General features: G+C 41.0%; 2 protein-coding genes across 8 annotated transcripts in view; both read left to right on the forward strand.

Moving 5' to 3' along the window:
• Window positions 1–1,533: 1,533 nt before the first annotated feature.
• gabra2a (gamma-aminobutyric acid type A receptor subunit alpha2a) lies at window positions 1,534–42,386 on the forward strand. The gene is made up of 10 exons (XM_077560013.1): window positions 1,534–1,701; window positions 1,898–1,968; window positions 5,878–5,984; window positions 7,965–8,032; window positions 30,000–30,220; window positions 36,241–36,323; window positions 37,553–37,696; window positions 38,044–38,196; window positions 39,152–39,354; window positions 39,923–42,386. Exons 2-10 carry the CDS (start codon window positions 1,907–1,909, stop codon window positions 40,220–40,222), a joined length of 1,341 nt encoding a protein of 446 aa, XP_077416139.1. The 5' UTR covers window positions 1,534–1,701; window positions 1,898–1,906; the 3' UTR covers window positions 40,223–42,386.
• Window positions 42,387–60,271: 17,885 nt separating this feature from the next.
• gabrg1 (gamma-aminobutyric acid type A receptor subunit gamma1) overlaps window positions 60,272–72,089 on the forward strand; it is a 75,564-nt gene continuing 63,746 nt past the window's right edge. For 5 of the 7 annotated variants that reach the window (XM_077560093.1, XM_077560086.1, XM_077560077.1 and 2 more), the window contains exons 1-3: window positions 64,180–64,242; window positions 70,050–70,270; window positions 70,546–70,628. In XM_077560093.1, the coding sequence (XP_077416219.1) occupies window positions 64,240–64,242; window positions 70,050–70,270; window positions 70,546–70,628 (307 nt within the window). In that variant the 5' untranslated portion in view covers window positions 64,180–64,239. Of the gene's footprint in view, window positions 60,548–63,832; window positions 63,994–64,174; window positions 64,243–70,049; window positions 70,271–70,545; window positions 70,629–72,089 lie in introns of those variants that run through there. The other 2 variants (XM_077560111.1, XM_077560068.1) reach the window with 2 other exon arrangements.

The following is a 72,089-nucleotide window of genomic DNA, read 5'->3' on the forward strand; positions in this document are numbered from 1 at the left end:
TTATGTAGATAGCTGCACCAGGCCACACCTAGGCCATACCCTTCTCTCTTGAAGGGGCAGTGATTTTGGTCATGGTAGCCATGTGCTAATGTTGTGAATGGAAACGACTGGCCATAGGAGCAGAAGAAAAGGAAAATACAGACATGTCTTTTACACATTTGAGAACTATTTTAATATGTGGAAAAGTGGCATAACGTTTTACCATAAGAAAAAGTAGCATAACGTTACTACAGAGACTTTATTGAAGCGTTAGTTTGTGATTGTTTAGGCATGGGTTATTTTGTCGTAACCGGCAAATCCCCCGCGAACGTGATTTTGCTGTGAATGGATCCAATTTGCCGTGAATGCTTGTAGACATTTCCAAGTGGTTATGAATAACACAAATGTGCACATTTAGTCCACTGCGTGGTCTCATCGTGCAAGCCGTCTGGTCGAGACCACTTAGCGGCCGGTTAGCATCACAAAGTCTAGGTGGCGATTTGCCAGTCACGACAAATTAACCACCGCGGATTGCATCTTGTCAAAACAATACACAACCGCCTTATATTATCCAACCACCATCTGTTTTATCATATCTGACCTCTTGAAACCAAACAACCTCCACACGACAAATGTAGTTCCCATTTTAGGCACTAAAAATACACCAGTAATATGGTAGAAGGTGCACATTGCTTATTAGAAAGGATAGGAAGGAAGGCTAAATAATTTTTTTTAAATTTACCTCTTTCCCGTTTGCAGTCGTTTCACACTGTTGGACCGATCCATTATGTTTAAACATGTTGCAAATCCAGTTTTGAACAGGCTTTCTCTAACAAAACAGTCCTTTGAGAAATGATGTCAGTACACGTCCTTCAAAAATAAAATTAATCCACTGTCTTCTCAAAGACTTGGCACAATAGAAGCAACCATTTTTCAATTTTTTTCTGATTATTATTTCCCCTCTCCACGAGTGCATTTCTGTGTCTTTTTGACGTCACTAAGTCATGGAAGTTTAATCTGCCCGTTTGAAGCACACATTTTAGAAAGGAGGAGAAAGCTGAAGAAATCGCGGACTGACTTTTTTTTCCATACCTGGTTGGATTGTAGACAGGCCGGAGATGCATATTATTGATAGAAAACCCCACAAAATTTTAAAATTATGGGACCTTTAAACAAATTTACATACAGCAAAATTATGTCACACTGACAGCTAAGGAAACTAGTATTACTGTTTTAATAATAATAATATTTTTTATAGGGTTAGAGTTTTCCCTGTATGTTAACACAAACAAAAGCTTTTAGCATGAGCAATGACAAGCCATCAGGGTGGATTTTGGATAATAACTTCACATTAAACCGTACTTTACATTTACATTATAGTCTTCACATTATTGTTGTTTATTTTGCTTTTTTCAGGAATATTTTGTTGTTCACTTCTATGGAACTGAACTTAATAATGCATGAGGAGCATATTGAACCCATTGCTTTGCGCATCCGTGATGAAAGGGAGAAAGGGATGCTCACTATTTATTAAGAGCTCAGCACTCTGCTCAGCTTGCACTCAGGTTGGTCGAAGACGAGCTAAGAGGATTCCCCGCGAGCATGGATGCATGCACATTGACGGCTCTCACTCTTTTTCTTACTCGTTTTATTTCCTCTTAACCGTGTTTAGACATTTTCCTCCCCCAGTTAACAGTACAGCGGACACCTGTCGCGCTTCAGGTAGGCAGCTATACTATAGCTTCACAAACGACACAAAATCATTACTAGCACATAAATGGCGGATTTAGCAAGGATAAACACACATCAGTTTGACTGTTAAAGTGATATAACGTTTGCGGTCATGGAGAACGTTTCCCCGGAACATTCTTGTTATTTATTTATGTATTCATTTAAGCACTCCCGCTGTTTCTCGCAGGTTTTAAAGATGAGAGGACGATGCTCTTACTTCATGACTGTTTTGGTGTACATGATAGCATTGCACACACGGTAAGTTACGTTTCATCGTTTGCTTCAAGATTGTATCGATGTGGGGAATCGTGTGCGTAACAGCAGCTTGACACGCGGCTTTCTGGGGGACTAACTAAAACGCTTCATGTAGGGAAAAAAAAGCTGAACGTTGGTTAATGTCATAAAAACTAAGACCAGTCGTCACTAAAATTAATTTGCATTTCCCTAGATAATATCTCTGGAATATATCAAAACCACCGTTCCAATGTTTTTGATTTACTGGGTGCTAAAGTGTTTTCCTCCTCCTAAAAAAGCCTGTCACACTGTAAAACAAGCAAAAAAAACGCGAAGGTTGGTGGGCGGGGAGGCGATGCAGTTAATTTTACGGCAGCTGTGGCACCCAAAAAAATACAGTAAAATAACATACTTATTCTTACTTCCTTCTCATAAAATACAGTCCCCCCCCCCCCCCCCATAGACAACATACAGTTTGTTTCATCAAGATTTTGCCTTATTTTCAGGTTTATTTTAATGTTTAATTAGAAACTCTATCACATTTTAAAACAAATCACCTAGAAATATAGTAAGTAAATACTGTATTATGAATAGTAATGCTTAAAATTACAGAAATGTGCTGTTATGAGTTGTTTAGTTGGGTTTAAAAATGCAACAATTTACTGTCAACCTTACGGCCCTCAAACTGCTTTACATTTTGACTACTCAGTCACCGTCTGGTGACACAGTATCAGGATTTCAGTATCTTGCTCAAGGAGACTTCAACATGGTCACAAACGGGATTGAAGCTACAACCTCAGGGATACTGGATGACCATTCTACCACTGAACCACGCCACTGCTGTTTTTAGTAATTTTATATTGTTAAAAAAACAACACAAATGCAACACTTTGCCTATTGTTCCCAGAATGTTTTTCGGAAATAGTACTTTGTCTTCATTTATTTTGTAAAACGCTTTTTCCATTTAGGATTTAGGAGCATAACTTTAAGTGCAAATACATTCTTATTTTATACATGGTCCATGATGGTAAAACTCTGGACACGGTAAAATAACAAGGTATTAATGGCTTAAAGTTGTGTTCCTATATTTTACATTTTGAGTTGTTTTTTTGTGTGTACTTTTTTTAAATGGGCAAAAGTGTTTTATAAAACAGAAGAATACAAAGTTCTATTGATCTTTTTTTATATAATGAAAATGAGAAAAAGTGCAAATTAAGGCACAATGCTTTCCTTTAAACATGGAGAATCAATTACAAAGGAGCCTAGATCCAGAATATTGAAAAAGAAGTAAAGAAAGCAAGCCAGGTAACAGCTGTCAAAGTAATTTACTGCTACCAACCAGGCACTCGTTCCTAACAGCTAGCTGCTAGCCACTAACGTCGGAGATTTGTGCCGTACCATACAATGACGGCGTAATTACAGTAACTAGCGGTTTCTTATTGTCCTAATTAGCGTTTAAATATACTTTAAAGATGGCATATATGATAATGTTGGTTTTATTGAAATTACACATAATGTAAGTCACCCCACCACGCAGGCTGACTTCACCAATGCTATTTGATTTTATGTCAATGTATTATTTTTAAACCTTATTTTTAAGTTAGCCTTAGTGTAGGTGGCATGTTACGTTGAGTATGTTTCCAGCTTCCTTGACATGTCTGAATGACGGTGTCGGGACAAGGTGTGTGTGTGTGTGTGTGTGTGTGTGTGTGTGGGAGGGGAGGGGGGGTAATGCTGTATCATTAATTTTTATTTTATTTTTTTCCTGGAGAGCTCAGTATTGTTCATTCGGTAATTTTACTGATTTGACATGTCATCATCATTGCTCTCTCTTTTAAAAAATTTTTTTTACATTTTTTTAAATTTTGTATGTGGGTGAGAATGTGCATGTGCGTGACTGTGTATTCATTAGTTCAACTAAAACCTACTAAAAAATCCCATACCGTTCACCTAAACCGAACACTTCCAGCCAGAGTCGTGAGGCCGTCAGGAGACCCGAGGAAGGACCAAAGAAAAGAAGGGAAAGTGAAATCCAGCACCGACCAGACACCATCCACCACCCACCGGACCACCAACCAGAGACCTTCACCAACCCCAGAAACATCTAAATTCCAACAAATCAGGGAGACCTCAAGAGACCAAAGGAGAGACTGAGAAAAGGAAGGAAGGACAGACGAAGCAGAGTGAGATCCACAGACACCAGCCTCCACCAATTCAATGACCTGAGGAAGAAGCAGATTGTGTCTGAGTTTCGATAGATGCTGGTGTGGTGGATCTGGCATGCATGAAAATCTCCACCAAAGAGGGGCGCCGTCGACCCCAGCCAGGACAGAGCAAGCGCAACACCTCAGGGCAACCCAGGCCGCGGCAGCGCCAAAGGACAACCCCTGGGCCCCGCAGGGGCCACCGGCCGGAGAGCAAACCCAGTAGCAGGAGCGCCCCCCACCCCAAAACGGCCCGCGCCCCCAACGCAGCAGGACGGTGTCTCCACCCTACCTTAACCCACTGGCATGCAGTGAATCCGAATATTAACCCTTAGTGCCCATTGGAGGTGTATCTTGAGAAGTTGGTGATTAAGGTGTCGTTTGATGTAGTCTGCTCGATCCTGTTGGCAGCAACTGGGTTCCTGACTATAAAAACACAACCATTAGTTACAAATTGCCAAATACAGAAACATCAATGTAAGTTATCGCGATGTGGTGGCTCTCGCTAACAGGCAGAATTACTGTAAGTAACCAGATTTAGGTTAAAATATTCTATATATGTAGACCATGTTTCTATAAATTTTGATATTTGGTTTTTATTTGAGGCAGATATTTTTTCCATTAAAATGTGATTTATGAGGAGGTTAGACCATTGGTCGATATTCAGAGTTTGTATATTTTTCCAGTTGACAAGAATTTTTTTTTTTTTTGCGATAGTAAGGGCTACAAGTGTAGATTGAAATTGTTTATGTGGTAAGTCAGTTGTTAGGTCACCTAGCACTGGAGACAAATGTCGGAGTCTGAGAGTCCCATTTTCTTCATCATATATTGAGTAATGTATGTTCTATGAATAATTTTATATTGGATAAGTTGTAAATTTGTGTGTTTTGTCATTTTAAATACGTTTTCACAAACTTGAATCCAAAAGTCTGATTCCGGAGCTATAGACAAGTCTGTCTCCCATTTCGAGATGGGTAAAGACATTTTATCAGTATATGAAAGTAACTTATATATTTTTTAGAGTTTTTTTGTTGTTGTCGGAGAAAGCTTGGTAATATCTTTAGCTAAAACAGGCGTATCATTAATTTGAGTACTCATTTCACCCCTATGGTTCTTATACATGTGACTCACATGGTCTACAAGGGTTTTCAACTTCCTCTGATGCTATTATAGTGAATTTGGACTGATCATGTTGCTTTTGTGTGATCCTTGACATTTACTATTTACTCATTTGCTCCCAAAAACGTATAATTATATTTTAAATATTCCCATGCTCGCAAATATTTATACATTTTTTATGTTTTTTTTTTTAATGCTATAGCTTACAGAAGGCTTTGATGCAGGGTCTGAACTGAAGAGAATGCATGAAACAATGGTAGTTATTAGAAGCTGTTTCCCCCACTTATTCACAAACAGATTTGTGAACAATTATGAAACTTAGCTATATTTTAATGCTAATTGATGCAAAACAGAAACAGATAGAACTATACTTTTTTTTCCTGATGAAAGAAGAGATTCTAATCATTCCTTTGGTAGGTTCCATGTTTTTATAGCACTAGAACAGCATATTCTGTGGGCCTTGCAAAATCAGTCAAAATCCAGTAAAACAGCCGGGAGCAAAGGGGGTTGCTCCAGTGAAAATGGCTGAGAGTGAATGAGTTAATTTAGGCTCATCAGATGTCATCTTCTATGATGCTGTGTCTAATGCGCCCCAAAATTTTATCGATAGGTCAAAAGCTGATTCCAATGCAACACGCAAAGACATCACAACGTTCACTAAGATCTTGGACAGTCTCCTAGACGGCTATGACAACAGGCTGAGACCTGGCTTGGGTGGTAAGATTCCGTGCTTTGTTGTAAATTTGTCTGAAGGGATTAATGACTCTATGTCACTCCTTACGTCTTGAGACCAGCAGATACCAGTGTCGTGCTATGGCCGGAATAATACACATGTTTTTTTTTAAATTACATTACTGAATTAAACTAATTATCTGTAAGAATGGAAAAGTGATTTATTTGGGTTGTCATGATTGTATTATTGTTACTGTTTTATGTTATGTTTCTGTAAGTGCTTTGTGACAGCTGTGGCTTATCAAAACATAAACTAAAGATGTATAGGCATTATTAAAAAATTAAAATCACAACTGGAATTTGCCAACCCAAATCGTACCGGTACGACATATTTTGGGCTTTGGTCCAAGGACTAAAATGCCTTCCAGATCTTTCTGAGAGAACATTATATTCAAATTTTAATGTAACTATCTTTTTATATAATACCCTGCTGGGAGCTTTGGCATTCTCCTTATCCAAATCTTTATTTTTTTTCTTAAGTTCTAAAAGTTTGTCTGCATTTCTCCTTTTTCCTGGCAGACTCAAATGAATTGACCTTGCCTCATAAATAAGCTTTGAAGGCTTCCCATAGAGTTGCAACAGCAGCCAAATGTGGATGAAAAGGCACTCATAATCCTTTTACACACACCAATTGCATGCTCAATTTGAGGATCTTTGAAATTTCTCTCGGGTAAAGTGAAAAGTTTTTATTTTAGTGTGAGAGTGTAGCGTTATCCTACAATAAAGTGTAGCGTAAATTAGAATTGATCAAGGAGCGATGTGTACGACACTATCAATAGCTACAGTACGGGCCAAAAATTTGGACGCACCTCATGCAATGCATTTTCTTTATTTTTATGACTATTTACATTGTAGATTCTCACTGAAGGCATCAAAACTATGAATAAAGACATGTGGAGTTATGTACTTAAAAAAAAAGGTGAAATGATTGAAAACATGTTTTATATTCTAGTTTCTTCAAAATAGTCACTCTTTGCACACTCTTGATGAGCTCAATGAGCTTCAAGAGTAGTCACCTGAAGTGGTTTTCCAACAGTATTGAAGGACTTCCCAGAGACGAGAATGCTAAGAGTGTGCAAAGCAGTAATCAGAGCTAAGGGTGGCTAATTTGAATAAACTAGAATCAAAACATGTTTTCAGTTATTTCACTTTTTTTGTTAAGTACATAACCCCACAGGTGTTCATTCTGTTTGGATGCCTTCAGTGAAAATCTACAATGTAAATAGTAATGAGAATAAAGAAAACACATTGAATGAGATGTGTGAGTGTCCAAACCTTTGACCTGTGCTGTATATGAGGTAAGGAGTAGGTGTAATGTGATGTGATTGATTAGATATGTGGTCTGTGAACTGTTCAAAGATCATTGTAATCTCCAATTCCAACAACTAAGTCAATAGAAAAATGCTTTATAATGTCATGTTGTGTCAGCCAGGTACGCATTCCAAATTTTCTCAAGTTCCTTAACTAGATAAAGGTTTAAATAAATACATAAATAAAGCTACAATAAAGCAAACTGAGTGACTGATTTACACCAACCGTGCACAATACATAAAGCGAATACACAGAATACAAACTAATAACAACATAACAATAGCTAACAATATCATCAATCATAAATTATGAGACAAAGCATGCATATTATAGTCAGTGTGTATACATGCACACATTATTTGGGTTTTTAAAAGTGTGTGCACTTTTTCACACTTCCTCATGAAGTCCCAGTTTACATACAGTACATTGGGTGAACTACTACCGCCAAAGCGCTAGGTGGTGATGATACTCTTTTTAGCTTGTTTCACTGTGGGGGAAAAAATGTGGGTTTCTCCTTGGTAGTTGTGATGTGACATGTTTAAAGCATATCTCTACCCTATTTGCCTTTTTAACATTTTTTTATTGACTTCTTAGACAATTTTTATGAACCACTGTATTTATTTGTCAAACTAATTTTACGTTGTTTCTTTACAGACAGTATAACAGAAGTCAAGACTGATATCTACGTGACCAGCTTTGGCCCAGTGTCAGACACAGACATGGTACGTCTCACACATCTCCCCACATTGTGTCATCCACAAGCAGAGTCGAAAACAGATCCAGAGTTGGCTTTATGTGAACATTGTTTGTAAATATTAACAAATATTGTTCATGAAGGGTGTAGCAATACATGTTCTGTTTTCTTTAAAAGCTTTTCTTTTCTAGGATTTATCCACGGTTTACCTGTCATTTTTGGAATGTGCGGGAAATGTCCACAGTAAGATGAGCATGAAAACAAAAAAAACAAAAAAGATCAAACTTTATAATCACACCCACTACCATGCTGCCCAATTTTTATCTGCTTTCATTGAAATGATCCATCTTGAACACACATCTTAGCCCAAACCAAAGCTAGCATTCATTCACTTATTAGATTTTAGGTTTAAAGCGATATGTCATTTATGCAGAGGTGGGCACTTCCGTCAATCATCAATTCCCGTCAATGACGATGCCAACTTTTGGCGACTGGCGAGTGCTTCAGTACTTTAAGCGAATGTTTGATAAAGTGAATGTTATGTTCAGGAGTTGGATCCCAAAAACGCAGACAACAAATAATAATTTTGACATTTATTTGTAAAGCAAAGCTTAAACTGAAGGTGATGCAATCACCTAAGCTAACAGTGACATGACAAAGAGAACAAATAGCGTATTTCCACTGCAGCCCAGCACCGCACCGTGCGAAGCCAGCATGGTGTTGGTGAGCGTTTCCACTATAGCTGACCGCGGCGGAAGTGGATCATGTGGTGCTACTCGCGACCCTCACGCCTACGTTTGGCCACAGCGAGCCCACAGCGAGCCCAGAGCATGACGTAAAACACCACGGCAGTTGATTGGGCGGTCGGTCCTGTGATGCCGTCAGTAATGGACATGGACAAGGGGGGGAAAAAAAGCAACAACTTACCGGCCGTGTCCTTTTCGACAAGTGTTTGTCTTCTTCTTCGCTCCCACTGCTATCAGCGTGTATAGCATCGAGTGCTTTCCGACAATAAAACATCGTCCTTTTCTTCGCGGCGGCAATTCTCCTTGCGTTGCGAGCTCTGAAGAAGCGCCACATCTGAAGCACCACAAAAAACAGAACGAGCAACCGATACCGGGCAGCGCCGTCCTCCATGGCTTCCGTGTTTTGGTTATGTGTTGTTTCCCGCGCTCTACTATTGTGTCGCAGCCGGTTACTTCCGCCCAGCATCCCAGATGTACATTAGAGGTGGAAACGCAGTGCAAGCGTGGGTTGTGCTGAGCTGACCCGCCAGTAAGCCGAGCAGTGCAGTGTTGGGCTGCAGTGGAAATACGCTAAAAGGCTCTTGCATCAGGCAGGGCCAAACGCTAAACATGAAATGCCAAGTAAGTCATTAATTAAGTGGTTGGATGACTCCCATAGGCTGCTGATTACATCAGGCAGTCACAACACAAAGGACACAGTCTGAGAGTTTGCAGTCTCAAAGGCAGATAGATGGCAGCTTTGGCAGGGCGATGAAATGAGCCATTTTAGAGAAACGATCTACTACAGTCAGTATTCCTGTGTTGCCTCGGGAAGCTGGGAGGCCAGTAATAAAGTCCAATAACACGTGACCACGGACGTGACGAAATGGGTAAAGGTCGTAGCAATTCTGCTGGAGGTCAATGGGAAGCCTCTACTGCAGGCACTGATGAACTCGACAATGTCCCTCTGCATTCTCGGCCACCAAAACTTCTGAGCGATGAGGAAATGAGTGCGTCTCACTCTGGGGTGGCAAGCGACCCGCGAAGCATGTCCCCATTGAAGCCCCTCTGTACACAGATGGTCGGGGAAGAACAATCTCCCCTCTGGACCTCCGTCTGGAAATTGAGCATGGTGGAGGGCTTCTTGAACTTGTCTTCCTCCCATTGTAACGCTCCCGCCACCCGGTTACTTGGAACAATGGTCTTGTTGCTGGTGTCCTCCACAGCTGGATCATGGACCCTAGACAACACATCGTTTAGGTGTTGGAGTTAGCCATTTCTGTAAGTCACAGTAAAGTTGAACCGGGCGAGGATCAGTACCCAACGAGCCTGTGTGGATTTGAGTCGCTTGGCGGTGCAGATGAAAGCCAGGTTCTTGTGGTCCGTGAAGACTGTAAATTGTTCCTTGGCTCCCAATGCTTCCACTCCTGGAGAGCGAGAACGATGGCCAGCAACTTGCATTTGTCCACGTCATAATTGGCCTTAGCCGAACTGAGGCGTCGGGAAAAGAAGGCACATGGATGGAGCCTCTGGTCGACCGGGGAGCGCTGCGAGAGGATTGCTCCCACTCCGGAGTCCGATGCGTCAACCTCGACAACAAAAGAGAGTTCGGGATCAGGATGTTTCAACACTGGTGGACATGTGAATAAATCTTTGAGTTTGACGAAGGTGGACTCAGCTTCTGGGCACCATTTAAACGGCACCTTATTTGACGTGAGCCTCATCAGAGGTCGTGCTCTCTGGCTGTAATTACGTATAAAGCGCGGCTAAAAATGAGCGAAGCCCAAAAACCACTGTAACTGCTTCCTCATGGTTGGGGTTTCCCAGTGGTTCTCCAGCAAGCGTTGTAACACTATTCTGACATGGTGACGGTGTTCATTGAGATTTTGGAAAAGATTAAGATATCATCAAGATAGACGAAACAAAACAGATTGAGCATGTCTCTCAACACACCGTTTATTAACCGTTGAAAAATGGCTGGGGCATTAGAGAGTCTGAAGGACATGACAAGATATTCAAAGTGACCTAACGGAGTTTTAAATGATGTCTTCCACTCATCAACTTTCAACTTTACCAAATGGCATGCACTCCAGAGATCTAATTTGGTGGACACTGTTGCTGTCTGTAAGGGAGCGAATGCTGAATCCAATAGCGGTAGTGGGTATTTATCTTTGACCGTGATGTCGTTAAGGCCCTGGCAATCTACACACGGACGTAAGTTTTGTCCTTCTTATAAATGAAGAAGAACATGGCACCCACCGGCGAAGACGAAGGACGGATCAAACCGGCAGCTCGTGACTTAGTTATGTACTTGTGTAACGCTTCCTGCTCGGGTTGGGACACCTGGTACAGTTTGGAATTTGGTAATGGGGCATTCGGGACAAGGTTTATAGCGCAGTCATATGGGCGATGAGGAGGCAAGTATTGAGCTTGGTTTTTGCTGAATACTTTTTTCAAGTCATGAAACTCAGAAGAAACGTTATTCAACTCAATGACCTCGAGACTAGGTTTGTCTAATGGTTGACTGACGTCCTCAGCGGACTTCATGCAGTGGGAATGGCAGAAAACGTCCCAGGTAATGTCAGGATTATGCATTTTTAACCATGGAAGGCCTAAAACGACAGTGGCATATTGTGATGGCATGATCAAGAAGCGACGCATCTCACTATGGTTGCCGGAAAGTTTTCGATTAAGGGGAGCTGTAACGCGGGTTACTTCCACCAGAAGGCGTCCGTCAAGATCTAACACCCGTCTAGGTTTTCGAAGTCGGAGGGTAGGACAGTTAAGGACCCCTAAAACTCCTGGATCAATGAAACAGTCATCGGACCCGGAATTGATTAGGACATTTATCTTAATGACCTGCTCAAAAGCCCATACTTCCCAGTTCAAGTATTTTTGCATTAGTGTCCATAACCAGATTGACAAGTTCTGTATCGTCTTCATAGTACTCACACTGGTGGTCGCTGCTGGAACTGGCTGACTGGTTCGCCACCGGTCATTGCCTTCTTAGAATCGAAGCAGGACCAGCTCAACAAGGAGGTCTGATCGAGCATGAAGATACTTGGTGACCTCGTTGACCACAGTAGAAGCAGTCCCTAGTTTGGATGCATCGCAGACGCTCAGCCTGGCTGAGACGTCCTCCGCCGATCTGCATGGGCTCCTCTCCAGAAACTTGGTCTCTCCTTACTGGCTCTCTGACAGATGTCACAAGCCCGGGACCACCTCCAGGATCCGTTGGGACCGTCCCGGTGGTACGCGTGGGGTACCTGGGACGCTCCATGCGACGTTCTCTCCACCGCTTCCTCAAGCAGTTGTCCAGTCATATGGCAAGAGCGATGAGTCCTTCTAAATCAGTTGTTTTATCCCTGACAGCTAGCTCGTCCTTTATTCGCGAGTCCAGGCCACGGCGGAAAATACAACACAAAGCAGTGTCATCGAAACCGCTTTCGACGGCCAATATGCGTAATTCAATAGAGTAGTCCGCAACAGAAGGGTCTTCTTGGGCATAATCCATCAGTCTACTTCCAGCCTCCTTGCCCTTGAAAGGATGATCAAAGACTCGCTTGAATTCAGCAAGGAAAGCGAAGTGCGCAATACTGGTTTGGCATTGCTTACTGCCATAGCCCAAGTTGCTGCTTTACCCGTAAGTAAACTCATCATGAACGCGACTTTGGTATTATCTTGAGAATAGGTAAAGGGTTGTTGGTCAGAAATTAAAGAGCAGTGTTGAATGAATTCACCGCAGAATAGGGGTCACCCCATAGCGAGACGGATGTGGGAGACTCGATTCGCGGGGTGAGCACCCCCCGATGAGTCCATGGACAAAGCATATGTGGATAAATCATCAAACTGGGTTGCTAATGAATATAGTGCCTCCGTAAGCTCAGTCAAGGACTACTCATGACGTCCAACCAACTGCCCCTGGGAGGCAAGGGCGTGGCACAGCTTATTTGAGTCTGCGGGATCCATATGGTTGGATGATTCTGTTATGTTCAGGAGTTAGATCCCAAAAAACGCAGACAAATAATAGTTTTGACATTTATTTGTAAAACAAAGCTTCAACTGAAGGTGACGCAATCATCAAGGCCACATGTGTCAAACTCAAGGCTCGCGGGCCAGATGTGGCCCGCCATGTCATTTTATGTGGCCCGCGAGAGCTTAAAAGTTTTGAGCGTCTAAAATTAAATACCCAAAAATAAATTAAGAGCGTGCTTTGACCAAAAACTACATTTCCCACAATGCCTTTCGACGACGGTAGCCGCGGCAGTGGAATTGAGATAAAATAATGATCCCAAAATGTCCAGAAAGAGAAAAGTTGATGCAGACGGAAGAAAGATGGGAAGGCGAATACTTGTTTGTGCTTCAAGGAGAAAGACCGGTATGTCTTTTGTGTTACGAGGCGGTGTCAGTTGTCAAAGAGTACAAACTGCGTTGACATTTTGACACCAAACACGGAGCTATGTACGCTAAAGCAAGCCTTTAAGAAAAGCAACAAATTGCCCAAGAACTAAAAGGCAAACTGTGGTCGCAGCAGTTTTTTCACAAAATCCATAGCCAAAAACGAGACCGCAGTCAAAGCTAGCTTCATTGTGGCTGAAGAAATCGCCCAAGTCTTTTTCAGAGGAAGCGTTTTTGAAGCAGTGCATGCTGAATGTCTGTGAGCAGGTGTGTCCCGACCAGTTACAGACTTTAAAAAATGTCAGTTTATCAAGAAACACCATCGCGGACCGAGTGAAGGAACTAGCAGAAAATCTTACAACACAGCTGGCCGAGGAGACACGCAGCTACACAGCTTTTTCATTAGCTGTTGATGAAAGCACAGATAACATGGACACAGCGCAGTTATCAATTTTTATTAGAGGCGTAAAGTCGGACCTCTCTATCACTGAGGAGCTGTTGGATGTGGCTGCAATGCATGGGACCACGACGGGACAGGACATTTTTGATGCGGTGGAGAAGTCCGTAAGTAAAAATGCATCGCAGTGGGAAAATTGGTGGGATTAACTACAGACGGTGCACCGGCAATGTGTGGAGGAAAAGTATGCTTGGTTGGACTAATGAAGAGGGAAATGCAAAAAATGAACTGTCACATGCCTCTGATAACGTATCATTGCATTATCCATCAAGAATCTTTGTGTTGGAAGGTGCTGGGGATGGAGGACATTGTGACCACAGTCATGAAAACAGTGAACTTCATTCGGGTGCGTGGCCTGAATCACTGTCAGTTCCAGCAGTTTTTGCTGGAGATGGGCTCGGAACACGGGGATGTGCCGTACTATACAGAAGTGCGGTGGCTGAGTAGGAGCAAAGTCCTCAAGCGATTTTTTTTTAGCTCAGGGAAGACATTGCTCTTTTTATGCTGAGTCAAGGAAAACTAATGTCTGAACTATCCGATCCAAGGTGGCTGTGTGACTTTGCTGTGTTGTGTGACATAACTGACCATCTCGCCCAGCTGAATCAGAAGCTGCAGGGACGCAAACAAGTCATCACGCAGATGTCCGACACGATCACGGCTTTCCAGCGTAAATTGGACTTATGGATGTGGCAAGTGAAACAGGACAATCGTGTCCACTTTCCTGTTTGTCAGAGCATGTCAGCCTCATTTCCCAAGACTTTTTCATGTGCTCAGTTGGCTACCAAACTGAGCTGGTTAAAGACTGAGTTTGTTCAGCGCTTCTCTGACTTCAGAGCACAACAGTCTGGCTTTGACATCTTTGCCAATCCTTTCACCACCGATGTCTGTACTGAAACCCAACACCTTCAGATGGAGCTAATTGAGCTTCAAAAGTTCCAGGATGCTGCAATCCAGGACTTTTACCGTCTGCTGCCCCCTGGTTTGATGCCACAGCTTCGAATTCATGCTGCCCGTGTTCTGTCCATGTTTGGGAGCACCTATCTGTGCAAACAGTTTTTTCCATAATGAATCTGAACAAAAACAAGCACAGATCACGCCTCACGGATGACAACTTCCATGCTGTTCTACGCATTGCCTCAGCACAGGGCCTAAAACGAGACATTGACACACTGGCAACGGGGAAATGGTGTCAGGCATTTGGTCAGAAAACACACAGGTAAGCATTTAAAAAAAAACTTAATTTAAATATAATAAAATGTAATTCAACCAAGAAGAAGAACAGTTAAACTGTGTGCAATTTGACGATTCTGCTTGCATTTTTTTTTGTGTTTATCATTTTCAGAACATGATCAATCGATAGTAGAGAGAGAATCCACTTGGTGTGTTCAAAGAACAGGCAGCATCTCCTCATCAAAGACTAACCGAAAAACTTGACCAATATAGTTGTGAACCTTTATTTTGTTTTTTTTAGTTGATTACATATTATTTATGTATAGCTGCTGTTTTAATGATTTCATGTTTGCAGGTCTTATGTGTGTATGCAGACAAATTGTTGTCATCAAATCATCAGTTGGATGCAAGGCTGTGTGCAGCCTTCTTTTGTAAAATGCTACATGTGTCGTATATGTTCTTTGTAGCTCAGTTTTATGTTAATTTTCTTTATTCACTTGGACAGTTTGATCCTTCATTAATGGAGTTAAGTGGGTTTTCATAAGCTGACAAAATTTAAAAGGATTTATGTTAGAGCAACAAGCAAACATGTTTTCCATGCAACTGTAATTTTCACTTGAATAAGTTATAATAAATAATGGGTTATTTAACATTAAGGAGTAGTTACATTTATTTTACATTACATTCGATTACATTTAGTTACATTTATAAGTTACATCTGGCCCTTTGAGGACAGCCATTATGCTGATGTGGCCCTCGGTGACACCCCTGATCTAGGCTAACAGTGACATGAGAACAAAGGCTCTTGCATCAGCCAGGGCCAAACGCCAAACATGGAAGGCCCAGTAAGTCATTAACTAAGTGGTTTGCGCGAAACATACTCATGACTAGACAAGGCAGCGAAAAATAGACCAGAAACAGTGAGAAGGGATCGTGGATCAAGAAACATTTAATACATACCCAAACCGGAAGTAATTGTTTAAAAATTATTCTTGAAATAAATAATTTCACACAGATTTAACAGAATCACATAACCACAAAAGCAGGGGTAGGCAAACCTGGTTCTCGGGGGCCAGAATCCTGCAGGTTTTAGATGTTTCCCAACACACCTGATTCATATGATCAGCTCATCAGCAAATTCTGCATAGCTGTATTGAAGCAGAGAAACCTCTAAAAAATGCAGGATTCCATACATACATACATAAAGGTTTATTTGCAAATAAATACACATACATAAAATATATGACTCAAACAAATATTGTATGCCATTGGATGGCAACCAGTCCAAGGTGTACCCCGCCTATTGACTGAAGACAGCTGGGTGGCTCCAGCAGCTCCATGACTCTTGTGAGGAATAAGCGAAAATGGATGATGAAAATGGATGGATGGACAAATATTGTAGATTTGTGTTGTTGTCAGTTAAGATGGGCAATCTGTCAGGACTCCTTAGCCAATCATAGCCGGCAACAAGTCTCAGAAAAGAACCTTTATTAAACACAGCAGTAGTCACTCTCACAAATACATGTGACCCACTCCGACAAAAGGGCCCACATTTCGGCAACATTAGTTTTGGGTTAGTGACAAAAATAGATAATTTATACAAAAATTCGATTTTGAGTTTTCTCGAAAAATAGCCTCCTCGAGGTCTCTATTTTCATTTCTCATGATCACAAACGTTAAAATATAATAGCAATTATTAGAACAAATGCATCTTTAGTCATCATATTTTTAGCCGACTTAAACTAGCAACCCGTCTCGCACGCGGTTCTCCACCTCTAACGTCAATTCAAAAGTTATTGATATAAATAACGCCAATAAAAATTTAAATACAACATAATGTGACCCTTTACTACTAAAGTGAACAGAAGCCGCACGTCATAACAACGGCATCCTACCTTGTAGCAGAAGTGAATGTCGCCATCCGCAGACCCCGCAGCAAAGGTTTGTAATCCAGACAGAGATAATCCTCAATTCCGGCATCTGTCTTTAATGAGTCTATTCTACTTTTAATTTAAATGAATGCATTCATGAACAAAAGCATGCTCACTGACGAGGGCCAAACTCTTGTGAGCAGCCAAGCAGCTCCCACTACAGCAGAGTGACAGCGAGTTGGAATGAATGTAATTAAAAGTTGTGAATAGCGGCAATGTTTTGTATGTAATGTAGGCTAATGTAATAATGCAAATGTGGGAGTAAGTCATTGCTTTGCAAGTCACAAGTAAGTCTCAAGTCTTTGCCCTCAAGTCCCAAGTGAAGTCCCAAGTCAAGACTGACAAGTCCCGAGTCAAGTTCCGAGTCAAGGCTGACAAGTCTCAAGCGATTCACAAGTCCTACACTTTGAGTTTCAAGTCCTTTCGAGTCATTTTAACAACATACTAGATTATATTATTTCGGATGACCATCAAAGTAGGAGTCAGAGACTCAGGGAGTGAACCCAGAGTGGTGCAACAGATTGCTGTGCTTGCAATGTATTACCAGTGAGTTTACAGTCTCCTTAACTACGCAGTTAGCACCAATAATTAGCCGATAAACAACTGACATTAGCTTACTTACCGTTCTTTGTGCAAAAGTTTGAAGTTGTTGCCTCTCAGTCAGTGATCTAATCTTGGACATACTGCAATTCATTTTTTTGTTGTCCACCTCATAGTTTTTGTACCCAAATAACTACAGGTGCAATGGATCACAAAAGTCAGGGATCGGATTGTTTAAAAAAAATAAAAAAATAAAATGAAATCAGAGAAATAGAACTTTGTCTTCATTTATTTTATAAAATGCTTTTGCCCATTAAATTTATATATATATATATAAACTCAATTATTTTTTACTTGGTCTATGTATAAAATAACAAGGTATCCTGTCTTACTTTGCACTTGTAATGCACTTGAAGTTGTGTCCCTAAAATCCAAATGGCCATGTTGGACATTTTGAATGTTTTATATATATATATATATATATATATATATATATATATATATATATATATATATATATATATATATAAATTATAAATTAAGGCAAAGTTCTATTTATTTATTTTTTTTAATTGAAAAATACATCTAAGTGCAATCTAAGGCACATTCTCTTCATTTAAACAGGGAAAGTGGATTACAAAGTAGCATAGGTCCACAGTATCGAAAACAATAAGAAAAGCAAGCGAGCCAAGCAACAGCTGTCAAACTACTGTTGGTAGCCAGGCACTCGATGCTAATGCTAACAGTTAGATATTAGCCACGAACGCCGGGGATTTGTACCATATCGTACAATGACGGCGTAATTAGCTTCGCGTCCTAAATTCGCTATTTAATATATTTTCAAGGTGGCATTATGATAATGGTGGTAGAAAATATGTAACTTCAATAAAAACGTCGGTATTGCAAGCCAAAATGTCAAAGGGAAGTAGTCCAGCTGGCGTTCACGCCACCATGCAGTTAGACTTCAAAGTAAAATCCGCCAAGGCTGTTGCATTTGTGTCAATGTATTATTTGATCAGCTTTTTTTAGAAGTTTGCCTTAGCGTAGGTGGTGTGTATTTGCGTGGTAGCTGCTCGGGCCCTAATAATACGAACAAAAAACAATAGGGATCTCGCAGCGGTAGCTGCAAGGGCCCTAATAATAATAATAATAATGCATCAGATTTATATAGTGCTTTTCTGGACACTCAGATGCTTTATGGTTACACTTTTAGATGGATACACTATTCAAGTACTCACACATTCACACTCTGGTAGTAGTAAACCATGTGCGTAGCCACAGCTGCTTTGGGGCAGACTGATGGATTGTGGTTGCCAGTGTGCGCCTACAGCCCTTCTGACCTAACTGCAAGCTGAATTCTCACCGTATTTGAATTTTCCCGAGAATAGATCTTGTACCGAGCCCGCTGATTTTCACTGATCCGTACGTTTTTTGTACGGACCAATCACAAAGCGGTATTGTGTTTGGGGGGCGGGACATGCAGCTGTGATGAAACCAGGAAGCACCGACGCCGTGGGAAATGAACAAAGCTAACATGGACGCTCAATTAATTCTGTTCTCGCAGAATTACTCACCGTTTCCTTGTTCAATGTTGAAAAGCGAGAGGCGCTTTGTACTTTTTTAGCTGGTAAAGATGTTGATACTTTTTTTTTTCTACGACGACGACAACACCATTCACATTTGTTGCCGTGATTGGTCAAAACAAAAGTTTGGTAGACGTGCACATGTTTGTGCATCGTCCAATCAGCTCAAAGTATTGTACAGAATGTCCCGCCTTTCCCGAGCAAATCTAAGTGGAACAGTCCCAGATTGATATTGTGGAGAACTTCCTTCAGTAAATCACAATGAACAATCTGGCTATTGCCAGTTACTTCGGACCACCAGAGCGGGAATCAAACCTGTCCAAATGAATTCAAAGCAATCAATTATTCTTCACATTTGCAATGAAATTAATTAAATTCCCACAATAGTTGTGGCTGACACTTCTCCGCTGTTATATCCAGCTGAAGGAATGGTGAAGTGGTTAGCACGCTCACCCAGTGAGCAGTAGATCTCGGTTTCGTGTCCCATTCAGGTTTTTTTTTTCTCCTCCCATCCTCCTCCAGTACGATTTATTGCAGCAAGAAGCCGTTCTGTTTCAAATGTTTATTGAATAATTGAACATCCATTCAATTTCCACACTGCAAGGGCTGGCCGGTCTTGCGTGGCAGAGGAGTGCTGGACACCACGACAGTCCAGAGTTTTGTGGGCAGTGCGCGCAGCAGCTGGACGAGAGGGGCGTGGCAATCACACGGGGAGAGGCAAGGTTTTACTGAACCAGGCGTACGTTAGAAAAATATCCAGGATCGTCATAATCATTTCATGCCTATATTTAACTGTAGGAGGGCTTGAAATACCGTGATATAGTATTCGAGCCATTGCTAGCCTGTTGTTTTTTTGTTTGTTTTTTTGCTTTGACTTACGCGCACCGATTTGGGATACGAGCTTTCGATGGGGGCAGTAACTCAACAACAGTTTGGTAGATACAAATAGTTAACAAAAGAGACTTCATGCTGTTTATTGTCACTCCCATTTGAAGAAACAAATTCAACTTGTTTCTCCAGGCATCACTATGAATTCAAAAGATCTTTGATTTTGTAATTTGTTTTAGTCATTTATTTAGTCACTTTTGCCCAGAACTCAGACATAAGAAGAACTCACATCCCACCTACTTTTCCGCATTATGTTTTTATTCCATCTCTCATGCACACATCTTCATGCCTTAAAAGCTTTCTTCAGTTTTCCATCACGATCTCAAGCACACCTCCTCCCCACCTGACTCCTCTCAAATGTGGACTGCAAATGGCATAGATAGAGAAATGGAAGTGACTATGATCGAGACAGCACCCTGAAAAGAAAGAAATAGGAAGATGGACTCATGTTTAATTCATTCTCCATCCTCATCAAACTTGCAACAGATAATTTCACTCCACCTCTCTGTATATATCTCCTTTCTACCTTTGCTTGGCTCTGACACACGCATGCCCACTCACCTTTTTCTCTCTGCAAGATTGGATGAACGATTAACCCTGCTGCTCTCTGTGTCCAGCTGTTTATGATAGTTTCCTATTTCTGGATTGTAATGCCTGTCTATATTTATTTCATAAATAATGTTAACAGCTCTCGAAACTTCTTACACTTCAGTTTTAGAATTGTAAGTCAACGTGGTACTTAAATGAAGACGTTCTGTTTCAAAATGTATTCATTTGGTTTAACTGACAAAACTCAAAACGCATGCAATCGTTTTGAATTCAATGTACTTTGCAGGTGTAAATTTAAAGTAGCCAGTGTTGGGAATAACGCCGTTTAAACTAACGATGTTAGGTAACTCAGTTTTTTACCCCTCCATTAATGGAGTAATTTATTTTTCCCGTATTTGAAACTCCGTTATTATTATTGTATGTTAAATGTGTTGCATTGCTTTATTAGTTTACAAGTCAACTGCTACAAAAAGGCTGCTGCTTGAGGAGAGCGCCATTGCCGATGTTGTTAGATATGGATACGGAGTTAGATATGGTCAGCCTTCAAGCTTTCATCTTCATTTCGTATAGTAGTTTTTCTTGAACAATTGTAAACAAAAAGGTACGTTGGCTCCAGTAGTTTGGTAATTACTGGTATGGCTGTGCGTGTCTGTCATGACATCAGACGCTCGGCAGGGGAGCCAAGAATTGGATCGCAGGGAATGTTTCTGAGGTTCAGTAGATTAAAGCCTCATTTCCACCAACGGTATCTACCCTACTCTACTCTGCTCTGCTCTACACCAAAAAGCAGTAAATCTCCACTCCCACGGCCACCACCCAGGAGCCCCTCCTCACCTCGCCAGTAGTTGGGTTTCAATCCACCCTTTTTTATTTTAATTTTCAAGAAATGCAAAAAGAAAACTGAATGGAAACGCTAGAAATTCGAAAAAGGGCCAAAAATTTGCAAAAAAACCTTAGAGAGGGTCGATTTTGAAGTGTATCGAAAAAATGTGAATCTTGGCGTTGGAAACAGGTTTTGCGAATAACCGCTGGCAAGACCGGATATACGTTGCACAGTTAGACCGGATATTACACACGTACACAGGTACGTTTGTAGTCCCAAAGCAAGGTCGGACGTAAAAGTAAGGTATGTTTAAAGGGGGACGACGAAACAGCAAACTGTTTGGAATCAATTAAAGAAGCGAATATTAATGCTATTTTAGATAGAAAACAGCAAAGAAACGCTAAGGTTTATCAAGAATTACAAAAGAAAACTCATATGACGTCATCACACGGCGCAGTCTGATCTTCTTTTTTTAAGTTATGGGTGGATCACATCTCTATAGTGTATACCGCCACCTACAGCGGCGGAGTCCCCTCTCATTATTCATAAAAGAAAAACAGATGGAAACGGGCATAAGTCACTTTTTTGGGGGGCGCATTTTTTAGTAAATTAAAACAAAATGGATGGAAACCCAACTATTGACGTCATCTAAAAGCGACCGCAGGTATGGTTTGGAGAGCGCAGATGTTTTTTTTTTGTACCTGGTGCTTGGTTTGTGGCTGTTTATTTCAGCCAGAAGATATCGAATGTATATTGCAGCAACCAGAAGACTGCATCCAATAATGTTAAAAAGGTTTGTACCTCCTCAAAAGTCCAATTATGGTAGCTGTTTTCTCGGGGTGGTGGTTTGCGCAGCTGCACATTGATGACGGCACCAATCATTGGCCTCCAAAATAATTACGTCACATTTTGTAACTTGCTACTTTTTTTTTAGAATCGCAAAGGAGCAGGTACCAGAAAAAGTGATTAAAATACAGTAGAGTAGAGCCAAGTAGATACGTTGGTAGAGACGGGCTAAATGCAGAGTAGAGTAGAGTAGAGTAAAGTAGAGTAGAGTAGATACCGGCAGCGGAAACGAGGCTTTAGAAAGACATCAATTCCATCTCGGTGAGATTCTTCCATCAGCCAGGATCATGTTCTTTTAGGACATAGTTAGGGATATGATATTTTTTGTTGGCTGTGCTGGTGCTTTGGCTGCAATATTGTTTTTTGTTTTTTTTGTTTTAAACTTCCTGTCTTGGTGTTGTGGAGCATGGGCCCAACGATCTGACGGATCACCTTTTCATTTGTGCCACTGACCTTTCTAGTCTGTCTGACTCACTGAGGATGAGAACCCAGGATCATAATGGAGGACGATTCATATCTAAATTAGGTAGAAAGCCTTCACTTTTCAGTAATCTTGATGGAAAGCGGTTATGGTCAGTGATGGCCTCGTCATCAGATTGGTCACTGTCACAGTCAGTGTCATGTGCGTGCATTTATGACTCAGGCACAACTACGATGTCTGCCACAGGGTGAAGTACTTGTGTGTGAAGAAAAGTGCACCTCCAATTTCACATCAAAATTGTTTACGTCAGTGAAACGCAAGCTAATTTTAGCTAACATAGAAAGATCGCTTAGCGGCTAGCAAGAAAATGTATGATAAAGTATTCAAATCTAGAGAAAAAGGCCTTGAATAACTGTGAATTTATTTAGCTAGGAAGAGTATTCTAAAATGAGCCATTGTTCATCATTCTACAATTTGAAATAAATAAATTATGTGCAATCCTGCATACAGTGGTTTCCTTAGTTAGTGACAAGCTATGTGCCCACTGGCAACTTTCGTTGCCACTCATAGAAATAAGCCCAATAACCCAAAAAATTTAATAAATATCTCTTTGTTGCCACTCAGAGAAATAACCCCAAGAACAAAAAAATATTAAATAAATATCTCGGCACAGGAGAAGTGCTCACTATCACAGATATAAGCTATGTTCACACTGCAGCTCAATTCTTCAATCTTCCAATGGCTTACTCCCACCACTGGTTAAAAGTACTCCTCGCGCTTAATATCTGTAATATCCAACCTGTCCAGCTTGCATATGTGGACAGAATTTAAAAGCTACTTTTATTACTATCCTGCAAGCATGGAATTTTCAGAGAAAATCTGCGCGTGTTTAGTCCGCAGAGGCGATGCGGGGGTGGGTCCTAACTTTACCACTTAACCACATTAGCAAGTGTGGACCCTTTCATTTTCTTGGGTTGGGAGGAGCTGGTGCTTGGAGAGTAGCAGAATGACCTACAATGCTCAAAGATAGATGAGCGGAAGAAAACACGACTTAAGGGATGTTTTTGGTGAGGAATTAGCATTTTAGCATGGCTAGAAGCTCCAAAAAGTTGGTTTTGCATGATAAAGACCCTTTAAATATGTGTTCAGTGTCCTGTGTTTGAATTGTATGGTCCTTGCAGAAAATATTAGCAGAATATGCTTTTTTAAATATAAAAATCATCTGCAATTGCATTATTATTATTAAGCAATTTCAATCTAAAGACATTATCTACATGTGTACAACCTTATTTTCATGTAAGCCAAACAAATTTCTTTTCCCCCAGTGTGCTTCGCGGATACTTAGCTGAAAAAAATGTTCACGGGGGTACATCACTGAATAATAATAATAATGCATCAGATTTAAATGGCGCTTTAAATGGCGCACATTCTAAGTGCTCAGAGGGGATACATTATTCACATACACATTCACACTTTGAGAACTACTGCTCTACTTCATGGATTTAACTTATTGTGGGTATTTTGGGGCGTGTTTACTCACCCTCGCCAACAAACACACAGGAGACACACTGTTTGTTTTTCTGCCACTCGTCAACAAAACATCCGTCCATCAGTGACAGACAAAGAGGTCCACTTAGGTACTTGAGCCGGTTAGTGACAATGTACGGACGGACGAAAAACCACGTACGCCGTTGCTTAGTGCGTCTTTTTTTTTTTAAGTTTCTCGTCATTTGTCATTTATTAGCAAAACGGGCGTCCATCTGTGTCTAATGGATTGCCTACCTGTTTTTGTTCAGCTTTTTTTGCATAGCTTCTCTTGGCGGTGTACAGAGTTCTTCTCTACTCATATAAACGTTCTCTTCAGCCCTTTGGTGTTGGTGAAATTTGGCAGTGAACCATGGCTTCTTGTTGTTGAACTTGCAGAACTTGAGGTGCTTGTATATTCATCCAAGCTACAAATTTATGTTTCAAAGACACTTTAGTCTGTGCAGTCAAAACAGTCCCGTAGTGCTAGTTATGCTTCATTGGTCCACTTCTTCACTTTTTTCACTGGAGGCTTTGAACATTTAATTTTGTGTTTGTATGTTTGTATTAAAGTGAATTAAAGAGTGATCAGACAAACCCAGAGCTGTGCAGGTGACAGAATGGTATGTGTCTTTCAGTGTAGTATTGCAGTGATCTAGCATGTTGCCTTCCCTGGTAGGACAATCAATGTGCTGCTTATATTTTAAATAAGCTACGTGATATGATCTGAAGGGTGATGTTGAAAATTGGTCACATGTAGTGCAGTGTTTGTTCACTGATCCAAATTTCAGTAATTCAGAGAGCAGCAGCACGTGTAAAGTCTTTGTTGGACCTTGTGAGGAGGAGAAGCTCATCCATTTTGTTGCACAGCGAGCATAGGTTTGCCAGATGAATAGATGATGTTAGAAAACCTCAGTGTTGAAACTTAACCAGCATACCGGTCCTGCACATTTCCGCCTTCATCTTCAACATCGCCTCCATGTGCTATAAGGCATTGCTACTCCTCCGTTAAGTCTAGCTGAAAAACTTCAATAGGGTTGATCTCAAATGACGTCACGTTTTCCTCATTAATATGCATGAGTCAGACAAAATAACAGAGTAGGACACACGCGTACACATCATTTTTAAAGAGAACGGCGTACCAGGCGTGAAATTTCAACATGGTTCAATCGACAAACACACTTTGGAACAGCTTGAATGGTGGTTGACATGCGGAGACCTCAAATTGGGCGGAAAGAAAGCAGTTTTCGTAGAAAGGTAAGATTTATTGTATGATCGTTGCTGCCACTCTGGTGCGGTCTAGAATGACTGCTAATATCGTGTTGGTCGCTCATTTTCACGAAAACGAGTCACGACTCAGTCACGATTTTCATTTGAAGATGACGTGTCACCACGCTCATATCTTAGTGACACTGATCAACTAGTGTGTTGTTGTAGGCATAGGTTACCTTTTGAAAGATCCAATATGGTTCTATAGTACTGATACTTTATATTAATTTTCACATCTATGCAGCAGTGGCTTCCGTTAGAAAACTCAAAGTAGTTTTGGTGCATTTACACCATGATGTATAGTAGCTAGCATGTTGTAGCAGGCAGCTAGCAAGGCTTATGCTGAGAAAGCAGACAATAAACATACCTGCATTCGATTGGTTCTGGACTTTCAGTTGCTGGCCCATTTACACCAACGAAATGTAGAGAGCACATATAGGTGTCTTCGGTGACATTTTTCATGTAAATCACTGACATGTAATTGTACATGCTTGAATCCAGTGGAGACATTCCTCTGGAAACACCCTTTCATTCGATTCCAGTCACAACTTCACCGGTCACAACTTCGCCAGTCACATAGCGGTAGACGCCAAAGCAGCAGAGGTTTGTTGTAACCATAATACGTCTGATAAGTATATTTATGTCAGTTCTCAAGTTTTGCCTCGTACGAATGCACTCCCTCAGTCGCCTGCCTGTGTTCCTTGTCCGAAAATCAACTGGCACGCCCATGCACTGTTCTAAAAATAGTAGTTTGGGCGTAATTGTAAACTGCCCTATTCAAGGTCCCTGTTCCAAGCATCCCAAATCCTACCACATACTATGAGCGAGTACTCCACTATCTATATTCTTATCTGTTCCCCCATCCATGGCGGCCGTGGATCAGGAGGTAGAGTGGGTCATCCGGTAACAAGGAGGTCTGCTGTTCAATTCCTGCTCTTACTAAGTCATGTGTCCTTGGGCAAGACACTTCACACACATTGCCTCTAGTGCCACTCCTTCTGGTGTCTGGATGGTGCGAATGTTTGCTGGTAGTCAGTGGGGGCCATAGGCGCACACTGGCAGCCGCGTTTCCGTCAGCCTTTCTCAGCTGTGCCTACTTACGTCCACCACCAGAGTGTTAACTGCATGAATGAATATTTACAGAACTCTCAAAATTGAGTTTCAATGTTTTTCATTATAATAGTAAAGGCATATATATTATATATATATATATATATATATATATATATATATATATACTGTATATATATATATATGTATATATATATATATATATATGTGCTGACACTTGACACTTTCCTCCACCCATTCTAACCTGCTTGAACTCCTTCACTTCACACCCATGACGTGCGGTCAGGATAGGCAAGGTAGGCAGTGCCTACCCCAGGCTAAAATGAAAGTTGAAACCGTTTGGCTTTTCTATTTATTTTAATTATTTCTTTCATTTCAGAAAGCCTATACTACCTATAGGTTTAAATGTGACAACATTTGGTGATTTTCATACCTCAATTAAAAATGACTCATTACTTCGTCTGGCCTGCAGGCAAAAAATGCTGCAAAAATTATCGTCCTGAAAGCACACTGCTATTGTGCTTTTCCCAGCCCTGTCCGCGTAGCGATGTGTGTTCGCGCATGCGTAGTCAGTTTCCCAGTACAAAAGTACTTTGCGCAAATAGGCAGATCGTTACGCAGCTTTTTTTACGTTGCTATATTATTCCTATGCGAGCGTACGTTCGCGCAGTGCATTCGTGAATTCAAAACACAATGAGTGCACAGCAAAGCGGTAAGATGACGCCACTCTGGACAATATAAAACATTTTCACGCCTTTCTTTTGAGGGATGGGAGACCAACGCCTTAGCTACCGGATCTTCAGCAAAGTAAGGGACAAAGAATTATTTGTACTTTTCACAAAGAATGGTGCAAAAGGAAAGATTGGCTTTGTGGATGTGCTTTGATTAACTGGCTGTTTCATTTTACATGGTGTTTGGCATTGCTATTGCTAGCTTGATTTTGTGAGCAATTAGGCTGTTTTACAGGGAGATATTCACTTTATTACATTCTTTCCGGGCGCCCAGGTGGGTTTGAAATCTTCAGTTTTTTTTTTGTTGTGCAGCAAATGAGAGGCAGAGTGCACTGCAACGTTTACTGCTCACTGGCTGATGGTGGCCCAGAACTTTAGCTGAGGGGCATGTGTTGAGCTGCTGCAGCGGAGGCGATGGGTACGAACCCGCTCGAAGTAAAAAAAAAAAGAAAAAAGATTGCGGAGCAAAAAATGTAAGGCTTCAAAAGAGAGTAATGTTTTTTGGTTTTATTTGTTACCTTTACAGAGGATGCATATGTTAAAATAGTTTGAATGTATGGCATCTTGCATGAAAATCTCCACCAAAGAGGGGAGCCGTCGACCCCTGCCAGGACAGAGCAAGCGCAACACCTCAGGGCCCCCATAGGCCGCGGCAGCGTCAAAGGACGACCGCCGGGACCCGCAGGGGCCACCGGCCAGAGAGCAAACCCAAGAGCAGGAGCGCCCCCCGCCCCAACACGGCCCGCGCCCCCAACCCAACGCAGCAGGACGGGGCACTGCAGGCCCGCCAGGCACCCCACCGGTCCACAGCCCCCGCTACCCCCACGACCCCCCGCCCCCATCCACCCCAGCCATCCACCCCAACCCAGCCCCAGCCGCCCCCAAACCCCCTGACACCCCCCACCCCCAACCAAGCCAGGAGGTGAATCTGCTCGATCCTGTTGGCAGCAACTGGGTTCCTGACTATGAAAACACAACCATTAGTTACAAATTGCCAAATACAGAAACATCAATGTAAGTTATCACTATGTGGTGGCTCTCGCTAACAGGCAGAATTAAGTAACCAGATTTAGGTTAAAATATTCTATATACGTAGACCATGTTTTTATAAATTTTGATATTTGGGTTTTATTTGAGGCAGATATTTTTTCCATTAAAATGTGATTCATGAGGAGGTTAGACCATTGGTCGATATTCAGAGTTTGTTTATTTTTCCAGTTAACAAGAATAGTTTTTTTTGCGATAGTAAGGGCTACAAGTGTAGATTGAAATTGTTTATGTGGTAAGTCAGTTGTTATTAGGTCACCTAGCAAACACAAGTTTGGAGATAAAGGTATCCTACAGTCCAAGATAGAGGAAAGTTTTTCTAAGACTTTAGTCCAGAAATACATAACTGGAGTGCATAACCATAAAGCATGAAAATAAGTGTCTGTAGTGTTTTGTAAACACTGGAGTTACTGTCAATCTTAACGTCATCTGGAACTACGCTATGCAAAATGAGACAACTATATATCAGCAAATACGGTCATCCTGTATCTCGCCTCAAAAAACCTGTGTGGTGCGACCTACTGAAAAAGTTGGTAGCACCAGTTATACTAGTGAAAAAGTTAGTGTAGAGCCCTGTCAAGTTTTACACCAAAGCGGGAGGAAAATTACTGGCTCAGACTCCTTTGCAGGGGAGAATTTTGTGATGATCAGATTGAATTTTGGTCCCATCTTTGACGAGGAAATAAAGATGTTGTTGACATCCTTGAGGTCCAGTAGGGACAGAGTTCGAGAAGACAGAAATAGCCCTCACAGCCCCTGGATTGCATTTCCAATCCTTCTGCAGTCTGTTCTGCTGGTCCGGCTTCGGAGCACATTTGTTGGCCAGTTTGAGGGCCTACAAGCCTTGCAGCAAGCAAAAGGCATTATTCACGTTGAGCTTGTTGTGTTGCGATGTCCCCCGTGAGAGAAGCATTAGTTGCCACGCAACAAAGAAAAAAACAGGAAAAAGGAAAGGTGAAGTGATGCTCTTAAGGCCTAGATAGAACAATCCAACGTCGGGAGTGGGACAGCGTTGCGCCGGCAACATGCGCCATCTGATCAGTGTATAAATTACTGTCGTAAAGTCGGCTCGAGTTGGAATACGTCAGGGGTGTTTTCAGCAAATTTGACATGTTTAATCGGGCATGGGGGCATTTGATCACTGTGACGAATGCGGATAAACAGTACTGATGGAAAACCTGGACCATTTTTATTTCTTGATCATTTTGCGCATCGTCACCTTGCTGTACCCTCCGCATTTGAACGTACAATATCTGTCTGGACAGAAAATTGGGAAGATTACTTTTGTCTCTTTGGTTCAAGAGAGACCAGCATTGTATGATATTACCGTTAAAGGGTATGCTGACAAAGGTATGAAAGACTAACTATGCATGACATGGGGACACAACTGGATATAGCAGGTAGGATTTACTTACTTACTTATATACGATACTGTGCAAAAAGACGGAGGGTTTCATTCACGTGGGAGGACATCGTGAGAGAAAAAGTACCGGTATGCATTGTTTACGTTTTTATATCCCGCCCCTGTAAAGCAGTTTCTGGTTGCCTTTAGGAATAATGACTACCCCTGCCGATGGTATGAAGGGGAATTATTTCTCGCGCATGCCCTGAAGGTACGAGATAATTTTGTAAAGAATGATTAGGGTAGGGGGGATGGTTGTCTGTGGAGGTGAACAGTCTATCGGGAGACGCTGGCAGGACAAAGGAAAGGAGTTATTTTGTCTTTGTTGAGGTTGCAAAAATGAGCAACCGGACGATGTTCACTAGAAAAGGGGAAAAAAGAAATAATTGAAATCTAACAATATGGGCTCCATTAAAATGCATTCAGAACTAGGTGTTCTGATGTAGCTAACAAAGAGACATCTAATGAAGTCAGCACATCAGTTGCCAGTGTTATTAAACTCACGATTAAGCCATTATAAGACTTGTTTTGTGTTTAATATACTGCACTTAAAGTCTTGATACTTTGAATTGCTATTTTGGATGTCTTTTTAACAGTATACTTCCTTTTTTTTCTTTCAGGAGTACACTGTAGATGTTTTCTTCCGTCAGAGTTGGAAAGACGAGCGATTAAAGTTCCATGGTCCAATGAACATTTTGCCCCTCAACAACTTGATGGCCAGTAAGATCTGGACTCCTGATACCTTCTTTCATAATGGCAAGAAGTCGGTGGCACATAACATGACAATGCCCAACAAACTACTGAGGATTATGGAGGATGGAACACTGTTGTATACTATGAGGTGACTTGTTAGCACTTTCAATGTAATTAAATAGTTTAAAATGAAAATAACTAGAAGGCTGAATTAAATATGTATTAAGGGTTGTTTGGGATGATAATAGCAGGTGGGATTTGAAAGTTCATGCTAAATAAGGGGCTCTATTTTCGTAGACAGTCGGCTGTGCGCTCATCGTAAAAATGGCCACTTCTTCATTTTTGTGCTGGGGCAAGTATAGTTTTGCGTGTTTGTGAATTTGGTAGCCACGCTATGCCTGGCTGGGTGTTCTGACGGACGTAGCTGCTGCACCCCGACGCATCTCACTATTTGGTGGTAAACAGTAGACCAAATTTTAGATTTGCAAAAAGCATGTCTAAGTAGTGGCACAGGTGGTGTAACGTGGGGACCACGTGTGCTTGTGGGGATATTTTGGTAGTCTCCATCAGTCCAGACCCCTTTTTGAGGGTCAAGATTTAGTTTTAGAATTTAGGTTTGAATTGGATTTTGGTTGGGGTTAGGATTAGGCAATCAGTTGTGATGGTTAAGGTTAGGGTAAGGGGCTAGAACAGGGGTGGGCAAACTCAGGGCCGGACTCCTGCAGGTAGTGGTAGTTTCCCTTCTCCAACACAGCTAATATATGATCAGCTCATCAACAAGCTCTGCTTAAGCCTGATAACGAGAACACCGCCATAGAACATCCCAGGGTCGCTGGTTTGTTCCCCTGCCAAAGTCAAGTTCTAGGAAGGCATGAAAATCCCTCACTTTTTGGCAAAATTCGCCGTTTTGAAACCAAAATAGGTCGTGAATCGTGTAGATCCCGTGATAACATATTTCAGGGGGGATTGTGACCAGAGAGACAGTGTATCAGTGAACTCCGGGTATGTGGGATAGGTACCGAAGACAGCACTGATTCATGGTGAATCAGACGGTGACATGTTCCACATCATGTCTTAAGTTGTGACTGTGCAGGAGTAGATGTGTTGGTAATTTTCTACGGCGCACTTGAATGCAGCAGTGTACGCACAACCAGCGTACTGACGTCACCCTCTCTCGCTGGTTTTAATTCATGCTATATTTCCGGGTTTGGGTGGAGCGCAAAGCGGAGCCGAGAGCACCCTGGGGCGGGGCCAAAAGCACCCCAGGGTTGCTGGTTCGTCCCCCAGGTTGGGTCCAGTTCCAGGATTTCCACCCCCAAGCGGTAATTCCCCCAAACACAATCCCCAGACAGTCACTCAACTGAGGGGAGAAAGGCTGTGACTGAGCGGTGTCTGGCATCCAGTTCCAGGAATTCGACCTCCAAGCAGAAAATACCCCAAACACAAGCCCCAGACAGTTGCTCGATGAGCAGTTTCTGGGATCCAGTTCCAGGCATTCAACCCACAAGCGGTAACTCCCCCAAACACAAGCCCCAGACAGTCACTCGACTGAGGGGAGAAAGGTGAAAAGGGAGCGGTGTCTGGATCCACTTTCAGGAATTCGACCCAAAAGCGGTAACTCCCCCAAACACAAGCCCCAGACAATCACTCGACCAAGGGAAGAAAGGTGAAGAGGGAGCGGTGTCTGGGATCCACTTTCAGGAATTCGACCCAAAAGCGGTAAGTCCCCCAAATATAAGCCACAGACAACAGCTCGACTGAGGGAAGAAAGGCTGGGACTGAGCGGTGTCTGGGATCCAGTTCCAGGAATTCGACCTACAAGCATAAAATACCCCAAACACAAGCCCCAGACAGTAGCTCGATGAAGGGGAGCAATGCTGGGGTTAAGCGGCTTCTCTGATTCAGTTCCAGGAATTCAACCTCCAAGCCGTAAGTCCCCAAAACACAAGCCCCAAATTGTAGCTCGACTGAGGGGAGCAAGGCTTGGGATAAGCGGTGTTAGGATCCAATTTGAGGAATTTGACCTCCAAGCAGAAAATACCCCAAACACAAGCCCTAGACAGTCGCTCGACCAAGGGGAGCAAGGCTGGGGGTGATCGGTGTCTGGAATCCAGTTCCAGGAATTTCGACCCATGAGCGGTAACTCCCCCAAACACAAGCACCAAATTGTTGCTCGACTGAGGGGAGCAAGGAGATGAGTGAGTTGTGTCTGGGATCCAGTTCCAGGAACTTCGACCCATGAGCGGTAACTCCCCCAAACACAAGCACCAAATTGTTGCTCGACTGAGGGGAGCAAGGAGATGAGTGAGTTGTGTCTGGGATCCAGTTCCAGGAATTTCGAACCATGAGCGGTAGCTCCCCCAAACACAAGCACCAAATTGTTGCTCGACTGAGGGGAGCAAGGAGATGAGTGAGTTGTGTCTGGGATCCAGTTCCAGGAATTCAACCTCCAAGCAGAAAATACCCCAAACACAAACCCTAGACAGTCGCTCGACCAAGGGGAGCAAGGCTGGGGGTGAGCAGTGTTTGGGATCCAGTTCCAGGAATTCGACCCCCAAGCAGAAAATCCCCTAAACACAAACCCCAGATAGTTGCTCAAATGAGGGGAGAAATGCTGGGCCTGAGTAGTGTCTGGGATCCAGTTCCAGGAATTCGACCCACAATCGGTAACTCCTCCAAACACAAGCCCCAGACAGTCATTCGACTGAGGGGAGAAAGGTGAAGAGAGAGCGGTGTCTGGGATCCAGTTCCAGGAATTCGACCTCCAAGCAGAAAATACCCCAAACACAAGCCCCAGACAGTAGCTCAATGTAAGGCAGCAAGGCTGGGGGTGAGCGGTTTCTGGGATTCAGTTCCAGGAATTCAACCTCCAAGTGGTAAGTCCCCAAAACACAAGCCCTAAATTGTAGCTCGATTGAAGGGGAGCAAGGCTGGGGGTGCGCGGTGTCTGGGATCCAGTTCCAGAAAATTCAACCCCCAAGCGGAAAATACCCCAAACACAAGCCCCAGACAGTTGCTCGAATGAGAGGAGAAATGCTGGGACTGAGCGGTGTCTGGGATCCAGTTCCAGGAATTCTACCTCCAAGCAGAAAATACCCCAAATACAAGCCCTAAACAGTCGCTCGACTGATGGGAGCAAGGCGAGGAGTGAGCGGTGTCTGGGATCCAGTTCCTGGAATTGGACCCCCAGGCAGTAATTCCCCCAAACACAAGCCCCAGACATTAGTGAGTGGAGCGGTGGGCAAGATCAATTTCCAGGAATTGGACCTCCATGCGGAAAGTCTCTTAAACACATGCCCTTGACAGAAGGTCAAACGAGGGTAGCAATGCCCAGAGCGAATCATGGGCAAGGTTATGTTTTAGGAATTTATATGCTGTGTATTTTTATGAATTTTAAAATATTTTAATATATGCATAATATGTACCAAAGACACATGCCCCAGACAATATGCATATCAAATTGATTAGACAACATGGCAGTAATACCAAATGTGTTTATTCTAAACAATTACCCTAACTATCTATTTTTTTAAAAACTTAACAAATGATCAAACTAAACTAAAACAACATAAGAAACAAAAGACATCTGAAAAAATACTGTATGAAAAACAAACTTAAGTCAGATTCTGATTAACTTTTAGTCAATACAAAGGGACAATGTTCTTGATACGGTGGTGTCTGTGTCATCGTCAGAGGAGCCTGATAGGCTTATCTCTATACCACTCCCTTCCTACACCTCCATCTATGTCTTAACATTTTCACGAGTTTCATCCACCATGTTGTCATTGCTCGCCCCCTGGCTTTGTTCCGCCACAGGATTTTCATGCATGTTTTGCTGCTGCTTGGCTATCTCTTTCTGTCTTGGCTCTCCGCCGGACTGATGCCCATTTGCAGGTCATCCTCCTATTTTTGTTTGTCCATTTCGTCCTTTTTGCCTGTGTCCTCCTCGTTCTCCTTCTCGTCCTCCTCCTGACTCTCTCCCACTTTAGACTGGCTTTCTTCCTCGTCGTCCTCCTCCTGGCTATCCACGTCTGATGGTTTTCAAGGAAATGAGTTGTGTTTTTCTGGTTTGGCAAGAAAGACCATGCAATTGATAAAGGGCTATCATTATCAGGCTTGGTGCCTGTACGCTGGTCATTCCAGTAGACAAGAGGGTAGTCTCCCTCCGCCTTTTTGTGGGGGGACGGGTCCTGACTGTTGTTTGTGCATATGCACCAAACAGTAGTTCAGTGTACCCACCCTTTTTGGAGTCCTTGGAGGGTGTACTGGAGAGCGCTCCCTCTGGGGACTCCCTCGTTCTGCTGGAGGACTTCAACGCTCACGTGAGCAATGACAGTGAGACCTGGAGGGGTGTGATAGGGATGAACGCCCCCCGATCAGAACCTGAGTGGTGTTTTGTTATTGAACTTCTGTGCTTGATACAGATTGTCCATAATGAACACCATGTTCAAACACAAGGGTGTCAAAATGTGCACTTGGCAACAGGACACCCTAGGCCGCAGTTCAATGATCAACTTCATAGTCATGTCATCGGATTTGCGCATGTTTTGGACACTCAGGTGAAGAAAGGGGCGGAGCTGTCAACTGATCACCACCTGGTGGTGTGTTGGCTCCGAAGGTGGGGGAAGATGCCTGGCAGACTCAAACGTATTGTGAGGGTTTTCTGGGAACATCTGGTGGAATCCCCTGTCAGAAAGAGTTTTAATGCCCACCTCTGGCAGAACTTCTCCCTTGTCCTGGGGGAGTCGGGAGACATTGAGTCCGAGTGCGCCATGTTTCGCCATTGTCAAGGCGGCCGATCGGAGCTGTGGCCATAAGGTGGTCAATGCCTGTAGTAGCGGCAATCCTCGAACCCGCTGGTGGACACCAGCGGTAAGGGGTGCTGTCAAGATGAAGAAGGAGACCTAACGGGCCTTTTTGACCTGTGGGACTCAGCTGACAGGTACTGGCTGGCCAAGCGGAACGCGTCTTCGGTGGTCGCTGAGGCAAGAACTCAGACATGGGAGGAGTTCAGTCAGGCCATGGAAAACGACTTTCGGACGGCTTTGAGGAAATTCTGGTCCACCATTCGGCATCTCAGGAGAGGGAAGCCGTGCACCATTAACAATGTGTATAGTGAAGATGGGGTGCTGCTGACCTCAACTCGGGACGTCGTGAGTCGGTGGGGAGAATATTTCGAAGTCCTCCTCAATTCCACCAGTCTTCCTTTTAGGAAGCAGAGCCTGGGGACTCTGAGGTGGGCTCTACTATCTCTGGGGTCGAAGTAACTGAGGTGGTTGGAAAGCTCCTTGGTGACAGGGCGGGGTGGATGAGATCCGCCCGGAGTTGCTAAAGGCTCTGGATGTTGTGGGGCTGTCGAGTGTGAGGCTGTCAAGGTTGACACGCCTCTACAACATCGCGTGGACATCGAGGGCAGTGCCTCTGCATTGGCGGACAGGTGTGGTGGTCCTCCTTTTAGAGAAGGGGGGCCGGAAGATGTGTTCCAACTATAGAGGGATCACACTCCTCAGCCTCCCTGGTAAAGTCTATTCAGGGGTGCTGGAGTGGAGGGTCCGTCGGGAAGTCGAATCTTGGATTCAGTAGGTACAGTGTGGTTTTCGTCCCGGCCGTGGAACAGTGAACCAGCTCTAGACCCTCGGCAGGGTCCTTGAGGGTGCATGGGAGTTTGCCCAACTAATCTACATGTGTTTTGTGGATTTGGAGAAGGCATTCGACCGTGTCCCTGTGAGTAAAATGCCCAATTCTATCTATGCTAGACAAGTAAAATACCGAAAGAATGAAAACTCGACCCATGAAATAAGAATGTGCTTTGCACTAGACTTGAACCCTAACCCTAACCATGAACTGTGAAAATGCAATTTTATACCTAATGAGAAGATACCATATAACACAGGACATCCTTACAAGTAATTCACACCTGATATAAAAAGAAGGGCACAGAAGTTTTCCACAAATATTACACTTCAAATGTACACATAATATAACACTTATAATATAATAACATAATTGTTAAATAAATGCCAACAGTGGGATAACGTGGGAGCCGAGCACCCACGAAGCGCACCTGAAATCCCACTAAGCGCACTTCATAATTTAGTAAATCATCCCCACCCTCACACCCCTGTTGTTAACTTTGCACCACAGCAACGCCTGATCTTTTATTCCCAGGCTAACAGTTCAAGCTGAGTGCCCCATGCACCTGGAAGACTTTCCTATGGACTCTCACTCATGTCCTCTCAAGTTTGGCAGCTGTAAGTGTGAAATAACGCACTCATTCATATTTCATTTGTCTAATATCTTTTCATCTACTGTTGATTTTAATGAATAGGAATTGTAATTGATAAGTACAAATTCATTAAATGCACAAATTTTAGACCCCAGCCATTATGTTGCCTTTACAATATCACCTATCCAAAACCACTTCTGGCTCTAGTTAATGTAGCCTAGGTAAGATTTTATTTGACGCCCGCCTCCATCGACAATTTACATAGCTTACAAGAGAAGTTGAATTTTTAACATCATCTGTAATGTATAAGATAACAACACATTTTAAAATATAACATTTTCTTAATTTCATGGCTGTTTTTCATTACTGTCAAACAAATCATGCAAGTGACTTGATGTTCTCTTTCTTTCTTCCCCATGCTCTGGATAGTTTGGGCTATTTTGACATGTTCAGGGGCAGGGCTCAACACTAATTTTTGCACTGGTGCTACCAACTTTTTAATTTGGTTGCACTGCACAGGATTTGGTCAGACCTTTTTTAGGGAAGGTACAGCATGACCATATTAGCTGATGTATAGTCGTCTCAATTTGCATACTGTAGTTTCATATGACTAAAAGATTGATAGTGACTCAAGATATACTTGCAAAATATTTTACTGTAACAAGAACTGTCTGCATCAAGCAGCGACGGGCAAAACAGCGCAATTATTTTATGTAACTTTAAAAGACGACATTGAAAAAAGGATTTGCTTTTTTGTGAACATTATTTTGTTCAACCAGAATGGAGGATAGAAGCCTAGTTATTTAATTAGGTATTAGTGACTAGATGTACTATGTTGTTGTTTTTTCTTTTCCCCAAGACAGAGCACGAGGAGAGGAATTTACAATTTATTACTATTATTTATTTATTTATTTAAAGTTAGAATAATAATAATAAATTCGAAGACTTGCAGCAGTGCCCCTTCCAGCAAGTAGCGTTATAGGCAACCGCCTAGTTCGCTTTTTCCCCCCCAATAGTTCAGTGGTGCAATGGATTTTTTTAATGTCATTTGGCGCCACTACATACATGAAATTCTTTTTCAGTTTATTAGTTAGACAATGGCAAAGATGTCAGCGCTACCATGTATATCGCATTACAGTATTAGTAATTAGGGTGCAAACATTTAAAGTACTGGCAGGTATTCTATCAACTTCTCAATTAGGTCGAAATGATATAAGGGGGGTTTGTGATAATCTATGTTTCCCTCTGCTTCAGATGCCTACACAAAATCTGAAGTTACTTACATTTGGACTCGAAATGCCTCCCAGTCTGTGGATGTGGCAGCTGATGGATCAAGACTCAATCAGTATGACTTGGTGGGGCAAACTGTGGGAAAGGAGACAATTCAGTCCAGTACTGGTAATGATTAACACTTTTGTTTGTATTTTTTATCATTCCATTTTCTGACCTTTATCTTACCTAACTAGGCATTAAGGTGGGAAAACACTCTTGACACACATTCACAGCTATGGATAGTTTGCAGGAGACTTTAAGTCCATGTTTCACGTTTCCCTCCTCCATCAAAATTCTGACAGTCAGAATTCTCACTTTAAAGTCAGAATTCTCACTTTAAAGTCAGAATCATGCCAACCCCTTTTTTTCACTTCACTGGCCCTAATCTGTTTCCGTAGTGATCCATATGAAGGAATTAAGCAATATATTTTACTAGAAATTATTGTTCATGAGTGTTTTTACATTGCCCTTAGGTGAATACACGGTCATGACTGCCCACTTCCACTTGAAGAGGAAAATAGGCTATTTTGTGATCCAGACATATTTGCCCTGTATCATGACAGTAATCCTCTCCCAGGTCTCTTTTTGGCTAAATCGAGAGTCTGTTCCAGCCAGAACTGTATTTGGTGAGTCCATTTATTTGAGTCCAACACTTGCAACTATCACAATAGATATACAGAGAACCTCAAAATTTACTGAAAACTATTTGAACAAAAAACATCATTCTGTACCACTTACATTAGAGTCGTAAGTAGTATATACATATGTTGTGAGATTTAATCTTAGCTCATCTAAGGCCCCGTCTAGGGCGTCTCGTTGCGCTCGATCGCGGCCTAGTAAATAGCTTTTCATACCCAAATCTAAATGATTTGTCTACTGTTAGCTTTTGGAAATTTGCATGGTAGCAATAGATAGCCATCCGCTTGATAGTTCCACGTTCAACACTGACCTGACTAGCCATGCAGCACTCAAAAGTACTGTAACAAACTAGGTTGTGTTGTGTGCTATCTTGTTTACGAGTTCTTGTGAATGTATTGCGAGAAGTGAGGGAGAAGGAGCTCAGCCGTTTGTGTGTTTACAATAAAGAAGGTAAGATCACCAACCAACGTCTGCTAACATACTTGACAAACGTTACAGTACTGTATAAAGAAAAAATAGATTAATTACCTCATCGCTATACATCCTTCACACAGCCACCGCAAACAGAAATGTATTTGAATCCAACTCCAACTTGAATCCAAGGCTACCAGGAGATGACGATTTCACGTGACGCTATGCGGTGATCCTCATGGGAAATGTGGTCTTCATTCAAACCAAAACACTACCACTTTTGTCCATATGGTTCCGCCATAATCAATGAAAACTGAAAAGTCCTTTGTATTGCTTTAACGCAACTCATTATAATGTGAAATATGCAGGGAATCATTGAAATTATTAACATTTACACATCCTCTCACAATACAATTTCGATGTCTCTATAAAGCTAATATTGATCATGTCTATAAACTTGTGAGCTTAATTTATGGAATTGGTATATTGATTCTTAATGGAAATTTTGTTGTTTTCCTGTCTGCATCCCAGGTGTAACTACAGTACTTACAATGACCACCCTAAGTATTAGTGCCCGTAATTCACTTCCTAAAGTGGCCTATGCGACAGCAATGGACTGGTTCATTGCTGTGTGCTACGCATTTGTCTTCTCTGCACTCATTGAATTTGCCACTGTCAACTACTTCACCAAGCGAGGTTGGGCCTGGGATGGAAAGAGTATCGTAAATGACAAGGTACAACTGTCACACACATTAAGGGTTCAATGCTGGTATCCTGATTTCTGTGTGTTCTTTGGCATTCACTCAGCACATGACAAAAGGTGGCTGAAAGTCGGTCAAAACTTGTGACTTCTCAGACCACATCTAACTCGTGGTGCAAGGTAGACCGCTAGTCTAGTGTGGTTTTAGTGACTTAGAGGTACAGGCAAACAGATATACAAGCTCCAAAGACTTGTGTAGTAGACGCACCCGGTCTGTCCCGCCTCCAACATGCCCAAACTTGTGACTTGTATTAACCATCAAAATCCTGTGCAACTGAATAGAGCCTCAAAATACAGCATTGACAATGACCACACACATGAAGAAAAATAAATAAACACATTAAATTAAGACAATTAAATTAGGCAAATTACTATTTGCAGCTTTAGTGAGAACCTTACCTGTTTTCTGTGGTCAACATTGTATCACACACATTTCCACCATGTTTACCAGATATTGTGATTATTTGTTTATGAAGATTACTTTTCCACAGCACTAATGCAATTTACTACGATTGTCTAACCCAATGGCATTTTCCCTGTAGAAAAAAGAATCATCTATGATGAAGAAGAACAATGCCTATGCCGTGGCTGTGGCTAACTATGCTCCTAATATAACTAAAGACTCACCGTTACCCACAATTTATAAGTGTTCCATTAGTGATCCCAACAAGGTCTCCTCTGAGAAGAAACCTGAACATAAGAAAACGTTCAACAGTGTCAGCAAGATTGACCGCATCTCCCGCATCATGTTCCCTGTGCTATTTGGTAGCTTTAACCTTGTTTACTGGGCCACCTACCTCAACAGAGAACCGGTTATTAAAGATCTGGATCATTCTAAATGAGCACCAGGGACTTTTTCCAGCCAGCTAATCAGGAAAGGTAGACTTAGACTGCACCAACTGTATTATTTCTACCAGTCAAAAGCTGTTTACGTGCTTCTTATATTTATAACATGCACTGCATGTATGGGTGATCATAACGACTGTATAATTCATGGTTTTCCCAACGTACTGTATACTGCACTATTAAGTTTGATTGCAAAAGAAATGAAGCACTGATTGAGTGTTTTGATTGTGATTTGTGTGAGTGAATTTTACTTATGGCCTCTGGCAATTTGTGTGAACACACGTATTACTGTATGTTTATATATTTAGCAGTATTTCTTCATAGATGAGCCCTCATCCTACATTTCTATTCAGCTACATTATACTACCTTAAACAGATCATGAGTTTGTGCTGACAAACTATAATAAAATAAGACTAGCTATTCTGTTTAATTTGTATATATCTATTCTATAATGTTATATTAAGAAGATAGCAAGGATCCCATTAAACCCTGTCATATTTTTTCTTATTATTTTTATTCAACCTTTATTTATCCTGCTAAGGCAATTAAGATCAGATTTTCTTTTGCAATGCTGACCTGCAGATAGTTGATTAAAACAAGGCAAAAATAAAAGCAAATACAAATAAATACAGACACAACAAACTACACAATATGATGTACAGAGCAGAAAACATCTAAATAATAATAATAATAATAATAATAATAATAATAATAATAATAAGCCCAGGCCACTTCTGGGCACTTGCGAGTTGGGGTACTGGCCAAGGTTATTATAGTTTTGAAATTTTCATTTTAGTTTAGTTTTATTTCGTTTTGAGTTTTGTTTTTTAAATTTAGTTAGTTTAAATTAGTTTTCAGGGTGGTTCTGTTAGTTTTTATTAATTTTAGTTATTTAAAAATGCTTAGTTTTTTTTCCGTTTTAGTTAGTTTCAGTAGTTTTTGTTTTTCCGCATTACTTGTGCGCAATATTTAATAAACACCATAATGAAATGGAAAAAGTAACACCTACCGTTGAATTTCGGCTGAGTTGGCAAATTTGTCTGCTAGGAGCAATGTCATCTGAAGATGCTTTTCTATTGGCTGCTGCTAGATGACATCACTTCTGTGTGACACACTTTCAAACATCTTTATTCTGGTTAATATTGAAATAAATATACTTAAAATCACATTTAAAATCATCCCCAAAGGCTTGTGTATTAAATTAATTACCAAAGACTAAAACGGACACTTTGTTTACTTTATTATTATATTTTCGCCAAATTGTTTGTTTTTCAGAAAGAGAAAAAAGTGCATAAGGTATAAGGGGAGAAATGTTTTATTTTTGTATTGGATTCCTTGAACACCCAGTAGACATGAAAATGAATTGTTTTGAAAAGTTTTATGTTTGTTGTGAAGTGATGATCTTGAACAACTTGTTTAAAGAAAAAAGTCATTTTTTCTAGTGATCACTTTATTACAGATTATTTCTTTACATTCTCTTTTATTGTTGTTTTTCATTAGTGAGGTTTTTATTTGTTAAAAATTTGACCAAAAATGTTGTGTTTTGGGGGGAGCTGGAAGCATTTTATGGTAATAAAATTAATTTCAATGGGGAATATTCCATCCATCCATTTTCTTGGCCGCTTTTCCTCACTAGGGTCGCGGGGGTGCTGGAGCCTATCCCAGCTGGCTTCGGGCAGTAGGCGGGGTACACCCTGAACTGGTTGCCAGCCAATCGCAGGGCACACAGAGACGAACAACCACACTCACATTCACACCTAGGGACAATTTGGAGAGTTATGGGGAATATTCATATTTTTAAATTGAATACCAGTGTAGAGTATTTTGTTGATTTGTAGATACAGGGCTTCTTAGAATGTGTTCATTACACTTCATTCACTTTTTTCTACACTGCCTTAAACAACGCTTACTGTACTTGTACATATCACAAAATGTCAGTGACCGGATGCAGTAATGAGACTTCCCTGTGTATGTGTGTCAACTGTGTCAACATGTGTCTTAATACAATGTGTTTTGTAATTTTGCTATGCAACGTAGCATTAATACATACAGAATTTATCAATAACGATTCCAGGTTGTGTAGCATTTTTCTTTGAGTCCATTTTATTCTGTTTTCCTGAAAAAGTGAATCATATAAAATAAAAATAAATGCATAACTGACAAAAGTTTCTGTTTAGCTTGATGACACCAAAGTACCCCTACTGTCCTCCACCAAAGTTCCTTTTATCCATCATCCATCCATCTGTTAACCGATAACAAACATAAAGGAAAAAAAGAAAGAAAATATTTGTTTTATTACAACAAAAATCACCTAAGTAAATTTACACTGTTACAGTATGTGAGAATATTAAGTAAGATGATGTACTCATTAACCCACTACATTCTAGAATTTGTGATAGTGTGATGTGATAATAGATCCAAATTAGTGGTGTGTTTATGCAGTAATCAATCAGAAAATTGTTTTACTGTTTGACTTTGACACATTTTTGTGATGCTTGAATCTGTTTATTTGGCAGGCTGTATCAACAAACCTACTCTGTTTACATTCAATATGCTTGTTTTTAGGGAGTTGCAACATCCTGAAATATATACAACAGTATATACAAACCCAATTCCAACAAACTTGGGACATTCCAGGGTTAGGAGGGTAACTTTTAAAATGTATTTCGTTACAGTTACACGTTACCTGCTGAAAAATGTAGTTAGCATAGTAATCCAAGGACCATAATATTAAAGTAATGTAACTTGATTACTTTGCATTACTTTGGGATTACTCCAATCCAGAGTATGCTCATGAAGACAAAATAAAAATGAATATCAACACAATATATATTCTATACAATGTGCCCCTGCTATTTGTGGTTGATAGGGACCTAGGCAGCCTACTAATAGCAAAAATCATTGTGTAATTGTCATTCATTAAAAAGCATGTAGGCTATAGATAGGTTGATTGATTGATTGAAGGCCATATGCTGTTTTCAAACTGTCATTGCTTGCGAACAAAGCTGTTGTTGCTGTAATGAGGAAAGGGACAAGTTATGCTTTTGAAAACAACATTCCCCATGGTAGCTCATTTCACCCACATTGCACACACTAATAATGAGAATGACAATGCATGACATCAACAGCAAAATGAACCTTTATCCCAGTCACAAGTTTAGCCGTGTATATATTGTGTATGATGTTTAAATAGTGAATTGGTGGGAGGAAGATTTGTTTGGAAGGTGTAACTCACATTATGGTTGTAGGCTAGCGGGCTAGCAAGAAGCTACAGCGCGTGGCATGCCGCTGGAACTTTCGGTCCCTCAGCAAGCCGAGTAAATTCCAAACAGTGCATACTGCCATATCCTCCTCTCGTCCGTGAAGATTTTTTAAACTGCCCGCGTGTGGAGGACACGACTAGCCAGTTCAACACCTTCCCGACATGTACAGCTCCAGTAACAACGGTCTCTCTCTCACACGCGCGGTCTCTCGCTCTGTCTGTCTCTCGCTGGCTCGCTGGCTCTTGCACTCTCTTTCATCGTAGAAATTGTAATCCCGCAAATCCCCATTTTTAATAAATTTACCTATAATCTGATTACATTCTTTTTTTCCCCTGTACTGTAACGGAATACAGTTAAAAAAAAATTGTATTCTGATTACTTAACGCCGGTACATGTATTCCGTTACTCCCCAGGATTGGACATTCTGTTAAACATTAGTAAAAACAGAACACAATGATTTGCAAATCATGTTCAAACTACATTTAATTGAATTTAATACAAAGACATGATATTTAATGTTCAAACTGATCAACTTTACTATTTACTGTAATACATTGACGTCGATGTAATTGCCTTATTACTGTCATGTTTGGGTTCTGTTTTTCATTGTGTTTGTCTCTCTTGGTCTTGTTACGTGTAATCCTGCCCTTTCTCCTGTCAACCAATCAGTGCCCTCAACCACTTGTGTCTTTCCCTAGGTGTGTCTTGTTGTGTCGTTAGTGTGTGTGTATTTAGTCTCCTGTCTCCTCTCTGTCTGGGTCAATTCATTGTCGTTTTTCCTCCCGTCATGCTGCCAGTTTTTTGCCTTTTTGTCCTCCCCACGTTTTGTTTCCCTTGCCATTTGGAGTTCGCTTTTTTTTTTGTATAATTAAATTCCTTTTTCTTTTTTTTACATCACATCTGTCTCCTTGCCCTGCTTTCCTGCATTTGGGTCCGCAACCACCACTTTCCCCTGACAGAATGAATCGACCAAGAAAGGACCCAGCGGAAAGCACTTGGCGGCGCCCAGCTACCCCTCATCTTGCCGACCACCACCTCCCTCCTCGTGTAGGTTCTGTTCTTTCCCCTGTCTCTCATTCATCTATGCCCCCCTCACTCGTGTCCTATAGTCCTCCTTGTGTGTCACATGAGTCACCTGTTTTTCGATACTGATTCTGACTTTTCTGATATCAAAGATGCCCCGGTTTTGGTTAATCTCCTCTCTGACTCAGATGATTTTGATTCAGATTTTGATTTCCCTGTTTTTTCCTAGTCCTTCTCAGTTCTTGACCCATTTTTCTTTTGAGGAACCCATCCCCACACTATCAGGTCAACATGACCTTTACTTGGGCACCCGTTTGGCCATCTATCCGGGTCCGCCGCGTGGTGGCCGGCGGGCGCGCCCAAGTAAAGTTCACGTATCCTCTTCTCAAACGTCAGCCCCCTTTTTCAAGTCACGTCACCCCACCTCTTCCAAGCCACATAACCCCGTGCCGGGGCAGCGCAGACCCTGCCACAGCCGCCTTCTGCTCCAGTGTTGCGTTCGGGACGCCCTCTGGACTAGCCCTGATGGGTGGGCCTCCCCACGTTTTGTTTCACTTGCCATTCGGAGTTTGCTTTTGTTTCGTATAATTAAATTCCTATTTTAAAATTTACCCACATAGCGCGTAGCGGCTCAAGGCGGTCCACTTGACTCGTCCTCACGCGCCTGTTCAAACAAAACTTGGATGTGAAGTGATCGATTGAATATAGGTTGAAAATTATTTAAAAATCCTTTATTTTTTCTTTAACACAACGTCCCAACTTAATTGGAATTGTGTTTTTAATTTAGCCCCCCAAAAAATCAAATTGTGTACATGTATATGAGATACACTTTATCTGACAAACAAAGTTACTGGATAAACCTATGCGCGTCACAGGGCCTGGAGAAAAACCCTTGCGCACAGAGCAAAAATCCAGAAAAAATCCTGAGAGTGGCATTCTACTGGATTGTGAGTGACAGCACATCACCACACTTACCTTCCTGTCAGCACCTTAGCCACTATCAGCATCAAACAGACAAGGTGTCATCTGTTTGTCCAGAATAAAAGATAGGAGGTAACACACACCTTTTAAGAAACCAACAGACAAACAACAAAAAACTGTAGGGCCTACATTATAGAACGTAAAAGTAATAAAGGGAAACTATTTACATGGGAGTGACATCACTTATACGCCAAGTCGTTATCAGCACGTTAACATCTCACAAAGGAAGTAGTGACGTTTGCTCGCCGTGTTTTCAAGCTGGAAATAGTCTTTTTATTGAGTTTATAAAAATATTAAGACTGACTGTGCACTCCATAGTGTAGACAAGTGTTATATATCATTAAAAAAAACATCAAATTTTAAGAAACATTCGGAGTCGAAGCATGGTACATTCAGTCTTCCGGTGCAAAGTCCCAGGCTATGTGAAAATGAGCTGCGACTAATGTAGGAGGTCCCTGAATGTATTAGTTATATTTACAAACGATGTACATTTTAAATGTTTAAACGTTTACCGTTACAGTATTAACAGTTTAAGTACAATTCAACCCCCTACCAGACTCTTGCTCCACCTAGGGTGGCCAGATGTCCGAATTTAGGCCTGACAGTCCTACTTTTCAGTGTTGAGTCCGGCGTCCTGTGCAACCCTTAGCCGGACGCTGGGCTGTCCGCAGCTGTAAACACAAACAAACAAAAATTAAAAAAGCATTTATTCCTGAAAACTGACATATAGGTTTTTCGTAGATTGCTGCACTTGTGCTCCGCGTAACGGGCGTATCTCAATTTTTGTGTTGACGCAACACAAAACTGTTAGGAGACGGGTGCGCCTTTCTGGGCTTTCCGGCGAACACAGCTGCCGCACCTCCAGCGCATCTGGCAAACAGAAAGCAGACTGACCTCGGCCTTAGCGTGCGCATCTCAATTTTCGTGCTGGGGCAAGTGAGTCCAGCGCGTTCGTGAAGCTGCACCTTTTTTCCCTGGTCGTAAAAATTACACGACCAGCACATCGCCAATTTGGTGACAAAAAGTAGTCTAATTCCTGATCGCCCAAAAGGAAGTCCATTTTTTACGCACACATCTTGCGATGTTTGTGCATTTGAGGGAGGCGCAGGCAAACAGATAGGCCGCCTCGGGCAGATGACTGAGGCCATCTCATTCAAAATTTATAGAAATAAATTCATTGATTGAACGGATCATCCTATAAATATTTTTAATACAGCACCCCCCTGACCATTGGGTGTAAGGTTCCATTCCCGATCGTGTGTGTGTGTGTGTGTGTGTGTGTGTGTGTGTGTGTGTGTGTGTGTGTGTGTGTGTATACACACACGTGCACGTGCTGTTTTTTTGTAGGGCCTGACCGATAGGGATTTTTTTAGGCCGATGCTGGTATTTGGCAGGAAAAAAAAGATTAACGATTAATCAGCCGATACATTCTTTAAAAAAAACAGAATTACTACAATAACTTTTTGGGGGGAACTTACAACAAATACATAAACTAAAGATAACATTTGATTGTTTTACAATACTTTAATCATGCGCAAGCACTTTTGCACACTATTTCAAGTGTTCTACTGTATTATACTGTCCTGTTAGACTGTACTAAAGTTAAACCACACTATCGATTATCGCAGCACTTCATTTTAATTTTGGGTTGGCGTGGAGGGGGTTTTCCTTTGAGGTCAGTAAACTACAATCAAAGCTAGTAAACGACATTCAGTAATATAAAAAAAAAAAAAAAGATTACCAGACAAAGTGTCCCAGTTCCAATCAATACTTGATGTGCAACTTTTCCCGACAATGTTGAAGAGAGGCAGTAACCACCCCCCCCCCCAAAAAAAAACAAAAACAAAACAACAAACAAACCCTACCCTATGTGTTCATATAGCTCCTCTTTAAATGCAGCTGGATGAACAGTTGTTCTCTAACTCTCAAATAGCTGTACAGTTACATTGTTTCTGCTAGAGGTTGTTATTGCTAACAGACTCGGTGTAACTAGATAGATAGATAGATAGATAGATAGATAGAAATTGGTGAATATTGGGGTGGTTAATCTATCCTAGAGGGGTATAATCTGTCCTAGGACCCTTTAACACCCGGGGATTATTTCGTCCTAATGACCAAACAAAGTTTCGTAGTTTTTTTGGGTGGTGTGTCATGTGAGATTTTATGATAGGACAACTCGTAGTAGCCACTTCTTTAAGCATTGCCGTTACGCTTCCCATGCAGCCAGTTGTAAATTACATCATTCATAACTACAGTGCGTAAAGGGGAAACATAGCAGGTGTTTCAGCCAGAAAGTACGGAAGGCCTAACTGTCGATCTTTGAGCTCCTTATGCAGGTCAGTGTGCTTGTCTTTTAAATGTTTGGTGATGTTGGAGGTGTTTCCGCCTTTTGCCTGGCAGGTTTTATAACATTGTCTACAGACTGGTGCGTCTGCGTTATGCTTTGCCTTGCGCATTTTTTTCAGCCATCATTCGTTTCATGGTCTTCTTTTTGTCTACCACCGCACGTGTGAGTCAAATACTGTTTTATTTGCAATATACTAATTCCTGCTTCATGGGCTCCTTCTCTTGTTGCGCACGTGTGGGTCAAACCACGCAGCTACTTGTTTTGTTTCCCCCCAGCCCCCCACCCACTTACACACATGCCCGCTCACGCACACACTGTCTCCCGGGCGGGGACGCGACCCACGCCGGTACGATACGCTGCTTGTTTGCTATATGCTAACTCCTCTGACTAGTTTTGAATCTCGGTAAGGTCACTTGGCGAGCGGCGGCGCTGCAAGTACCGGTACCATTGAAAGAGGAATAAAATTATTTTGTCCTCTTTGCGTGTTCCAAAACTTGAAGACAGATTTAATGTAAGAAAAAACACCTTTGCAAAAATGAATTTAATCTAACAGAGATCTCTGGACATCGTGACAGTCTCCAATTCATCACTTAACAGGTGGAATTCAGAGCGCCGAATGTGCCTCTTCCGTGTGTAAAATGGCTACTGAAGACATTTAATATTTTCAATTTGATGTTTTACTGTTTATTAATTTACTTATAGGCATATCAATGTGATATAATCATGAGTGTTTAATAGAATACAGTGGAATAATGATTTTGTGAACTTTATTTTATCCTCTCACCCTCAAAGCTATTGAAGATAGGAATGTGCATGATGTTATTTAGAGCCTTTTGGCATTGGAGTCTAAAAGTCTGGGGTTAGATCCTAATTGCATTTGTTCCCCCAGTCAAGAAGGGGAACTGTATGTAAATGTCTGTTTACTAATAAGATTACACCTTTGGCCAACCTGGAATCAACATGTCTGTATGTAAACGTCTGCTTACTAACAACATTACACATTTGTTCACTAGGAGATGACATGTCTGCCCTTTGTTCAATCAAGAGCCGGGAGGAGGAACCTTTTATCTTTTTTGTATAAATGAGTCGATGTTTTGTAAATTGTCACACACTTGGGGTCATCACGTTGCATTCAGATGTGGCGTCCTAACGGTGTCTTTGGAAGCTTTTAAATAAATCCTTGCAAGGAACCTTGTTCATCAGATCTCGGATACAATCATTTTGAACACGCAAAGATTACACTTAAAATAGTAATCATACAATTCCTTCATTTTGGTGAACCCGACGAGCGACGTTGCGAGCTGTGGCGTTCACGGACGGATGCAATTCCAGGCGCCTAATTAATTACGGTGAGTGGACATTTATCCACGTTTGAGGAATTGTGTCTGTTTCGAGTCGCTGCAGCTGGTATTCGTCTTGCAAAATTACATTGTGATGAGATCTGTGTGAAAAGGTGTTAGTAAAATTTGAAGTCGTTGTGTTGGACACGAAGTCCCTGATTTCGGATTTTACTACGGTGTTCGAACTGTACACGTACGTGGTGACGACAGCATTGTTTACGGAAGTGTCGTTACGTTGGTTGTCACGCTGAAAAGGAAACACAGGTAGACGCAGCGGACTTACGCCGCTGTTAAGAAACCGTTAGATTCTTGAATAGATTTGTTCAGCAGGTAGACACATGCGCAGATGAGGTACGTAACGTTACTATGATGGTGCACAATTAAGCCGGATTGTTGCAAACGGGCTGAAGCAGGCGTTTTATTAAAAATTACAGGAAACACACGGCAGTCTCGTTCTGTAGGAATCTTAGAGATTGTAAGTCCCTGCATTTCTGAGGCAATTGTTAAGTACATGCAGAGTTGGAGACAACTTTTCGCTGCGAAGGAGCCAAGAGACTGCTTTGTGATCGTCTTAAAGCAGTATTTATTTTCAGGGATACAGGTTGACGCATAGCTTTTATTATTTATAAATGCTATTGCTAAGAAATCGAGAGATCGCGATATTTATTGTTTTTGGATAATTTTGTTTAGCTGAAAGGAGCGCTCCGCCGTTTAAAACGGCATATGATATTGAATTTCCACGGCGAATATAGGAATTACTGCTGTGTGAGAAGTAAGTCTGTGAAGATTCAGGATATATTTATTGAAGTCGCGCGAAAGGTATTTAATATCTGTTTCATTTTGGTCTTGTTTGTGTTTGTCTGAAAAAAAAAAAGGGAAGTTTTTTTTGGGGGGGATTAATGAGAATAGTTTTGATCTGTTATATCGTAGTATCATAAGTGAGACGTCACTGACTTTATAAATATTAAAAACGACTAATTACTACATATTATGGACGAAAAAATTGACCGTAACTAAGGAGGTTTGCATAGACTTCCGGTCGAGAGTCAGAATTGGTCGCTAAGCGAACAGTGAATTCATGATGCTGGACGCATTTCCACCACAGCGTCAACGTAAGTATGAAACTCTTTTAAATGTATGAATGCGCACGAATTGTGATAGTGGTTGGTTCTCACCGTTGTAAAATGTGGTGTGTTTGTGGAATTTGATTGTGTTAACAGCGCCAGACGCTGATTACCTCCGTGAAAAACACTTCTATAAGTTTCTTCGAATGGAAGAAAAGTTAGACGGTGTGGGGTCGTGAGCCAAATGTTGGTTTGTGCTAGAATGTTAGCGTTGGATAGCTCTGTGAAAGGTGCGCGGATGGCGGTGTTAAGTGATTTTGAGAATGAGGAGACTGATGCTAGGCTAGCGGCTCGGCCAGTGTACAGTTGCCAGGCACGGGAGATTAGGTTTTGGTAAGACGCTACCGCACGAATCTGTTTTTAAGGCTAAGGATGAGTTAGCTGCGGGCAGCCGCATCTGTTAAGAAATTGGAACATAAATTGGATGAAGTGTTGACTGTGAAAGATGACCCGCGGGGAAAATTTGAACCAAGCGAGAGCTCTTGGCTTAGAAATGAATTGTTGAGTGTACGCGTTTGTTTGTTTGTTAAGCTCCATGGTGTGTTGTGGCCACGCGGTTTTTTCGTTGTTTGTTTTAAATTGTGCGCGACGTGTCTGTGTCGCAGCCGTAACGTTGCGATGGATTGTGCGCGAATAAGTCGACATTTGAGCTATAAATACGTGGTGAAGTTATTATTAGACGAATAAACGGTGTATTTTACAAATGAGTGCGCACTTCGGAGAGGTTTGTGTTCGTCTGTGGTTCAACAACTGAGACGCCACTGAATTAAGTTGAGGATTTTGTGTTGTGTGTGAGTGTGTTCTGGGTCTAGTTTGGTGAGTTGAAACTATGAATATGTGAAGCATGTGTGAATTGTGAGTTTAAAGGGGGGATTTGATTTCTTCTTGTTTTTGTGTTTTTTCTCCTCAATGCCTTTATGACAAGGGAGAGGAAACTGAAGTTACAGTAAGTGAAAGAAGGACTGAGTTTGTTGGAAGGCAGGTATTTTGTGTCTCCAAAAATGAGCGAGATAAGATAGGATGTATATGAATGGCGTTTTGTAGGAAGAGGAAAAGAGTAGATTTCAATGGAAAAGAGGTGGAAAAAATTTCCTCTCTCTCCAGTTTCTTTGTCCTCAAAAAAGGGTGGAAAAGAATGGTAGCAGGAAATCTGCATATTTTGAAAGGATGGGGGCCGTGAGCTGCTGTTTTAAGAAGGTGGTGATTTGTACTGTTGTCTGTTAAAATTAAATTAAACTAAATAAAAAGGACAGGGGGTGTGATAAGTTTAGTCCTCTCTCCCATTGTCTCCATTTGGGAGACTTGTAGTCTGTTGTGTGTGTGAATAGCAGGGGTCTTCTAGTCATAAAATCAAATTGTTCCTGTTATGCGGAAGGATATAGAGGTCTAGGTGTTAATTACAGGCCACTATCCATATTATTTTAAAATCAGATCTGTGTTTTTTATAGTTGAATAAGTAATAAAACCAAATTTTAATATAGTTGAATAAGTAATAAAACCAAATTTTAATTGAAATAGACTTTTCATTTTTGATTTTTTGATTTCCCCTGCATCTCTGATAACTTATTCGTAGGTGTGAAAATGATTTAACCTTTGTCTTTATCTGAGTCCCATTCTAGAAGTCTGGAAAGGACTTCCATCCAAGTGGCCAGGGTGACTGACAGCTGTCACATGTTTCTTAAATTTGAGGTAACACGTAATGAAGATGTCTATGGTAGACATATGCGTAAATATAGTACTACTACTTGCTATAGTGTAGTGATCAAATTCAAATAAAACCACAAAATGAATAAATTAGGGGTTTGAAAAACAAAATATTTTGGGGAAATTTTTTATTTTATTTTTTTCTTGGAAATTGAATGACAACAAGCAGTGTTCTCTTGCTATGATCTCATCTCCCTCTGTCTGTTCCGAGTGTATAAATGTTTCAGGCAGGTTCAATCTTTGACTGAAAGGTGTTTCACTTGGGTGACTCAACCAAAAAGTGCTGGAAATGGAATGAACAGCATTCTCCTGCTATGCTTGATGATTCAGAGTGGAAGGCGAACTGAACAATGGTCACTTTCGGGGGGGGAAGTGACCACACGGACTGCAAAAAGGATGGTACACTGTAAATCCGCTCGTCCTGTGACTGTTCAATGACTCTTATGCATTGTTTGAGCATAATGTCCAGCAAATTTTTGAGCAGACAGGATTATCATCGATTCTGCCATGATGAACTTTTCCTGAGAACTCCAGTACACAAAGCCCAGTGCCCGCTTTGAACTTTGCCCTGCATAAACTGCTATCGACAAGGACAGGAAGGAATATGAACTACAGTTGTGGACTCAAAGTTCTGGAATCATCTGAGTTTGGTGCCTGAGGTCGTATGTTGTATTCTGTTTGTAGACATTTGCACTCTGTACTATGTCAGAAAGGAGATGTGATCTATAGCAACGCAGTTTCGGAAATTGAGAACAGCTTATGTGAATTAGGGTAGTATAAAATTTATTTTAATCTTTAAATACTATATTTTCCGTTGTTTGATGCTTGTTGAATTTGGCCTTCTATTTTTTTCCATTTCTCTTTTATAAGTTTGGCTTCTCAGAGTGGACTCAGATATGGAACACTTACGCCGAATTTGCTGGCTAAATTTTTAATTTTGATTAAGCTCAACAGCACTGATCTTTGGATTCCACGGGGAATGCACAAAGGCAAAGTTCCCTGCTGTGTTTTTACAAGCCCCCACTACTCTGTAGAAGAGGTGAGGTTAGGTAGCATTTTAAGAATACTTTTTGGTTGGTTTAAAGTAGGGATTTTGTTTTGTTTTTCTGATTATAACTCGTTCCTTTTACTAGTTGAGATGGCAGATATTTGGAAGATTTGTGACCTGCAATAGATTAATGGGGTTGTTTAAAAAAAAAAAAACATTCTTCTCTTCCTGACCCTAAAAGTCCTCCGCTGCAGTATCTTAATTTACATCTGCTTGAGTTGTTTTTCTCACTTTAAGTTACCTGAACAGGATTCAAATTTACATTACAAACTCTTGCCTCAAAGGCTTTTGTTTTTATGGCTCATGGCTAGCTCAGCTGGAGATCTTTTTATAGTTCTGGTGTTGGCCAAATTGTCACAATTTGGTTGTTTTTCTAATCTACAGGACACAAGGTGTCTGTTTTTTCCTCTTTGAAGCAGCAATTTGGAAGCGGCTGCAGTTTTCACATTCAGGTCTGAAATGATCAAAATTGATCTTTATCAGATGGGGGAATGATTGGTCTGTCTGAGTTTGTTGAAAAGGAAGTCTGATGTGAGAATGATTGGTCTGTCTGATGTGAGAATGACTGGTCTGTCGGTGTATCAAAAGGAAGTCTGATGTGAGAATGAAGTTTGGTGTGAGGAATTTACAGGCAAAGAATGGAGCGGAGAATTGGAGGTTTTGACCATGGGAGGAAAAGTAAGTTCTACAAAGATGACAAAAGACGACCCTTATAGCAGAAATACGGTAAGTATATTCAATTTCAGAAACAATTGAAAAGTATAATTTCTAGAGCCCATGGAATTTGCCATTTAGGTGTGGAAGGAACATTGACACACCTGGGTGACATTTTTTCATGAGACAAGTTGTTAAAAATGAACTGCAGTGTTTATTTAAGGTATGAGTATAAATCTCTTCTCAGACTGTTCATGGCCCGGCCGGACATGAATAGTTCTGAGTTAAGATGATGTTGTTTTTAAATGATTTACATTGCTATAATAAGAAACCAGCGTTAAAAATACAAAAATTTGATGTACGACAAAGAGCACATTTATGCTAAAATCTACAACAGTAAATATCATGGTAAAATATTTGATTAATCATTATCTACCATCATAAGGGTTTCCTAGGAAGATTGGATCAGACAAACCCACTTGAAAAAACAAAACTTCATAAGATATAGAAAAGGCATTGAGATTAAAACATATTTGATTTAGTATATTATCTCTGATCTCAAGGACATTAAAGAAAAATAGAAATATTAAACAATTGGCCTCATAAAGTTTCAATGGCAACAAGACTTTCATTATTATGCCATTGAATGTACAAATGTCATTAAACGGATTCTGTTTGAATGCCACAACAAAAATAACTTTTTCCGTGTCCAACAGCATGTTTCAGGACCTACAGAACTTAAACAATTAACATTTGCTAAAAAAACAGGTGCTCTTTTCAAAGTAAAGAATGAAGACTATGTATGTTATGAGTGACTAAATGAAAATGATTTTGCACACAGATTGGTTTGCTGATCATAATGGTGGGGGCCACATCCACCACGTGAGCCACGAGGTCCCAGGCTCATCAAATCCCATCAATTGAAACCGACTGAGGGGGATGACTAAGCTGCTGATCTGCGTCCACACCAATTGGAGCCATCTAACGGATCCCACCACACCCGGTTCCAGTGTCTACCTGACAAGCTGCCCAAGGACACGGAGGAGGTCGCTGAAAGAAGATTCATTGAAGTGCCTTTTCCCTGGGCACGGATTGACACAGTTGGAAAAGCTTATCAAATGTCAATCTGCTGTTTGAAAGGGGGAAATCACTCAAATCCCCTTTTCATCAATTCACAAGGATTGAGTCACACTGGGAATGAAGTCCCGTGACCTTTCCTGCGATCTCTGGCAGTGAGCCAGGGTTCGGAAAGAGGCTGACAAACGCCTCTTCTTAAAAAATTTTGACCAACTGTCGAACGCACTTTTCATTCAACAAGACCTTCATCAGGAGATGGCTTTGAGGGACGGACACATCTGCTATTGCGTCGTGACACTTAACCACATCACATAGTGTTATGCCTCACATTTATTATGCCCCTTCCACCGAATTTTTTAATGAATCAAACTGAATTTTGACTGCTAAGCCCATCTATCTCTCTCTCTCTCTCTCTCTCACCTGCTATTCTTATTTCTAAACTCCACACATAAACATTGCTTCATTTTTGCGACGATCAAGATTCGCGCTGGACTTTCTCTCTAGACTATTGTGGGATTAAATGTCCGGTTTTTGAACTTATAGAAGTTCAATGGTAGGACTGAAGACATTTAATATTTTCAATTTGATGTTTTACTGTTTATTAATTTACTTATAGGCATATCAATGTGATATAATCATGAGTGTTTAATAGAATACAGTGGAATAATGATTTTGTGAACTTTATTTTATCCTCTCACCCTCAAAGCTATTGAAGATAGGAATGTGCATGATGTTATTTAGAGCCTTTTGGCATTGGAGTCTAAAAGTCTGGGGTTAGATCCTAATTGCATTTGTTCCCCCAGTCAAGAAGGGGAACTGTATGTAAATGTCTGTTTACTAATAAGATTACACCTTTGGCCAACCTGGAATCAACATGTCTGTATGTAAACGTCTGCTTACTAACAACATTACACATTTGTTCACTAGGAGATGACATGTCTGCCCTTTGTTCAATCAAGAGCCGGGAGGAGGAACCTTTTATCTTTTTTGTATAAATGAGTCGATGTTTTGTAAATTGTCACACACTTGGGGTCATCACGTTGCATTCAGATGTGGCGTCCTAACGGTGTCTTTGGAAGCTTTTAAATAAATCCTTGCAAGGAACCTTGTTCATCAGATCTCGGATACAATCATTTTGAACACGCAAAGATTACACTTAAAATAGTAATCATACAATTCCTTCACTTCTTATAGTTAGAACCGACCGCCTCTCTTTCATTTGTAGACAAAACATACTCTCTGGGTACTTTTCCATGAGCGATGGCGAGTCAGGGGTGCGTGCTCGAAACAGATTCTGTTCACAAGGACCAAATGTGTTTTCCCACAGAGAAGGAACTTCTAGACCAAATAATATGTCCCAGCTTAAGGTCAAATCATACTGAGCTCAACACTACCCGCCCCACACGTCTACAAAACCTTTCAACATGGTTAATATAAAGAATTAAGATGTTAATAATGTATAACAATGGTTAATATATGAAAACAAAGAATTTAAATGTTAATATCTAACACCATCCAAAACGCTGTATAGAATAGTTTTAAATGAAGCAGTACCCCGATACCAAATTAGTAGTGGCTAACCGTGCATCTGTAGTTACAACAGGGACTGCTGTGAAGCTACGTTAGCAATCTAGCACAACCTTATTAGCAATGCGACGTGAACAAAAAGCTAGATGCACAAAAGAGACAGTTCTACTAAAATGTTAGACATGTTGAGCCACTGTTAATTTCAAAATGTTGGACAAACTTACTTGTTGGAATGCTCTGTTCAGACCACTGCAATAAAACAGGCCTAGCTGTGTTGACTGGAAGTTTATAGAGAAGACTCGAGGATTGAATGAAGTCACAACTCCACATAGTGGACAAACAGTGTAAGAACACCTTTGCCATTCAGACGCCATTTAGCATGTACTGTTTTGTGTGAAACTAAGAACAGTGCAATAATTGGCGACTGATTAATCGGTCCGGCCCTAGTTCTTTTGCACAATAAAATGTCTTATTTTTTTTATCCTATGTGTTAATATTGTGTGAATACACGGTTATGTTAATTGTTGACCAGCAGAGAGACCTAGTTGCACAAGTATAAGGACAGCGGTAGAGGAAGACAACAGGAAGTAATGTGAGGTGTAAGACGACAAAAGAATAAAAGTACGAGCACAAGCTGGCTGTTACAAAATTATTTGTCATCATTTCCAATATGAACAAGACATAGTACCAGGAAAGACTAACTTGCATGACTGTGTTGGCCAAGATGGAGACTTAAGCGTCGTTTCCACCGACGGTATCTACCCTACTCTACTCTGCTCTACTTGGCTCCACCCCCAAAAGCAGTGCGTCTCCACTGCCACGGCCACCACCCGGGAGCCCCTCCTCACCTTGCCAGTGATGTCATGCTTAAGCGACCGCAGCGAGCGTGCACTGCACACAGGCAAAAACAATGGAGAGCGCAAACAATGGTCAAATGAATATTGCAGCAACAAGAAGACTGCATTCAATAATGTTAAAAAAGTTTGCACCTCCTCAAAAGTCCAAGCATTAATCTGTTTTGAAGCCATTGTTGTCCTCTTTTCATCGTTAATGACAGCTGTTTTCCTGGGGTGGTGGTTTGCGCAGCTGCAAATTGATGATGACATCTCTAACCAATCATTGACCTCCAAAATAATTATGTCACACGTTTTGGAACTGTGCCGCTTTTATTTTTAGTACCGCAAAGGAGCAGGTACCAGAAAAACGAGAAGACTAGAGTAGAGTTGAGTAGAGCTGGGTAGATTTGTTGGTGAAGACGAGGCTTTTGCAGAGTAGAGTAGAGTAGAGTAGGGTAGAGTAGATACCGGTGGTGGAAATGAGGCTTTAGAGGCCACCGGAGGGACTGAAACTGGTGGGTAATGTGGAGCAATTGGCGGTCTTATAAGCAGCAGTTTGAGCTGTATATGGCGGCCATTGGACTGGACTCTAAACGCCTGGAAAATCATGGTGCAATGGTGGCAACTTCAACGGTGCCTGGTCCCTCAGTGATTGAAGTCTTCAACACATTCAACTTTGAGGATGTGGATGACAGGAATAGGTAACTATTATAAAGTCATCTAAAAATTCCATGCTCATTGCACACCACAGAAACATAGTGTGTAAGAAAGTTATGTGTTCCGTTCACGGATGCAACAGCCGCAATAGTCTTTTGATTGCCTTTTGACGGACTTGAAACTAAAAGCGCAGTCCTGGGATTTTGGTGACTTGAAAGACTCCATGATCCACTACCAAACTGCCTATGGGATAAGTGATAAGCGGATGAGGGAGAGGCTACTGAGAGAATCTAAGTTTACTCTGGAGGAGGAAGAGAGAATGTGCCATGCTAATGAGTTAGCCCAGCAACATGCGAAGACATTTGACAATGTGAATGCCACTCACTGATCTGTATATATTACTGGATAGCCGTTTGCCCATACACGCCCGTGCAAGCCGTTAAAGCCACAGGGCCATCTTACTATTGAATACACTGTACGTGTCGTATACGCACAGATTAGACATATACATCTCGTAGGCTCTTAGTAAAGGGCCGGGGGGCATGGGTGATTGGCGGGGTGGTCACTATTTTTTTAATAAGTGGACGGTATGTGCCGCTTTGAACACACCCTTTTTCTTTTATCGCTCAGTTCCTTAGACCCCAATATTAGACAATATTAGATATGGCAGAGTCATCGTTTGTTGAATTACAAGTATAAATCTTTAATTAAAAAATATACAAGTTTCCTCCTCTAAACATCATTAAACATATAATCTATACATGTACTGTATTTAAGGCAAGTTGTAAAATGTTTGAAGTCGTCTTGTTTATGTTATGTAAAACATCATAAATCATGCTGTTTCTACTAAGTACTCAAATGTTCTCCAATTTGAATACTGTAAAGGTATAGGATCGAATGCCGAGAAACGTTTCTTGGATGGATTAATATTGCGGTCTAGCGGCTTCAAAAGTCTTGGCCTATCGGCTATTCAGTAATATTTACAGATCAGTAGTGCTGACAGTTCAAAGGTTGCTGTAATTAAAACCAAGATGAAAAAGTATGAGCCACATAAGAGGAACTCTAATAGATCAACCAGAGCTGGTTCTCAGGGTGGCTGTAAAGTACCACTCAGGAAAACTGCTTTTGGTCAAGCTACCTTCTTTTATCTTTCATCACAAACATGGAACTGCGTACCGAGCGCAATATAGGAATTGCCAAATGTAGCATTATTTTCCAAGCATCTTAGAGCATGGCTACTTGCAAATCAGATTTGTCAACATAACATGGACTGAAACAGTTTTCCAGCTGTCTGTAATGTAATAGTCTATAGTGTGTGTTTATCTCTGTTTTGTTATAGAAATGTTTTTAATTTTAATTAAGCATTTTATGGCGATGGCAATAGTTTTTATGTATTTTTTTATGTACTATGCTTTTACACTTTTTAAAACAATTTTTTTTTACTCTCTCCTCTCCTCACTTTGGACACCTTCCTGCCGATAGGACAAGGGATGCAAATTAGTTAAACGGCTATAAACCCATACATATTTACATTTTTAAATGTTCATTAATATGTTCTGTCCCATTTAAAAAATAAATAAATAAATAAATAAATAAATGAAATGAAATGAAAAGAGAAACACAGACCATGAAACGTACTCCTGCAAATGTTGTGGTTGAAAGGCATGTGCCATGGCCAGCATATAGTAAAAGATGTGAACTAAGTTAACTGAGTTACTTTTTCAAGGTAACTGTGGCAACACTGTAGGCTTAATGTCTGATATTTAAAAAGAACAGTTTCTTTGCTTTGGACCAAGAGGGTCAAGGTTTAAATCCACTTCTGACAAAATAACAAAAATAATACCGTCAACACACATTTTTCACCAGACTAAAACTAGACTAGACTAAAACCCTCATTAATAAACAATAACTGGGACTAAATCAGTATGCATTTTACCAACTGATGACGGGATGAAAATGTACTTCACTTAAAAACTGGACTAAAATCTATGTTCATGAACAAAATTGAGATGAAAATTATATGATTTTGTAAAATCTTGTCTGCTAATCTGCATGTTAAAAACTAACAAGCGTGATTGGAACTGGACTAAAACTGAGACTCAATTTAAAAATACCCGATAAAATTAACACTACTTCACGACACAATTGATCAATTACTGTCCACATTGTTCTATTTGTAAACTGCTCAAAACTGATAACTAACTGAATTTATGCATGTTGTGTCAACAGCTGAGCTTTCCATCTTAGAATTCTCTATGCACCTTTCATACTGATGAATAGTGATTAATTAAATTTACAGACTAATTGTTTGGCATGAAAAAAATATAAACACTGGCTACATCTTGCACTTAAACTAAATTTTGAGGTTTTTTTCCATTTTCCCTTGAATAAAAAACAATTGGTTACATTAAGAGTCCAATGGTAGATGAGAATCCAGCACCGACAGGCACAGTAGATGGAGGAGAGCAGCTGGAGCAGCCCCTAGCAACATACTCCCTCCTCCTCCTCTTTTTCCTTGTCTGTCGCCTCTGCCACACGGATCATGGATGTACCTTTCTCATCACGTCAACGCAACAGCTAGCCAGAATCTTCCGAATTTAGAAGAGACCTCCTGATAGACAGCTCCAATTTCCCTCTTGGTTTCCTTGGAAACAAGTCGGGGTCATAAATGAAGCTTCTGTTCGCTAGGGCTGTGCATGCTATGAGCCTGTGTGTGCTCTTTGCTGTGCTTGGAATCTGGTAAGTGTGCACCGACGCAATGACAACCCATCCTAGTGCCATCATGTGAACATCGGGGGTTTGTCAAGGTTGAAAAATGCATCGGACTGCAGCTTTCTGTCTGCAATTACAGTGCAGTGTTATCAAATGCAGGAAAAGCCTGAAAAATTTCACGATCTAGATTTACTTGGTCGTTAAAGTAAACCGTTTTTTTTTTCTTCCTGTTCAGTATTCTTGTGTACCATTAGCCTTAGGCTGCAGAAAGTGTAATGTCATATGATGGGGGTCTTCATTATTACCCGTTGACTGGACAACAACTTCTTAGCAGCATACATGGTGATGGCTTGAGTCCAGGTAAGGACAGGCCTACTATACCGCATAATGACTGTGCAAAATAATGGCTATTGAACTTGCAATCCTAAAGAACAGTTGATATATGTGTCTTGGCTAAGCATGATACATTTTATTTTCTTTCTGTGAATTTCACACAACACGATAAGGCAGCAACTGTATTTGTGAATACAGTAGAACCAAAACTGTAAGAATTCATCAAAACATTATCAGTGCTTGTTCTGAGGATTGCCCAATGAACTTCTTGTCATTTATCATTCTAATTACTTACATATATTCTAAAAAATATGAAAAATAGAAGAGTGGGCATGCCTTTGCTCTACCCATTCTTTTGGAAAACTGTTTGATGAAGTCAAGTCCATATCATCTGATCCACAGTTTTCGTCTTCTTCATCTACCATGCTAAAAAGGTCATGGTAACAGGGTTGCGTGCATGTTGTAGGACAATAGTTCCATGAATAATAATTATTATTTGAAATATTATGTGTAGGAAAAAAATGCTCCCACAGTTGGAAGAGGCAGCAATAAAACAAAGAAAAAAAGTAAAGAAATTAAAATTAAATTTTAACAGTTTTATTTGAGATTCAATTTGGTCATTTGAGAAAAAAATGCATTTTAGGGGTATTCCAGACTTGTGTTTTTAAAACTATTTTAGAGCATTTTTGGGGGGTGGAGCTGGTCTTGGAACAAGTAAATTTACTCTTACTACTTTGTTTGTGAATTAGAGTATTTTTAAAATTTGATGGGTGCGATGTGAAACGTACTTCAATTCTGGAATGACCCTTTATTAATTTGCCTACTATTTTGCTGTGCAAAGTTGTATACGATCTGCTTTAACGTGGTTCCAGCCAAGAAACAACAGAAAACCTGGGTAAATAAAAACACAGAGCCTGCATTAGGCGGGATAAGTCTTTATTTGGCAACCCCAGCTGCTAGCAAATAGTCACAAGGCACATACATATGTCATCAAAATGTGATGCATGCTTGCCTGTTGTAAGCAAAGCAGCTCTGTGTTGCTGGCGTAGTAAACATGGAGCGTCGTAATTCTGCATCTATAATTACACCAATGTTGGAGTTTACTGTTAAAACTAAACAATCACAACAATAATAATAATAATAATAATATTATAGACCGATGAATGAAAAAAAAAGTCAATTATAAACTATGAACTGAGCAATTAGCACTGGCATTTTAACGAAGCACAATATAAATTTAAATGTGCCCACACCGCAGACATGCTGGCTAATGGTACATAAAACACCAAACAAGGGTTGAGCATTTTCTGGCGGTGCGATTGCACTTTATAGTCAATGTAGTTTGCACAGGCGGGCTGCGGCGGGACAAGGTGCGGAGCACTTAAAATCCGCACGTTCACATATTCACCAAAGTTTAAAAATAAATAAATATGGTTGTTTGCACCAGCTAATCTACTTTGGGAACGGACAACAAAGCCACACACAGCATCCTGTACAGGTCTGTAGCCACCCGCAGATAGCGTTAATTGTTTCCGTTTTCAAAACTGTTGATAGCAATAGTGCAAGCATTAGCTAAAGTATTTAGCACGGCCTCCGGGATGCCGGTGAAAAAGTGGAAGCGTTCAAGGGGCTCTTATTGAAAAATAATAATAATAAAAAGGGAAGGCGCTGCAGGAGAAAGAGTGGCTCACCTGTACTGCTGTTCTGTCTTTTTTCGACCCTCTTAATTGTTGTACACCAAACGACGTCCCTCTCCTCTGGTGTGCGCAATGACCCCCGGGAGCTGCTGCGACTAACCGGTGAAAACTCACACGGTGAAAAGCCAGTGAGAAGAAAAGACTTACATTCACCCCCCGCATTCGCGGTTTAATTCAAACAGACAATTGCTTGCAGCGTTTTTTTGCTTTCGTCACCACAACATCCTATTTCGCCCATATTCTTTTGGCTTTAATTTATTCCGGGCTAATGCCGAAAATGGCAAAAATAGTTTTCAGTTGAAAATTTTCGGTGGCCGAATATTTGGTACTTCACTAGTTTCCATCCACCCAAAAAAGGAAAATACGAATTTTGGCTATGGAAACAGGTTTTGCGAATAACCGCTGACAAGACCGGATACATGTTTTGACCGGATATTACGTCACACATACGTTTGTAGTCCCAAAGCAATGTCGGACGATAAAGTAAGGTATGTTTAAAACAGAAATATTTTGGGATTTAATTAAAGAAGTGAATATTAATACAATTTTAGATGGAAAACAGATAAGAAACGCTACGGTTTATCAAGAATTACAAAGGCAAGTTTTTAAGTTACGGGTGGATCACATCTCTTTGGTGTATACCGCCACCTACAGCTATGGAGTCCCCTCTCAATATTAGCAAAAGAACAGATGGAAACGGGCATAAATTGCATGTCCGTTTTGCGCATTTTCAGTAAATTCGCTTAAAAAATTTGAAACAATTGGATGGAAACCCGACTAATTAACCCCGATGGACTTGACAGCGCCTTGCATGGCAGCAGTCGGCCATTGGTGTATGAATGTGTGTGTGAATGAGTGAATGTGAGGCTTAAATTGTAAAGCACTTTGGGCACCATATGGTGTAGTTAAAGCGCTATATAAAAAGCAGTCCATTTACCATTAGTTGTGGGAATGCTGAACAGCATATGTTCGCAGTAAGAGGAACAACTCCACAACATAGCCACCAAAGCTTCACTAGTTAGCTGGTGCGACGCGATCCCCAATTACTCACAGTCGGTGATAAGAGAAGTGCGTACAGCTAGCCTGAGCCAAGTAAAACTGTAAGGGTCCTTCATTCAAGGCTATAAAAACAACAATTTAAAAAACTACGGGTGGCTCAAGAATTTCGCATGCTACCCCAATATGTGTTTGTGTAATTACGAAACTTTTAGTTCTTGCATTACTCTATATGCACATACAGTAGTGCCTATATTTTGTGTCATATTTTCTTGGTTCTTTGCAGTGCAGCCCTTCAGCCTGGTAAACAAGAGGAGGAAGATTACGAAGATGTACCCATTAATAAGACCTGGGTCTTGTCTCCAAAGGTCTATGAAAGTGACGTTACAATGATACTTAATAAACTTCTGCAAGGCTATGACAACAAACTACGACCTGACATTGGGGGCAAGTAAAACTCATCCTATTTATTTTGATATCCTATACCTGAAACACTAAGAACAGTAATAAGTGGTAATTCAAGCTGACATGAACTGGTTGCTGTGACATGTATAAAAATTTCAGTGAAATACAAACAAAATTCTGTAATTCTGATGTTAAATTATCATAAATGCTCTGATTTCTTTAGTGAGGCCAACTGTGATTGAAACAGCAGTGTACGTCAACAGCATTGGACCAGTCGACCCTATCAATATGGTGAGACTGTTTCTTCTCATTATGGGACTGCTGAAAGCAACACATATTACTCTCCACCCTAGAAAATCCCGAGATTTTTCCGCAAAAACGCGGCCCGTACCGTAGATCGCACCGGGACAAATGAGGTATCAAACGATGCGGCTCGATCTGACTCGGTGCGGCATTACTTTTCTAGGAATTCCGAGTTACCATGGCGACGCAATTCCCCAAAAACTCCCATAGGAAATGAATGGAGAAAGGGGGAACAAATTACAGATCAAGCACCTTTTTCCAAGACACGCTGCGCACGCATACGATATCCGACCGATACGAATTCTAGCTCATTTTGTAGGAATTTTTCCCATCTTTAGCTCAGTGTCGAAATCTTTTTTTAAGGAATGTAAGCTCTCCCCGCTGTGCGGGTTCAAAGACAGTGAGCAAACAGCAGACAAATAGCCTTCTCCCATTGTTGTGTATTGCAAGTGCCAGAGTGGAGCAATTAACCTTAGAGTGGCGGGAACAAATAAATGTACTTCCAAAAGTTTCACTTCAACTTGTCACCATGGCCACAATCTTTGCTCACTAGACATCAAATTCTCACATTTTGTAGTCACGAGTGTCTTCTTTCAGACAAACTAAATTTTATTTGGCTAAGGTGTCATTTAGTACCTTTTATTTTCACTTTATGCGAGGACAAGTCGGACGAACTCGCCTAACTCTTCCATGTTAAATTCAGGCGCTTTTACCCCTGCATTTCTGATAAATCATAAGTTTTCAACCTGCTCTCATTTGGTCATTTTTCATCGATTAAAACAATTAGAACATGCTTGTGTTCCCCAAACCCTTGCTGTTCTAACGAGCCATTTCTTGAATCTGTATCTCGAACCGTTAAGTCGTGAGAGGATTTTGTTCAAGGGGTGCGTCTCTCATACAATCTCAATGGAATGTGGGGCGCGTGACGGCTCCAAGTAAAAAATGTGTGTGCGCTCTTAAAGTGACAGTGAGATATTTTTAGTTTCTGTTGATTATGGTTAACTTCCACATTTCTTGACCGATTTTTGTCGTTTAAATTTTAAACTCTTCAGCTCATTTACATTTTTTTAAATACATTTTCAGGGACAGTGAGATACTTTTAGTTGATGTTGATTATGGTTAACTTCCACATTACTTGAGCGATTCCAGTCGTTTAAATTTTAAACTGTTCAGCTCATTTACAAAGTCAAATGTGTGTGCGTGAAAGTGCATTTTTCTTAAAGGGACAGTGAGATATTTTTAGTTGATGTTGATTATACGATATACTTTTTTTTTTTTTTTCCGTGGGGAACTTTTTCCTGGACTCCGTCCAGCTGCAGTTTACAGTAAGGAAAAAACAACAGAATAGAAAGAGATAAAATCAAAATTAAATAAGAAGTGCAGCAGTAGTTTACAGTAAGAAAAACAACAGAATAGAGAGAGATAATTAAAATAAATAATACACACACACTTCTATATATATATATATTGCATCACTTAGTTAATGTCCGTTATTAAGTAATTTGATGGATGTCGGCAGGAATGAGTTCTTGTAGCGGTTCAGCCTGGTTCTGGGGTCCCTGAATCTCTTGCCGGAAGGCAGTAGCTGGAACTCATGATGCAGAATGTGAGTTGGGTCAGTAACAGTTTTCTGTGCCAGTCTGGTGACGAACCACTCATAAAGCATCTGTAGGGAAGGATGATTCCCGACCCCCATGATCTTCATGGCAGTCCGCACCAGACCGGCAATCTGTGACCTTGACTGCACAGTCAGGTTGCCGTACCAGGCCGCAATGCCGTATCTGATGATACTTTCCAATGCAGCCCGGTAGAACAACAGCATGGTCCTCTGCTCCACTCCATAGACCCGAAGTCTGCGTAGGAAATAGAGACGCTGTTGGAGTTTGGAGCAGAGACTTCCAACGTGTACCCTCCAGCTGAGTGTGTTGTCAATGTGGACCCCCAGATACCTGTATGAACCCACCTGACTGATGTGATTGCCTTTAATGACGACTGGCCCGTGGTCACCCACAGTTTTTGGATCAAATATCAACTCCTCTGTCTTCCCCACATTGAGCACAAGATGATTCCGGTCACACCACTGGACAAATTTCTCTATTTCTGAGAAATAGTCCAGTGGGCTACCAGTGGGCTACCGCCGGCCTGCAGCAAGCTGACGATAGCGGTGTCATCAGAGAACTGAATGATAAAGTTCTCAGGGTGTGATGTCACACAATCATTTGTGTACAATGTGAAGAGGACCGGGGAGCTGACGCAGCCCTGCTGCCTGTGCTTATCAATCTGGGTTCCGAGAGGGAGCTGTTGACCCTGACTTGCTGTGTGTGCTGTGTCAGGAAGGAGTGATACCACCTCGAGATGTACGGGTTCACATTCATCTCCTTCAGTTTACCCAAAAGCATGTGCGGCTGCATTGTGTTGAATGCTGAGCTAAAGTCAACGAACAACACACGTGCATAAGCTTTAGGGACGTCCAGATGTTTGCTGACCAGATGTGTGATGCTGTTGATAGCATCGTCAGTGCCGCGACCCCGCTTGTAGGCAAACTGAAGGGAGTCTAAGTGTGCATCCACCTCCCCCCTGAGCCGAGTCACCATCAACCTCTCGAAACACTTCATAACAATGGAAGTTAGAGCCACAGGCCTGAAGTCATTATTGACCACAGGACATTGTTTTTTAGGAACCGGGGTGATTATTGATTTTTTCCAGAGACTGGGAATGGAGTGTGAGTCCACAGATCTCTGGAAGATGGGCTGCCATGCCGCTGTGAGCTCCTCTGCACAGGATTTTAGCAGAAGGGCAGATATCCCATCTGGTCCTGAGGCCTTCTTTGTGCAGACAGACCTAAAAGCAGATTGGACGTCATGGGGGATGAATGACCAGCCTTGAGTCCTGCTCATTCACTGAAATGGACCTCAGGACCTCCCCACATTCAGAGGAGAAGTCCTGGGTTTCGAATCTTAAATAAAAGTCATTCAGCTCCCTTGCCTTCTGGAGGTCATTTAGAGTGCTGAGACCTTTTTGAGCAGGAGTCAAGTTGGTGATCCTCCTCATGGTGTCCCACATTTTCTTAGAGTTGTTAGCAGCAAAGTGTTTTTCTATAGTCTCTTTGTGCTTCCTTTTTGCTTCTTTAAGCATGTGTTTGAGTTCTTTTTGAACCAGTTTGAGCTGGACTCTGTCCTGGTTCTTAAATGCCCTTTTTTTGCGGTTAATACAGTCTTTAACCTCCTTAGTAATGTACGGTTTGTTGTTGGGGTAAACAGTTATTTCCTTTGTAGGAATGATGTTGTCCACACAGAATTTAATATAGTCAGTTACAGTCACAGCAGCAGTATCCATATCCAGCCCATTAAAGGTATTCCACTCTGTGCATAGGAAACATCCTTTAAGGGTCTCAATGCTGTCATGACACCAGATTTTAACAGTCTTTCTTTGTGGTTAACTTCCACATTTCTTGAGCGATTCCAGTGGTTTAAATTTTAAACTGTTCAGCTCATTTACAAGAGTCAGCAGTCCCATTCAAAATTTCCGCGGGAATTTTTCTAGTTTTCATTTACTGTACAATGGTATTTCGAAATACAACCACGATCCAACTTCGATTCATTATATTTGGAAAAAAACTCACCTTTCACAATGGCTTTTGAGGTTCTTAACTGTCATGCATATTTTTTTAAAAAAGGTGAAATGCTATAAATATTAGCAGGAGATTTTAACCTCGACTTGGTCTGAAAACTTGTTTAACAAGAGTGATCAGAATATGTAACCAAGTGCGGTGTTGGTAATGGAAAAAAAAAGTCAAGAATACACAAACGGAGACAGGTACTTTAACATGTTTGAAATAAATATTCATCCATACATTGGTTATATGCAGAGACAGACTGTTTCACACTGGGTTTTTGCGTACACAAAACAATTTTGCAATTTTGAATGCTCATACAAACAGACAGCTTAAAAAAAAAAAAGGTCGACGAACCAGGTACAAACTCAATAGCTGCATCTGGGGGGAGTAAATACAAATAGATTAATTTAGCATGAGCAATGTAATTAATCAAAGTTGAGACAAATTGTAGTGGCAGATTTTGTGTCTTTATACACCACGTACGAAAGGCAGGTGCAAACCTGAAACTCATTTGGGCCGTTTGCTACCGCGTCCTACATTTTCACCCTCGCCTATGGTCACGACCCACAGTTCATGAGCATATGTGAGGGTGCCAACAGCCAAAGGTTGTTATGTTGTAGATTCGGGATTTTTATTATGTTATTGGTCAGTTATTGCTTTATGGGCCTATTACATTTATAAAAGGGCCCATTTATTATTATGTTATTGACTTCTACAAGCCTATTTCATCAGCAGCCATTCATGCCTACTATATTCTACTTTAATTTTCACTTACCACAACAATGTTTGACAAGTGATGTGGTATGGCCAGCTGCAGCGCTATTGACAAGGCAGAGCTGGTTCGTGTTGCGTCAGTCTCTCACACTAGCTGCCTAAATTTGTTTTTGTTTAGTTGGTGTTTCTTTTATTGGTAAAAGGACTTATACACATGCACAGATGAACACACTATGAATCAATATAAATTCGATCCCCCCACCACTGCAGTCCATAAAAAAATGTAAATATTGCAAATTAAGCTTTACACACACAGCCTAACACCCTATAATAATGTTAAGTATAGAGAAAATTTAATTAAACATTAAAAACAAAATAATAAAAAACGATAGAAAAAGAAATCTGTGTTAATATGTAACTCTTGTTCATTCACATAATAGTTCATTATTTCCCATGTACGAGCTGTTTTTAGCAGTATTTTTCCGAGTTTATAAAAAACTTGTTCTGTAAATAGTTTCTTTACTATTGTGATCAAAAACAGTGAATATTCATTTTCAGACTCTTCTGTAAATATACACTTAAAAAGATTCCTGTTTTGAGTCATTTAAAAAAAAAAATCTAAATAGTTCCCTTACTATTGTGAAAAAAAGTGAGTCTCAATTCTCAGACTGTTGTGTAAATATTTATTCATTCATTATTTCTGAGTTTAATTTTTATTTTTGGAAAAAATTGTTCTTCTTTTGTGATCAAAAGCATTGATTTGAATCTTTTTTTTTTATTTCATACAAAAATATACTAATATTGATGTAAGCCCCGCCCATTTTTGCTAAGCCACGCCCAATCCGAATACAGATACAGATAATTTAGATCATAGGTGTCTCCGGTCCTGGAGGGCCGCAGTCTGGCAGGTTTGGGATGTTTCCGTTCTCCAACACAGCTGATATATGATCAGTTAATCAGCAAGCTCTGCATAAGCCTGATAACGATACTGCGGATTGGAATCAGCTTGTGCTGGAAGAGGGAAACCTCCAAAACCTGCAGGTCTGCGGCCCTCGAGGACCGGAGTTTAACACCTATGATTTAGATCAGAGGTGGGCATCGAGGGCCGCAGTCTTGCAGGTTTTGCGTGTTGCCCTTCTCCAACACAGCTGATATATGATCAGCTCATCAGCAAGCTCTGCATAAGCCTGATAACGATCCTGTTGATTGGAATCAGCTTGTGTTGGAAGTGAGAAACCTACAAAACCTGCAGGACTCCGGCCCTCGAGGACCGAGATTGCCCACCTCTGATTTAGATGATCGAACAGATACTGATAGTGCTGTACTCGCTCATCCCTATTAAATACTGTATTTAGGCAGCCTTATCATGCTTTCAATATTGAATTTAAGTTCTTATTCCCAAGTTAATTTGAAAGATGAGTTGGTATATTAGCATTGGTATGTTTGTTTTCTACATATTTTACAGGAATACACCATTGATATCTTCTTTGCCCAGACATGGTATGATGGTAGACTGAAGTTCAACAGCTCAATGAAGCTTCTTATGCTCAACAGTAACATGGTAGGCAAAATCTGGATTCCCGACACATTCTTCAGAAATTCCAGGAAATCAGACGCGCATTGGATCACCACGCCAAACCGCCTACTGAGGCTGTGGAGCAATGGTAGAGTGATGTACACACTGAGGTAAGTAAAGACAACAATGCAACAAGTTTGCTAATCATTGTTGGAACCTTTGCAGCATTAAACTAGTAAACTCAGAATATATTTGTTGTTTGTTCTGCTTCAGTGTGTGCATCTGTATTTGTTCTGTTTTAGGTGGCCACAGTTTGTCCAAGCATGATATGATCACAATTTATTCTGCATTTTCTGGTTATTATGAGTATTATACTCAGTCATACTTGTTAGGGGAAACAATTATGAGACTTGCCTTTTCTCTGTCACAATTTTGTTTTTGTCAGGTTGACTATTAATGCGGAGTGTTACCTTAAGCTGCATAACTTTCCAATGGATGAGCACTCGTGTCCGCTGGAGTTTTCAAGCTGTAGGTGGTCAAATGTCTCCCCCTCCCATTCTAAACCCGTCATCTTGACTTTAAATTCTTTACCTTGCCTGGCGATAGGGGCTTCTCAGTGGGCGTACAGGCTAAGGCCATATCTTCTCTTTGCCAAAAGATCCATCTGCTTTAAGCTGCCCTCTCAAAGCCTGTTCCAAGCTATCATTTCCTCTGCCAAAGGAGAGAAGACATCACCTCGTACCATTTGCACTGACAGACTTAATGAATTATACATCCTCTACAGTCTGATTCATGCTGTCTGTGTCACCCTTCACTTGTCTCTTGTGCTTCATCCTCTCATGTCTTGCCAACATGCCAGTGAAAAATGCAAATACCATTTCATGGAGATGATTCATGTTTGGTGCATTGCACTTCAATTGAAATTCAGCAAATGAGCATAAATCAGTTATCTAAACAACCAAAAAAAAACGCAGAAATATTCGAAGCTCTTGAACATATACGTGTATGTGGAAAATAATTGCCGCTTGGGAGCAATAAAGTCTAAAAAGTATGACGGCGTTTTAGGGCCACGTATAAATATGTATATATTTTTCTAGAGGGTGGGGACTATATTCCGAGAAAAAAAACTAGCAAATGTATGACTTTATAAAGTGGCAAATTTGCCACTTTATAAAGTGGCAGATTTGCGAAAGAGAAAAAACTCAGAAACTTATGACAAATACACGTAGTGTAGCTATATTCTAATGTGGGTATTCATTAATGGTTAATGTGACACTATTAATACAATGAAAAGGTAGGATGGAGACGGATTCATTCTTGATTTAAACTTCACTCGTCATACATGGCAGCTAGAGCAAACAACACTTCCTGTTTGCCCAGGAGGAGAAGAGAGAGTTACTGGGGCCAGATGTGAGATGAAGAGAGGAGGGAAGAGTTGCAGGAAAGAGAGAGTCCTTGAGCAGTTCATAGGGCGAAGGAGAGGGGAAGAGTTGCAGGAAAAGAGGAAGAAGTTCCTTCGCGCACTGGCTTTTAAACTGTGTAACCAGGGGGGCGGCAGTGTGGTCCCGCCTCTACCGTCGACTGAGACCAAGCTTTTGGGATAGTATTTGATCGTTTTTTATCAGAATTGACAAGCCAGATGCTTCATTTATCATTCTGAACACATTTCAAACATTCCCGCGATCATAAAGTTATTGAATCCGCTAAGCTTACTAATTAGCTAAACTTAGGTGGCTACAGAAATTACACACATCATTCATTTGAGATAGACATATAGGTTGTGTACAAAAATAAACAACAGGAGTCACTTGATTTCAGTCCAGTACATAGAGTCCGTGTATGTCCCGAATTATGTAGACTTCAGATTAATTAGGAGCGGCAGGATTCTTGAGGATAACCGATAGTGACCGCTGGAGGGCACTGTTGTATCATATAACTTCCAAGGGGCATTGTTTAAAAAAAAAAAACCACAAGGCTAATTCCTGTGGA

Source organism: Vanacampus margaritifer, chromosome 1 (assembly GCF_051991255.1).
Source record: "Vanacampus margaritifer isolate UIUO_Vmar chromosome 1, RoL_Vmar_1.0, whole genome shotgun sequence".
NCBI lineage: Eukaryota > Metazoa > Chordata > Actinopteri > Syngnathiformes > Syngnathidae > Vanacampus > Vanacampus margaritifer.

Excerpts from the sequence above, each read along its gene's own strand:
- gabra2a (XM_077560013.1), top strand. The coding sequence starts at position 1,907 with ATGAGAGGACGATGCTCTTACTTCATGACTGTTTTGGTGTACATGATA. Across the intron at positions 5,985-7,964 it reads GCTGAGACCTGGCTTGGGTG|ACAGTATAACAGAAGTCAAG; the intron begins GTAAGATTCCGT and ends GTTTCTTTACAG. Across the intron at positions 37,697-38,043 it reads GACAATTCAGTCCAGTACTG|GTGAATACACGGTCATGACT; the intron begins GTAATGATTAAC and ends CATTGCCCTTAG.